Source organism: Chenopodium album, chromosome 5, assembly GCF_948465745.1.
Source record: "Chenopodium album chromosome 5, dcCheAlbu1.1, whole genome shotgun sequence".
Classification (NCBI taxonomy): domain Eukaryota; kingdom Viridiplantae; phylum Streptophyta; class Magnoliopsida; order Caryophyllales; family Amaranthaceae; genus Chenopodium; species Chenopodium album.
Genome location: NC_137838.1, coordinates 16,206,458 through 16,278,546, shown reverse-complemented (window position 1 = coordinate 16,278,546; position 72,089 = coordinate 16,206,458). Strand labels below are relative to the sequence as shown.

At 35.7% G+C, this 72,089-nt stretch overlaps 3 protein-coding genes across 3 annotated transcripts; all 3 read right to left on the bottom strand.

The window, feature by feature from the left end:
- Nucleotides 1–27,376: 27,376 nt before the first annotated feature.
- Nucleotides 27,377–32,842, bottom strand: LOC145632663 (uncharacterized). Its single transcript, XM_081685010.1, has 4 exons — nt 31,877–32,842; nt 29,858–30,061; nt 28,146–28,841; nt 27,377–27,958 (listed from the first exon to the last, which is right to left on the bottom strand). The coding sequence occupies exons 1-4, from the start codon at nt 32,840–32,842 to the stop codon at nt 27,377–27,379; spliced, it is 2,448 nt and encodes an 815-aa protein (XP_081541136.1).
- A 4,421-nt stretch (nt 32,843–37,263) lies between these two features.
- Nucleotides 37,264–46,318, bottom strand: LOC145631980 (BTB/POZ and MATH domain-containing protein 1-like). Its single transcript, XM_081684223.1, has 4 exons — nt 45,626–46,318; nt 39,909–40,257; nt 37,838–38,114; nt 37,264–37,470 (listed from the first exon to the last, which is right to left on the bottom strand). The coding sequence occupies exons 1-4, from the start codon at nt 46,039–46,041 to the stop codon at nt 37,289–37,291; spliced, it is 1,224 nt and encodes a 407-aa protein (XP_081540349.1). The 5' UTR covers nt 46,042–46,318; the 3' UTR covers nt 37,264–37,288.
- An 8,112-nt stretch (nt 46,319–54,430) lies between these two features.
- Nucleotides 54,431–61,718, bottom strand: LOC145631979 (BTB/POZ and MATH domain-containing protein 2-like). The gene is made up of 4 exons (XM_081684222.1): nt 60,977–61,718; nt 58,658–59,006; nt 56,243–56,519; nt 54,431–54,846 (listed from the first exon to the last, which is right to left on the bottom strand). Exons 1-4 carry the CDS (start codon nt 61,390–61,392, stop codon nt 54,662–54,664), a joined length of 1,227 nt encoding a protein of 408 aa, XP_081540348.1. The 5' UTR covers nt 61,393–61,718; the 3' UTR covers nt 54,431–54,661.
- Nucleotides 61,719–72,089: the final 10,371 nt, after the last annotated feature.

Sequence of the window (72,089 nt, the reverse complement as noted above, 5' to 3'; positions counted from 1 at the left end):
ATCGAGAAAATGACAGAAAATTATAAGGATTGGCCTGACAAGCTTCACTTTGCATTGTGGGGTTATCGCACGTCAATCCGTACGTCAACAGGAAATACACCATTTTCTTTGGTGTATGGAATGGATGCCGTACAACCTGTCGAACTAGAAATACCATCTCTACGTATTGCGCTAGAGAGTAAACTCGATGAAGTCGAATGGATTAGGGCACGATATGAAGAATTGATCCTACTCGACGAAAAACGACTAGAAGCTCTACATCACACTCAGTGCTATCAAACTCGTATGGCTAGACATTTTAATAAGAAGGTCAAGACAAGAAATATCAAAGTAGGAGATTCGGTATTAAAAGCGCTAAGGAAAAATGTTTTAGATCCAAGGGGAAAGTTTAGACCTAATTGGTCTGGCCCCTACATTGTCAAAACAATTCTGTCATGTGGTAAAGCAAAATTAACTGATATGGATGGCAATGAATTCTCAAACATGACCAATCTTGACCAACTTAAAAAATACTACCCATAATTACTTGAGTAGGACACTCAAGAGAGCTACGTTCGGCCTGATTCCTTAGGAAAGGATACGTAGGCAACCCATTACGGGTGCGGCCACTTTATTTTTCGACATCTCCGCGTTCCAGAATCAACAAAAAATCAACAAAAGTCGGAAAAGCAACTGGCGTCACAGAACAGAGTCTGGCGCCAGCCAAAAGCCATTAGCGCCAGACGATGGAATTGGCGCCTGGCGCCAGACCTCAATAGCTGGCGCCAATCTGCAATTATTGACGCCAATTCAGTCATAAAATCTGGGCGAATTTCGGTGTTTTTCGGAAAATTTTCGACTTCTGTACTCGAAAGGTTTCCGAAAATTAATTTTTTTTTTCGGTTTTTCATTGCTTTAATAAAATAAATTTAAAGTAACAATTTAATTGAAAGCTGAAATTTCATTAATGAAATAAAATTGCATTATTAATGGAATTTAAATAAGGCTGAAATAAATTAACTTTAAATAAAAATTAAGAATCTAATAAATCTAAAGCTAAGCAGTGTTCTAGTCTTTCTTCTCCTTCTTTGCTCTTTTCCAATTCTTTTCCACCTCCTCCTCTTCATCCATTACTTTAGCTAGTAGGCATCCTTTAGAGGACCTACATTCAATTTTCGAATTGATTGTTTCTCCTTCAGCTAGCACCCCATGCTTCTTTTCCACCCAAGCCTTCTTGTCTATAGCTTTCCTTTTCCCCTTGTCTTTAGTAGTATTCTTCTTCTTAGGCATTGTAGGTGTCTTGAACTCAATTCTTGCACCTAAGCGTTCCTTGGCCGGTGTCACCTTGTCACCTAGACGATTCTTCACATCGGTTCTACCCTGATCAATTGAAGACTTCTTCAGCAACCACTTCTTTACATCATTAGGTAAAGAAGGGGGAACCTTTTGGGTAATCACCTCCCATAAAGGTCTAGCGCTCCAGTAAGTGTCAAATTTATCTACTTCTTAAGATATGGGATACTCATAGGGAGGACGAAGATCCCCGGAAGGAATATTTTGAAGCAAGCCATATTGTCTCTTTACTCTGCAGGGGTAATAATATGTCATGCGAGACAAGCTTGGAAGACGGCAGAAAGGTTGCTTGTTAACACCAACCATCCTTTTTATCTTCCACCATGGGATGACCCACTTGATAGCCAAATCACGTGATTCAAAGACTTTCTTCCACCCATGGCGCCCAATTTTAGGGATGCGCTTCTTTCTTCTCACAAAGCAAGTGGGCGTATAACTTTCAATGTCGTCCGGAGGGCTAATTAATCCTAGCCTCTCCATTAGCCACATCTGTAAAAAATTCCAATGCAAATAAATTAATATTACAATACAAAAATATATTTTTTGATTTCTGTAATTAAAAATATTATTTTTCTACCTGTAATAAAATTGGAGAACCGCGAAGAGGTGCTTTTGGGTCCCTTTTCAACTCATCTAGACTAATCATAGTCTCTCCAACTATCAATGGCATTGGATTTCTCCCTGGTTCAATTTGTTCTAGCACAGTGGTTATAATTGATTGACCCTCGTTAATTTTACCACTACTAAGACAATATTGATTAAGCATGCAGAATGAAAACGCCCTTCTTCTATATATGTGAAAAAACTCAGAAAGCGGTTTATCAAAATAATAGTGTGCGAATTCTTTTAAGTTCACCACATTTCCATCTACTATATTTGATAAATTCCTTTCCTTCAAGTTAAAAAAGCGCTCAAAATCCTTATAGTAATATGCATCTACTCTAGGGATTACTACCAGGTCTATTGCAGGGAAGCCTAAAATAGCACCAAATTCCTCTGGCAAAGGGCTAATTTCATCATACCCTATTCTAAAACAATGTGTATCAATGTTCCAATATTCTAAAGCGGTATGTATGAAGTCTATGTCTAGATCTACCCCTTTAATGCCATATATTCCCCCTAAGTGAAATAAATCCAATTCTTTTCTTTCTCTAGCATTGAGAGATCGACACCATTCATGAGAATATTGGGTAAAGGTTTTCGTGGCTAAAGACATGATTATTATTTTTTCTAAAGAGAAGAATAATTTTTTTCGCTGGAATCATGTGAAGAATCGGCTGCGCAGGGGGCTATTTATGCACAAATTGCGAGGAATTTCAATCTGAATGAAATACGGAGTCAGCGTAAATTGGCGTCACCCACCCAGAATTGGCGTCACCCATCAGCTTTTGGCGCCACACGCTAGAAATAGCGCCTGGCGCCACGCGCCATAGGCTGGCGCCAGCTGGCGCCAAGTCAGCAGGACAGTCGCGCGTGCTCAGTTTGCGTTTTGATATTAAATTGGAGTCGGTTAATGACTTTATGGCCCCGTTTTTATTTTTCTAAATATTTTTCTATTTATTAATATAACAATTATTTTTTATTTTTATTTCTTTTTTGAATTAATTTTCAAAAATCAGCTTTTTTTTCCGTTTTATTATTCCTTTTTATTTTTCTTTTTGGGGGAGAGAGTCGGATAATAACCCTCCATCAATAATAAAAATGACGGAATTTTAGCGCAAAATTGTTATCACACTTGCACACACTAACATACACTAACATAATAGATAAATTCACAATAACAATAAAGTACAAAGTGTCTAAATAATAAGTCAAAGGCAAAGTTCTATAAAAAGTCAAAATAAAATGCATATACAGAAATAAACTACGGCGCCGGAGGACGCAAGCCCATCATGCCATAAAACTGCGCCGTCCGAGGAGTCACCTCTCCACCAGCTCCGGCCTCAGCACCAGCTCCAGTCTCCGTAGGAGGAGGGAAACTCAAAACAGGACCGCTCCAGCCAAGGTCAACCTGAGGCTGAGACCGCGGAGGCTGCTGCGATGACGAGCCAACCTCGTACATCCCACCACCTCTGAAAGCCGAGGTAGCCTCTCCTACCGGTGCAGCAGGAGCACCCTCAGAAGAAGACCCTGAGCCCTCAGCAACATCGGCTCGAGCAGTCTCGGAACGACCACCTCTACCTCCTGACGAAGTGCGACGACGTCTCGAGCTAGACCTCGCCGGCTCTCTCCGCCCCTCAGGTCTCGTACGGGTGTGAGAAGCAATCGGCTGACCCTACAAAAAGAATTAAATCAGAAACAAGGTAAAACTGAAGCATAGTACAGAAATAATGAGTAAAGAAAAGTTACCTCTCGGACAGTGTCGTCTCGACGACAGGTAGCCGCGTTCCTCATCCGGACGAGTTAGCTCCGGAAGGCATCTATGCATCATGCCATAGCCGAAACCACCTCGCGTGAGAACTGTCAAGGAAAGTTAAGTCAGTAAAATGCATGATAACTGAATACAAAATTCTGAGTTAGAACTAGACTTACCCAGGTCTGGTGACGAGGAATCGACCGCTCCACGAAGCGCTCGCCCTCAGGAGCCGGAGAAATCATCTCCTCGATCGGCCCGTACATCTCCTGATAGTGGATGGACATACGGGGTGGCACAAACTCAGTGGGACCATCCTGCTAAGACAGAAAGAAATCAGCAAGGTATCACTTGGGGGCTACTCAGCGAAAAACAAAAAAGTTAAGGATCTTACCCTCACATCCTCGGCCGGCACAGGGGCTGGAGATAACAAAGGAAGTAGCTCCTCAACATAACTCCGCCCAAGGATCACATGGGACCGCCAAAGGGAACCAGACTCCTCAGCCATGCTCGACAACTCTCTCTCGTCAAACATGTGACGTGGTGGAGGAGCAGGAACAATAAAAATATCGGAAGAGTGCTGTCTAGCGACTCTCTCTCCTAAGTATACAACCGCTCCATAGGTCCCCAGAAAGTAGCGACGCTTAGCAGAGTACTGTGCGGCTAATCCAGGGACTGTCCAACCACCCCATGGTCGGTATACTACCTTAGGTCCCTATAAAGAATACCAATAAGGTAAGAACACGTCTAAAACGTCGCAGAAGAGCAAGATAAACACTAAAAGTCGTACCGAGATGATCCGACTCCGGACACGTGCGGTAGACAGGTCCACATGGTGGCCGCCCCAAGAGGCACTCACCGGATACCCCCTCGGCGATGGTCTCGCCGGCGTAATGGAAGGAAAGTACTCATAGAACCAGATCTACAAAAGAGCCAAAGCATGAATAAATGCTAACTAACATGTAGGGTTAAACTTTATGGGGAATAATGTTTACCTCTACGACTTTCCAGAAAGCAGACAGAGCAACGTTTGTCCTAAAGGACCGATGGCGACATAAGTCTCTCAGCGCGCGAATGAAGTCAGTGTAGGCCAAGCTGGCCCAGTCATAAGTCCTGATCCGCCGGAGATCGCGAACAGCAGGGAGGTAGTAAAGCAATGCTCTACTACCCCTGTCAGGGGAAAGTGTCCCTGACAACAACATCAGCACAAAGATGCGCACCCGCTGCTCTCGGATGGTCGCATCGTCATCAAGAGCCGCTGCCAGCGTCGAGCGGCGAATCCCTCTAGCACTGAACTGAGTCGTCTCGACCTCAGCTCGGGCCCGAACAGCAATCGGCCCCAACAGTTCCTCGACCTCTGGAGAAAAGACGTCGATACTGCCGTCGAATGGCAGCGGCACAGAAGAGAACTCCAGTCCTGTGATGAGACTGAAGTCTGTAGAAGTGACCATCATCTCACCCCATGGAAAATGAAAAGTGTTGGTGGTGTCCCAGAAGAATTCCACCAGAGCACGTACTACGTGGTGACCCCCGCTGGAGGCAACCATAGCCTCGGAGGTCTCAAACAGGGCAACTAGTCCGCAAGACTCCCATAGGAGTCTCGTCTCTCGATCTCTGGCGATATGCATCCTATACAAATCGCCTAGACCATCACAGCCAGAGTCGTGATGTCGTGTCCTCCCAAGCTCGCTTCCCCGTCTCACCCTCTCGGAAATTTGGTGGACAGGGGCAAAGAACAAGGTCTGCTCATCCCACTCTGGGAACCGACCAAGCGAAGTGGACGGTGTAGTGTCGTCCTCCACGGGCTCATGCTCCCGTCTAGTGTTTCGGGACCGTGAACCCGAGCCTCGTTGTCTAGCCATGCTACATTGTGCAGAATCATCATAAATTAAGGTTCTATAGTATCAAAAGGTTCGCCTAGCCGCATGATACTATGTTCGCAAAAACAGAGTACGTAGTACTAAAACAGAGCACAAATTCAAATTGAGCATGACAGTATTTTTTCAAGCAATCAAACAATTTCTTGCAACACTATAGTGATTATTGTGACAAATTGAACAAGAATTGCTAGCAAAAACATCAAGAACGAGCCACATTGTTCTTCACGACCTTAAGAGGTCCAACAATGGCGGATTGCTCATTTCTTCACCAAATTGAGTCAAACAAGTCTCAAATTACTCCCAAGGCAATATACAAACATAAACAAGCAATTTCATGGCATAAAACTTGATAAACAAAGAAAATTGAGCATTATAAGTTTCGAATTTTCATGAAATTCGTGAATGAACATGCCAAAAATTCATAAAAACCGGTGTGAGTTGGAGGAAAACTTACATAGATCGGGAATATGGATGAGAAAATCTTTGATTTGCAACAAATTTGAGCGAATTCGGTTGAGAAACGAATGAGCAACGATCAATTGAAGTTTCGACTTCTTTCGAGCAGCGTTCGCAACAAACCAGAGCACGAAATGAACTGAAAACGGGAATTTAAAGTGATTCCCGTGCTGGCGCCAGTCCCTAGGCATTGGCGTCACATTCTGTGCTTGGCGCCAAACGCCAATTTCAGCGCATGGCGCTAATGCCATAAGGCTGGCGCTGATTGATTTTCAGCGACGCCAAAGCAGCCAGCCACCTGTTGGGGTTGTGCTAGTTTTCTGCAACATATATTGGGTTCCTTGGTACGCCAGTTAGCCCCTCTAAGCAATTTGACATGATTAGGTAATCGGCTTGATTACGTAAAGTGATCGACCTGATAAAAAGATCGTCTCACTTAGCTTAAAGCGCCTAAGCATTAGCTCATTAGCAAAAGGCACCGACATACAGGTTCAAGAGCATAGGGCACCGACATACAGGTTCAAGAGCAAAGAGCGCCGACGTACAGGCATAGCAAAAGCAAAGTTCAGGCGAACTTTTAAAGATCGACAGGCGTGGATCTTCGGTATTTTCCTTTGGGAGATTATCGCATCAAATGAGGATGACTTCAAGAGAAGATATCTTCGGCGGAGAGTTGTCATGGACAACTGAAGGTAATTTCAGGGTGAAATTGTCTTCGATCATAGTTCCTGAGGCATGGAAGATGATCATAATGCGGATGAGAATTATTTCAAGAGAAATAATTTTCGATGATATTCCCTTGGACGTGGAATATTATCATAGCGGAGAGGATAGTTTCAGGAGAAGCAATCTTCTAAGTGGAAGCAGTTACAAGGCGCAGCGGTTTTCAAGCGGGATGGCATTCTCTAGCTTGCAGGAGGTCGTCAAAACACAGCAACAGCAACAATCGGTTACTTTCAGAGACGTGTGCTCGACGGTGCAAGATACGCGTTTCTTAACTCTTTTATCTGTTTAACTAATGCTAGTTTTGCAGGTATCGGCGTTATAAGAGTGATTTAGGATCGCAGAACGTTCTGAATCATTCTCCGTCCCTATCGATACTTTGGCTTTCGTTTTCGAAACTTGCGTTTCTCCAAACTCAGTCAAAGTGGGGGCTTCTGTAGACACCCATTTGTGTCTCCCCAAAACCAAACCTAGTGATGAGTACCTTTCACGTCGAATCATAATCGAATGAAACGAAAGTGTGGAAAGGTCTAGTGTTGCGGAAAGTTTTATTTCTTTTCTTTTCTTTTCTCTTCTCTCTGTTTTTGAAAACTTTATTTTAAGAAAACAGCCAATCCAGTTTGGTTGGTCCATGATATGGGTCCAATAGTGGTGTAGTTGGATGGGGTTTGCAAAGACCTTTCCAAAGATATATTATAAGCCCAATTCCGATGAATATTGAGGAATTTATGGCCAATTTACTAAACTGGGCCCGGTTTGAGCTTTAAGTACGGCCCAATGATCTAGGGGAGGGCCTAATATGATTTATCATTCCTAATGCAAATAGGAATGGTTTTGGTCTTCTAGAACATTCTAGAAGGTTTTATCATTCTTAATTCAATTAGGATTCTTCAGAGTTTTAATTAGATCAAATAGCATTTTCGATTGAAATTATATTATTTTATCTTCCAGTACGGTAAAATTATCAGATTTTCGAAAACGCGTTGAAATCCGAATGGGCGTCCAACCCCAGGCCTTGGCGCCTGGAACCAGGATTGGCGCCAGACGCCAGCATTGGCGCCTGGCGCTAGCCACTGGTCCTGGCGCCAATGAGCCAGGGCTGGCGCCAAGTTAGTTTTGTGATCTTCAGACTCTGTTTTGATAAATTATCTTTTTTGGATGATTTTCTCTATAAATATCGTATCAAAAACTCCGTTTTCATTCACCAATTTTCACGAATTTTCATCAACAAGCATCAACAATCATCAATTACCATTCATTAATTCTCTTCATTCATCATCTACATAATTCATCAATTTTCAATAAATTCTGTAGCATTCTTTCTTTCTTGCTTTTTCATACAAAATTCCGCATTCACAAGGTCTAGAAACACTTAGCCATATTCGAAGTTGCCTTCGCCCTAGACGTGAAAGGTTTAATTTCTGAGGGTTTGGTCCCAAATCTCTATTTCAATTATTTAATTTAATTGTTTTGATTATTTTTTTCCTTGAAGTTACTAACGTGTGTATTTTGTTATTAGAAAGAGGTACGAGGCATCCACGTAAGTACTTTATTGGTTTTAATTGATATTACGATGTAGATATCATGTTTAGATTGTTATTATGATTCCTAGTATCATGTCTAGGGTAATTTTAATATTAAATATGATTGCTACGATGCTTCCTATGTTCTTCCTAATATTAATTCATGTAAGTATCATGTTAGGGCTAAAGCTTTGATTTTTATTGTTTAGTGACATGCTAGGGTTTGTTATTAATCTTGTTAGTATCATGCCTAGGATCTTGCTATTTTTATTATGCTTTAATATTAACATGAACATGATTATGATTATAATTGTTATAATTTATGGTTATTATAATTATTATTCATGATATTGATTATTGATTATGTTGCTTGGTGTATTTTTTATTGTTATTGCTTGATCACCTTTATTGCATGTTAAAGGGAATTGGTATTTGCAATCACGCTTAATAAGATAATTAATAATCTTGTTAGGGTTAATTGTGATTATAATTCAAGTGATCGCCAATAATAGTTTATTTGTGCATTAAATTCAACCAACATAGATTAAACAGGTTTAGGGTTAACCTATTGATTGTATGTTAGTCAGAAAGCGCACATGAATACGAGCAGAATAAAGTAGAGGCCTATTATTAGGGCAGGTTCAATCTCTTTTATGTTGGATTTGTTCCATCATCCCCGAACCCTTATTTGGTTCATGACCTTATGGAGTTGACGATCTCTTGGATCGTTAAGGGGTGTAACCTTCACCTCGTGATGGTTTACAAGTTCCTTAAAAACTTGTTGGCGACTCTTTTGCTCTATCTTCTTCCCTTTTGGACGCCACCGTACTTTAGTGTATGATCACAGTGGGGTTCAAGCTAGTGGGATTTTAAAGGCTTGAAATTATTCCCTACAGCACCCTAGACCTACCCGCCTCGGCCGCATTGGCCACCCGTTGGAAGTGGTTGACCATTGTATGGACTATATTGAGCTTTTCACTCTTAGGGATCATGTATGACCCTAGTAATTCAAGCTCATCCCGCCTAACATTGGCGGGTTCATGCCTTCCAAAAATGGTAAGGCCAACAAACCGTTGCCAATTCTTTGGCACGTGATGTTGTATCTAAGTGCCTTTAGCATGTTGGAGGTTCAAATTGGGATCCCCCGTAAGGGATTGATAGACAACGGCAATGTTGTCTTGGGGCGGTTCAAGAGGCCTATCCGATTTCAAGTCAAAAATTTTACCAAATTCTTTCAATGTCAATTTAATATCATTATTGAATAACCGAAATTGAACATGAGAAATTAAGGCATTTTATTTTATGACATTAAAACTAGAAACGAATTCTAAGGTTAAATAATCATAAGTATCGTAATGCATGTTAAAGAAACCGCTCATGCCAACTCCCTTGAATAATTTTTCTACATGCCTATCAATTCCTAGTCTAATAAGGGTAGGGTGATGAATGAAACGAGTGGGAATTACCTGCCTCGTGATGAGGTTAAGCATCCTCTGTTTTTGCTCTTGGGTGGTGATGACCACCCTCTCCCATCCCGGAATTCGCAAATCCGGGTCAATTCTCGCCTCTTGGTTCCTTGAGCCTTCCCCCCTTACCGTTCTTGACCTCTTGAAAGCCATTGATGGTAGAAAGAATAGGAATTGAGTGGTTTCTCTCTCTTAGGGTTTAGAGAAAATTGAGAGAAAATGGTAGAAATTGGGTCTAGATTGTAGAGAAAGATGAAAGGATTAGAAATATGTAAAAAAATTTGAGTTTTGATGGAAGGATTGGAGAAGATCTTGAAAAATAAGTGAGTTTGAAGGTGTAAAAATGGAGAAGAAGATGAAATAATAAGAAAATGAGGAAAGAAAGAAGAGGAAAAATATAAGGGGACGGCCAAAAATAGGCGCGCCCGATCGGGCGGATCATTTGAATTTCCAGAATTGAAGTTGCGCGCCCGATCGGGCGAGCTCCGCCCGATCGGGCGCGAACACGAACGAAAAAATTCGCCCTATGGCTCGCCCGATCGGGCGAGATTCGCCCGATATATCTTTTCCTTCACTCAATTTGCGCCCGATCGGGCAACCTCGCCCGATCGGGCAAAATTCGCTCGAATTTCTAACTGCACTTGCGCGCCCGATCGGGCGAATTTTGCTCGATTCCCAGCTCTCCTTTCGCGCCCGATCGGGCGAATTAAAGGCTGGACATATAGCTCTCTTGCGCGCCCGATCGGGCGAGCCTCGCCCGATCGGGCCCGTGCCCAGTCGTTTCCTTAGCTTTTCTTCGTCTTCAAATTTTTTCTAAGTCTTTCGACCTCTTAAAACTAAACCTGTACAAAAACACTTATAAACGGTAAAATTACACTCTCCTCGCCTCTAAAAAAAATAAAAATAAAAATAAATAAAAAGGAAAACTAGTCTAGAAAGCAAGAAATACGGGTGGCCTCCCGCAAAGCGCTGGTTTATCTAGGTCCCGCACGACCCTCTTACCACCTTGATGTTCAGGTTGGAAGTGGAGTTAGGAAGGTTTCCTCCACATCTCTACTAGTAGCGCCCGATTGATACACCTTCAGTCGTTGGCCATTTACCTTAAACTCTTCACCCTTGTCATTGACCAACTCTACCAAGCCAAATTTGTTCACCCTTGTGACAGTGAAGGGACCGGACCACCTAGATTTCAACTTTCCTGGGAAAATCTTTAATCTAGAATTGAAGAGAAGAACTTTATCATCTGGTGCAAACTCTCTTGGTAAGATCCTCTTGTCATGCCACTTCTTGGTCTTCTCCTTGTAGATTCGCGCACTATCATATGCTGACAATCTAAACTCATCTAACTCATTGAGTTGGAGGAGTCTTTTCTTACCCGCGACCTTAGAGTCCATGTTAAGCTCCTTGATCGCCCAAAAAGCTTTGTACTCCAATTCCACGGGAAGATGACATGCCTTACCATAAACTAATCTATAAGGTGAAGTACCAATTGGTGTCTTGAATGTTGTTCGGTATGCCCAAAGTGTGTCATCGAGCTTCATACTCCAATCTTTCCTTGACTTGGTTACTACCTTTTCTAGGATCGCCTTGATTTCCCTATTAGAGACCTCAACTTGACCACTAGTTTGAGGGTGGTAACTAAGCCCGGTTCTGTGATATACGCCATACTTCTTAAGGAGGTTATCCAGTTGTCTTTCATGGAAGTGGGTACCTCCATCACTAATGATAGCCCGTGGAACGCCAAACCTCGGAAATATGGTCTTCTTGAAGAGCTTGGTGACTACCTTGGCATCGTTTATTGGTGAAGTTATGGCCTCAACCCACTTAGACACATAATCGACAGCTACAAGTATGTAGCAATTCCCATTGGAAGATGGGAACGGCCCCATGTAATCAATACTCAAAACATCGAATATTTCTACTTCAAGAATCCCGGTTTGGGGCATCTCATGCCTCCGCGAAATGTTGCCAGTCCTTTGGCAAAAGTCACAAGCCTGCACAAAAGTGTTAGCATCCCTAAACATAGTAGGCCAATAGAAGCCTGACTCATTAATCTTAGCCACCGTTTTATTGGGGCCGTGATGTCCTCCAAAAGGTGAGGTATGACAGGCGGTAAGAACGCCATGAGCATCCCATTCGGGAACACACCTGCGAAATAATCCATCTGCACACTCACGAAACAAAAAAGGATCATCCCAAAAATAATGTTTAACATTAGAAAGGAATTTCTTTTTCTGTTGGTAAGACAAGTCAGGAGGTAGAGTACCACCCACTAAATAATTAGCAAAATCCGCATACCATGGGTGTTGCTCTACAACTGCATATAGGTTGTCATCAGGGAAAGAATCATCTACAGGTAAAGAATCCTTACCCTCATCATACCTGATACGTGACAAGTGGTCTACCACTACGTTCTCTGCTCCCTTTTTATCTTTTATTTCTATGTTGAAGTCTTGGAGCAAGAGAACCCACCGGAGTAGCCTTGGCTTTAATTCCGCCTTAGCTATCAAATATTTTAATGCTGCATGATCAGTAAAAACAATAACTTTAGAACCAACAAGATATGATCTAAATTTTTCTAAAGCATAAATAACAGCAAGAAACTCATTTTCCGTAGTGGCATAGTTGACTTGGGCTTCATCCAAAGTTTTGCTAGCATAATAAATAGCATGCAAAATCTTGTCCTACCTCTGTCCGAGCACGGATCCTAGCGCGAAGTCACTTGCATCACACATGATCTCGAGAGGAAGGTTCCAATCGGGAGCACATATGATGGGTGCCGATATCAAAGCCTGCTTAATCCTGTTGAAAGCCTCAAGACACTCGTCAGTAAAAATAAATGGGGCATCCTTAAGCAAAAGCTATGTCAGTGGTTTAGCAATTTTAGAAAAATCTTTGATAAAGCGGCGATAAAACCCCGCATGACTCAAGAAGCTTCTAACTCCCTTAACATTAACTGGGGGAGGTTATTGCTCAATCACTGATATTTTAGCCTTGTCTACTTGTATGCCCTTATCAGATACAATATGACCTAGGACTACTCCCTCTATCACCATAAAGTGACATTTTTCCCAATTAAGGACTAAGTTGCACTCTTCACATCTTTTCAAAATTTTAGCGAGATTAATTAAACATGAATCAAATAAAGAACCGTATACGCTAAAATCATCCATAAAGACCTCCATAATAGACTCTATGAAATCAGAAAAAATGCTCATCATACAACGTTGAAAGGTAGCGGGTGCATTACATAAACCAAAGGGCATTCTACGATATGCAAAAGTGCCATAAGGGCATGTAAAAGTAGTATTTTCCTGATCTTCAGGGTGAATCGGAATTTGGAAAAATCCTGAATACCCATCCAAATAGCAAAAGAATTTATGATTGGCTAACCTCTCAAGCATTTGATCAATAAAGGGAAGAGGGAAGTGATAATTTTTAGTGGCGATATTTAATCTACGATAGTCTATGCACATACGCCACCCTGTTACAGTTCTAGTGGGAATTAATTCATTCTTTTCATTTGTTATCACAGTCATCCCACCTTTCTTTAGCACTACCTGCACAGGACTTACCCACTTGGAGTCAGAAATAGGATAGATAATACCTGCATCAAGTAATTTCATCACCTCCTTCTTGACTACTTCCTGCATGTTGGGATTTAATCTTCGTTGGGGTTGAATGCAGGGTTTGTAATTTTCCTCTAGATGTATCCTGTGCATACAAAAGTCAGGGCTAATACCCTTGAGATCATCAATACTGTACCCTATAGCCTTCTTATGGGTTTTGAGAACCCCTAGAAGTTGGGAAGATTGTAGGTCAGTAAGTGCAGTACTGATGATCACGGGGTGTAGTTCCTGTTCATCCAGAAAAACATATTTTAAATGAGAAGGGAGAGGTTTTAGCTCAGGTTTCTTGACCTCTGCGGGTTTTGATTCCTGAACTAAATTTACTACCTTCACTGTTTCCTCGGGGCTTAACTCTTTTAAGGAAGGAGCCTTTTCAATATCCTGTACCTCATTACCCCAAATGCTTGCATTGTCGATAGATAAATTCCCGCAGAGAACTTCCTCTAAGGGATCCTTCGCAAGAAACTGTGGCAAGCTATCATCACAAATGTCGTCCATTACATCAATTATATCAATGTAGCAACAATTTTCCTCTAGCATAGGCCCTTTCAAAACCTTCCCTAAATTGAAAGTAACATTATCGTCACCTACAGAAAGGGTTAGTTTACCATTTTTTACATCAATAATCGCTCCTGCAGTATGGAGGAAAGGTCTACCTAATATAATGGGTATTTGTGTGTCCTCTGCCATGTCTAAAACAACAAAATCAACAGGAATAAAAAATTTACCAACTCTGACAGGTACGTCCTCTAAAATACCTAAGGGGTATTTTACCGAACGATCTGCCATTTGCAAAGTTATATTAGTAACTTTTAATTCTCCCATATTAATTTTAGCGCAGACAGACGATGGCATGACACTGACACTAGCACCCAAATCGCACAAAGCTTTATCAATAAAAACATTCCCAATGTGACAAGGGATAGAAAAACTACCGGGATCCTTTAATTTAGGAGGGGATTTGTTTTGCAATAAAGCGCTACACTCCTATGTGAAAGCTACAGTTTCTACTTAGTTAAAGGCCCTTTTCCTAGTCAGAATGTCTTTCACTACCACAAAATAAAGCAAAGGTAACAGTGCAAAACCATTGCCTAATATAAAAAAAATGTTTCCTTGTAGCTAAGGCAACACATATGAGGCGTAATTTATGCCCCCGTTGTCTATTCATAAGGCAACATATTTTTATTCAAAGGCAACAATTTTGAAAGACAAGGTAAAATGATACATAAGGCAACACTTTTACTAAGACAACAAATGAAAAATGTTGCCATCTAAGGAGATAATTAAAAAATGTTTCTAAATGTTCTCCCAAGCATTTAGTAGTTGGTAGTGCTCGAACTTGTGACCTCAAAGTCACAAGGTAAGGTCCCCACCAACTCCACCAAAGATATTTCCACCGAATATATATATGTGTATATACATATACATATATATATATGTATATGTATGTATATATATATATATATATATATATATATATATATATATATATATGTATATATATATATATATATATATATATATATATATATATATATACATATATATATATTTGTCTTTTTAATATAAATGTAGCCATATATATATGTGTATATACATATACATATATATATATATATATATATATATATATATATATATATATATATATATATATATATATATATATATATATATATATATATATATATATATATATATATATATATATATATATATATATATATATATATATATATATATATATATATATATGTATGTATGTATATGTATATATATTTGTCTTTTTAATATAAATGTAGCCATAGATGGCAACATAGATATTAATGTTACATTTTCAAACAATAGTTTTGTTATTGTTATCTTTTCATGCAACAATTATTATATGTGTTGTCTTAGACAAGAAAAAGGTAACAATTTAAGCGACTGTTGCCTTATATAGTCTAGAGCAACATTTTTTTTTCTGTTACTTTAGTTCAAGGTAACAAATAAATATTGTTGCGTTAGTTATTTAAGAGTAACATTTCTGTAAGGGTTGCAATCTTAAGTGTTGCCTATTCTTATTTTTTTTGTAGTGTTTCATGAATTTAGCATAAGCAGGAACTTGAGTGATTAAATCAGTGAAAGGAACTATTACCTGCAGGTTTTTCACAACCTCTAAAAACTTACCGAATTGTTTATCAAACTTACTCTTCAATTGTCTATTAGGGAATGGAAGTTTGATAACCGGGCTCTGCACATCTCCTCCCTTATTCTGCAATTTACCCTGCACAGAAACATTAGTAGGGTTAGTATCTATTTGTAGCCCTGCAGGGCTAGCAGGATTAGCGTTTGGTATAGAGGAATCTAGATCAGGAACTGGTCTATCTTCCTTTGGCATATGAGGTCCATCATAATGTGAACCACTCCTTAGAGTGATTGCATTAGCATGATCTATAGGATGGATAGGTTGTGATGGTAGAGCTCCCTGCTGACGGGATTGTAGGGTAGATGAAAGTTGTGCAATTTGATTGTCCATGATTTTTTTATGGGGTAGGATAGAATCAATTTGCGCATCCCTACTCTCCATATGCTTTTGCATGTTGGCAAGCATTGCTCTAATTTCTGTCATGGCAGGGTCGGAAGATGAAGAGGGTGATGCTTGGCTTTTCTGGCCGGAATTAGGATGATAATATTTTTGCTGTGGTGGGGTTTGCTGTTGTGGTTGTTGTGGAGGTGGAGGATTTTGTACATTGGTGCTCCGGTATGAAAGATAAGGATGATTTTTATTACCGGCATTGTAGGAATTGGAATAGGGGTTATTTTGCCTATAGGTTTGAAAGGCATTAACTTGTTCCATAGAGCTCCTACAATCTTGCTCCCAATGACCTACAATTCCACAATTTTCACAAAAAGCTTCATGGTTAGCAACAGCAGAAACATTAGCTACAGAGTTAGGAGCAGCAGTAAGATTATCTAATTTTTGACAAATAGATGTTAATTAAGCTTGCAAAAAGGATACGGAATCGACACTATGTTTTCCTTTATTTGCAAACCCTCTCGGATTCCCATATTGGGAATTGTGTATTTCCATGTCTTCGATAACCTGTCCTGCATCATCCACATCTAAATTCATAAACCTCCCACTAGCTGCCGAATCTAGCACTGATCTAGAAGAATTTCCAAGTCCATTATAGAATGCTTGGATCAATTCCCATTGTGCTAGATTGTGGTGGGGGCACTCTCTCTGTAGATCCTTGAACCTCTCCCAAGCCTCATATAACGTTTCGTCGGCCTCTTGAGCGAAGTTCTGAATAGCACTCCTTAGCACCGATGTTCTCTCTGTAGGATAATATTTATTATAGAAATTCAAAGCAAGAGTTTCCCAGTCAGTAATACCAAGTGCAGTTCTATTCAAACCATTAAACCATAATTTTGTTTTGCCACATAATGAAAGGGAAAAAGAATCTCCCTGATTTGGTCTTGCATGACCCCGACTTGTCTAATGGTGTTACAATATTGGCAGAAATCTGCGATGTGAAGATTAGGATCTTCACCCTTAGCTCCGCTGAACTGCTTCCTCTCTATCATAGTGATAAATTGGGGCTTGATCTCAAATTGAACTCCATCTAGAGCCGGAGTGGGAGTAAGGTGCGGGAAATCTGTGAGCTTCGGTTGCGAGTAGTCACCGAGTTTCTTCTGGGCCGTCATCTCTGATTCTGAATCTGAAGGAATATCTGTGTCACTAGAATCAGGGGGAGGATCTCTTCAGTCGTTGTCCTCCTCAGAACCCGCTAGAATTTGTCTATAGAGTTTCCTTTGCCTATGAAAAGAACGCTCGATCTCAGGGTCAAAAGGGATGTAACCTGATCTGGAACACCTGGGCATAAACAAAGAACTAAAGACAAATATGAGAATTGCCTCAAAGAACTAATGTTCTCTGAGGCAAAAAGGGGATAATCAAGACTACAAATAATATAATCAGAAAACAAAAATAAAACCGTTTCCCCGGCAACGGAGCCAAATTTTGACAGGGTAAAGTCGTATCCCCTAATAAAAAATAAATACCTAAGTCCTCTAACTAAAGTAGATAGGGAAGTAGGGTCGAACTCCACAGGGAAACAAGTCTTTTTACTCCTAATTATTTATTATAATCTAAATTATCTAAGTAACCAATGTTTTTGGGAATAAAGTCTATACTACGAAGAATAAGTTTAGGGAGAAAAACAATAATAAGAAGGCCTAGGGTCACAGGTTCACCAATAATTAATATTCCGGGATAAAACACAATAATTAATAATTAACATTGCACAAATAACATGATCAACAGGCTCTCGCAATTTATTAATCAACATAGATCTAACAGGCTCTCGCAATTTACTAGATCTAAGTTCTTATTGAAAATAGCCTTTGATATTACATTAACATCTGCTCGATTCATCAATTCAATATAGCTAAACATTCACAATCAAATTACATCTGCTCGATTCATAATCTAATTGCAAAGAATTAAAACAATTCAATAAGAAATTATCATGCAATACCAATAATCAATAATAACAAATTATCCCTTCATATTAATTATGGATCCCCATAAACCCTAGAATGAAACTACTCACGCATCATCATAACTAAACCAATCAAGTAAATAAGTAAAAGCATAATCAAGGAAGCAAATAAAATAACTGAAATTAAAAGGGAAGAAATTGTTACCAAAAAGAATTCTGGAATTAAAGGAATAATTAAGAACAAAAGTTGAGAGAGAATTTAAGAGAGAGAAAAATACTAAGTAGAGAGAGAAAGTCTAAGAAAGAAGGTAATCTAAAAATTTCGTACAAAATCGTATTTAAACGTTTTCTAAAAACAAGAATTAAAACTAAACTTAATCAGGTCTTCTAAAAACGCGCGCCCGATCGGGCAAAGGGCCGCCCGATCGGGCGCGCCTTTTTCTTCGCGTTCTTCCCAAGCAGCATCGCCCGATCGTGCTAGAGGCTCGCACGATCGGGCGCACCTTAGCACGCTCAGCAATAAACCTTGCCGCGCTCGATCGTGCTAGAGGTAGCCCGATCGGGCGGTTGCTTCTCCTTGAGCTTGGACTTCGATTGGGCTTGATTTCTCGGCCCAATCCGGATTTCCTCCTCGGGTCTTGAGTACTTGGTCCAAATCCCTCGGGATCCTAATTACCGAGCCCTTAATACCTGGCTCTCACCGATCCTGGGCTCCAAAAGTGGTCGTGCCCTTCTAACTTCCGTAGTTGATCCATAAAGCCCGAGAAAATGCTCCAAGAGTGCTATTTCCTGTAAAATACAACTAAAACTACGAAAACACTAGAACACACAAATTAGTAATAAAAGTGGCCCGAAAGAGCCAAAAACACTACTAATAACGACCAAGGGACGGGGGTAAAACATTATATAAAATGGACATATCAATAATATTGATGTTTTGCGAAAGGGGATCGATATAGCCGTAGGGAATGGCAAATCCACTCCCTTTTGGTATCAACGATGGGATACTAAGATCCCTCTGATAGAGTCGGGGATAGCTACCCCTCCAATCTCAATCCTTGAATGTAAAGTGGAGGAGATGTGGGATCCTGCCGTTAGATGGAAATTCGAACGCTTTGCTGAGTACCTTCCAGCTAATATCCTCCAAGAAATTAGCTCGCACGAGTTAATTGATGATGATGAGGCCATAGATAGTATAGTTTGGAATGGATCGCCTAATGGAGGTTTCTCATTGAAGTCAGCTCTTAATATCATTCGTACGGATGGTGTCAAGCCCCAAGATACTACTAGGTGGAATGATATTTGGCAACTGAAAGCTCCTCAAAGATTTCGGTTATTCATGTGGCTTGCGTTTAAGGATAAAATCATGACAAATGCCAATCGATTTCTTCAACACCTTACTACAGACCCTCGATGCTACTTGTGTGGATATGTTGAGGAAAATACAAATCACATTCTGAGAGAATGTCCAGCAGCTAGAGTAGTATGGCGTAAAATGGGAAGCACTTGTGATGGTGAGTGGAATAATCTGAATTTTCAGAATTGGATTATGCACAATCTAAGTCCAAACAAAGTGGACGATGGTAATGACTGGAACATAACCTTCGCTACTACTTGTTGGTGGATTTGGCGATGGAGGAACGAAAGATCTTTTGAAAGAGACGCGGTGATTCCCCTAGATCAATGTAGCTTCATAATGGCTAGAGTTGGAGATATTCATAGAGCGTTTGAGAAAGATTTACTAGGCTCCAACTTGAAGAAACGTAAGAGGACAGAAGTCTTGCTTCGATGGATTGCCCCTCGAGAAGATTGGGTGCGATTGAATACAGATGGGGCTTCTCGGGGAAACCCAGGCCCAGCAGGGGCAGGGGGTATAATTAGGGGACATCGAGGTGAGATTTTTGAATGCTTTGCTGCTAATTGTGGTATTTGTTCAAACACTAAAGCTGAGCTACTTGCGGTCATGAGGGGCCTTGCTTTAGCTTGGAATAGAGGACCGGTGGACTCGGAGGTTATTGTTCGTATGTTGGTGGATCCTATCCCCGCCAACTCTCCTTATATTCATTTGTTACGTAAATGTAAGACCTTGATTGCTAAAAGAGATTGGGAGCTTACAATTAGTCACTACTACAGAGAAGCTAATCGAGCTGTTGATTGGTTAGCTTATTATGGAGTAACGGCTACAGAAAAAATAGTCATCTTTAAGGCGGTCCCGGAGGATCTTCGAACCGTTTTATTGGAGGACTTGAGGGGAGCACAAGGGCTAGGATGGTTCCAACCGAAGCTACTTGAAGTGCAATAAAGGCTGCTTTGCGATGCTGGTCTTAGCGGCCTAGTTCCCTCTATTTTTTTGTTTCTTTTTTACTCAGTTTCTTCTGTTTTCTGTTTCTTAGTTTCGTTCTGTTCTTTTTCTTTTTAGTTCTTGTTCTAAGGTTTTCCTTTCTCTTTTGGGGCTTGCCCCTCGTGTGCACCAAAAAAAAAAAAAAAAAAAAAAAAAAAAAAAAAAAAAAAAACAATCAATATAGCCAACATTATAAACCCTGAATTTATATATGCATGTAATAATGTACCGAGTAAAACAATTTGTTTAATTTAAATTTCATCCGTTTTTAATTTTATCTCCAGTAGTTTCATATTATTACATTTTGATAGGAAAAAAAATTGATCAAATATCATTAAAAAAAGGTTTAATATTCCTATCCATTGGGTTTCATTCATATTCATGATTTTGAAAAACTTATTTGGTTAACAAAAGGAAAATGATACCTATTAGCTCGAGATTCCTAAAGGCTCGGCTTAGTTTGTTTGGCAACACATAAATACAAGTCACAACTAGACTTTAGTATTTAGTCCATTTAAAAAAATTAACCAAGGCTCAAATTGTGCCCATAGTCATCTATATATATATATATATATATATATATATATATATATATATATATATATATATATATATATATATATATATATTAAAACCCAAGACAAGAATTAGAAACATGCCACGTGTCATCATTTTTGCCACGTGTCGTCATGAATTGATAAATGATGTACGATCATGTGATTCATGTCATATTAAAACTAATCATCAATTTTCCCTCACAAAAAAAATCAATGTTCATAAACGCTAATTTTTTAATCCTCATTCTTTCGTTTGCTCATCTATACTTTGAAGAAATTTATAATGGTAGATAAAAATTCATTTAACAGATAAATTAAACTAATATGAAGTATAAAAGTTAGGTTACTGCATATTTCATAACGAATTTTGTTAATGTTCAATAAAATTTATAAAAAAAAATAATTTTTTTTTTAAATTATAAAACCATCAATAGATTTCCCTTTAATCTATTAAAGTTATTTTTTAAAACAATTTACTATAGTTTCTTATATATAAAAAAAAATAACCTGGGGCATTGCCCGGGCCTCAAAAGTTGTATCTAAAACAATAAAAGTTTTCTTTTATAACTCTCATATTCTATCACTTGCTCCTAACTTTCAATGTAGGACTACTTTTTTCTCTTCTTCTTCTTTTTTAGTTATTCAATTTAAATAACAAAAATCATCAATGAAAGCTCCAACATTTAACGAGAACACTAAAGTTTTGAAGATTAATATTTGTTGTCCCAATGTCTTAAAAATGAAGAAAAGTTTACGTTAAAAATTAATTAATTAAAAATATTTTTAAAAAAATCTCGAGCTTGCTCACGACGCGAGCTTACAAGCCGATCTAATGATAACTCGCTGAATGAGTCGTTAAGATCTTGAGCCAAATCCGAGCTCTAGTCGAGCTTATACCGAGCTTTGAGCCGATCGAGTCTTGAGCAATTTATGAACAGATTTGGCTCATTAGGGCATGTTCACATTTACTTAATTTCAGTTCAGTTCAGTTCAGTCCAATCGGTTTAATTCAGCTCCAATCAGTTTAGTTCAATTCAGTTCAGCTCTTAATTTCCTTCTCTCATAAAATATTCATTTCAGCTCAGTTCAGTTCAGCTCCAATAAGTTCAGTTCAGTTCAGCTCAGTTCAGTAAAAGTAAACATGCCCTTAGTAAAATATAAAGGTAATGAGGTTGGTGGAAGAATATAAAAGTGTAAAAAAGAAAAAGTAGTGGAGAGAATATGAAATTAATAAAATATGATTTATATTGGGTCCACTGGGGTGTTCGCGGTGCGGTTTAGGATCCAAACCGTACCAAACCGCAAAAGTGCGGTTTGTACGTAATTTTTTCAAATCGCACCAAACCGCACTTTTAAAAAAACTGCACCAAACCGCACCGCAAAATGCGGTTTGGTGCGGTACGATTTAATCATATTTTATTAAAATTATAATTTGTCTTTTTAAAATAACACTTTTATTTTATTTTATACGTAGTAATTATTAGTTTATAATTCAAATATTAAACTCTTTTTATTAATAGTCAAATATTAGCTCATATACTTTATTTCTTTTATATATATATTTTTAAAAAATATAGTATAAAAATTGCAAACCGCATAAAAGTGCGGTTTGGTCTAAATATTTTTTGAAACCGTAAACCGCGGTTTGATTATTTTAAAAAACCGCACCGCAATTTTCAAACCGCAAACCGCACCAAACCGCAAAATTACGGTTTGGTGCGGTCTAAACTGCACTTTGTACAACCCTAACTAGGTGAGTGAAATTAATTAAATATTGTAAAAGTTTTCCAAATTTGAAAATTGAGCAAATATTTAAAAACGGCCGAAAATGAAAAATGGATGGGACCTGTTATCTTCAGCTTAATTTAAGTTTAGTTCAATTCCTAATTTCTTTCTCTCAAAAACATTTCAATTCAGTTCATCAGTAAATCTGAACAGGCTCCAAGTATTTAAAAATGAAGGGAGTAATACATCCCTCTATCCCTATTTTTTGCATCATCAGACTTTTTACGGTGTTCGAGACGCATGTTAAAACATATATATCTCAAGATCTATAAGTGTTAAAATTATAAAAACTTGATATTATTAAAATATACAACTCGACAAATGCAACAAGATATCACTTGACTATGTTATCTCTTATAGATTAATGGAAATTTATGGTCAAAATTATTAACAGTTGACCCAAAAATTAGCTAGAGGGGAAAAAAAGAGGAACAGTGTGAGTATGTAATTATGTACGAGTATTAATGAATGAATCAAATAACATCGCACACCTTGGATTCTTCAAAGAAAAAAAATAAAAATTCACATTGCACATTTTCTTATCTTATAAAAATATTAAAAAAAAAAAAAAAAAAAAAAAAAAAAAAAGGTATGACTGGTATGTAATTTACCCTTTTAATTTATGATTTGTTGTAACAAAATTTTTAAACTTGGTTTGCTCGAGTAAAGCATATTGGGGAAACAATATGGAAACTGGATAGGACAGTTGTAGCCTGAGCCCGGCTGCCCGGGTATGGACCCAAACCCTGGCCCGGCCCGTGACTACTACAAAAGTCGCCTGTTCTTGGGAAACTTTACACCAAGGCTTTCGAACAGATCGTAAAACCGTTGAGCCTCTTCGTCAGCCTTCTTCTTCAACTCTTTAGCCTCCTTATCGTCTAGCCTTGCGGTTGCTTTCACGGTACCAGGCGATTGCCATGCGGTTCCACCAAGCCCTGCTCCGTAATCAAGCACGTAAACATTAGCCAAATCATCTTTTTTGACAGTAAAGGCGGCCGAGAAGGAAAAGACCATGATTAACAAAACCATAACCACCTTGGCTATCAACCCTAAACAACTGCTAAACTTTCTCATTTTAAGCTCCAACTAGATGGATGCAGTTGACTCTATGTCTCGATTGGTTGGATCAATAACCCTCCCATATATTAAGTCGTACGCGGTAGTGTACTAGTGTATGTTCTAATATGGATTGTGGGAGGGCACTTCTTATTAAATAATAAATGTGAAAATATTTTATCAACTTAAATTAGCTAAAGTCAAACCATGCACATTATTAGAAAGATAGAAAAATAATACTCCCTGGGTTCCACGATGTTAGTCCCATTTAGAATATTGGACTATTAAAAAAGAGAGTTTGAAAGGATGATAGTGTATACAATTAGATACATTAATCATTTAATCTTATAATTATAAATCTCCTGCAATATAATTGTAGTTTTATTATACGATATTACCTGCCCGTTAGGGTTTTATCATTGTATAAATTATTAAATTATAACTACTTTAATTGTTCAAAACAACTGGCCAGTTGGATCATTATTTACATTATACCAATAAGTAAAATCACATTGCAAAGATCAGAATATAAAAACTGAATTCAAGATAATTTATTTTAATAGAATTCAGATAATTAATAGTCAATAGCTTTGAAAATAAGAGTCCTCTAGCTAGTAAGAATACTACATGATTTAGACAAAGATTTTGTTTTCTAAGATAATTACATTCATCTTCATTGCCAACAAAATCTACTGTAATTACAATTTTATTTCCTAAAATATTTTCTTAAACAACATAAAATAATCTAGAGGGATTAAGATTTTCATTTCAATTATCATTTAGCTAAACAACATATTTTTGGAACTAATTGGCCATCAAGTAACTCATTATTCCTTATTCTTCCCAAATTCTTCATATATTCCTATATATATCATCATCAATCAATTTTAATTTTTTACTCTGCAAAAAGTATTCACGTACCCTAGCAACATTCGTTCGTTCCTTGTAAGCATTTTCCTTCTTTCTTTTTCATTGATCGATCAATCTTTATAAAGTAAATTTCATATTGCTAAGCCTAAAACCCTACAAAATGCTTATCAACAAGAATGATGATTGGAAGCAAGCCGATAAACGGACTTATGCTATGGCTTTTTCCATACCAAGTACTTCCCAAGAAGAACAACCAAAAGCCAAGAAACAGTTGAGTAATAATTCTATTATCTCCACAAAATTAACCCTTTCAAAAAGCGAAAGTGAACGAGTATCTATTGATGATGATGGTATTTTATTAGCATCAATTATTGACCATATGAAGCGCGATTTGATGTACGAAGAAGTTATGCCAAGATAATTATGGAGAAGAAACTCACAAAAGACGACATCAAAGGTAATCAAGGACGATTATCAATTCCAAGAAATAGTCTCATTGATAAGTCGTTTCTAACAAGTCATGAGGAAGAACACATTAGTTTAAAGGTGGATGGAAATAAAAACTCGAATATAAATGTGAAGGTAATTGTTGGAAAGTCGGAGTATGAAATACTACTAACTAAATGGAATTACAATCAAAGCGAGAAGCAAAAGGCGGAATATAGGGATCCCGGATACAAGTATGTTTTAAAGAACGGACGAAGTGGTGAGTGGTCTAAACTTAATTAAGAATGATCATGGGCTAAAAGAAGGTGATGCCATTGTTCTTGCAACATTTCGGCACGATAACTTTGTTCACTTTGTGATTATCAAAGGAACACCCGTCAAGATGTTTGGAAAAATAATAGGGATCACGAACACCCCCCTAATATTCACAATATTTCACAATATTATCTTTCCTAATACCCCCCTCAAGTTGGAGAGTACGGATCACGAACACCCAACTTACGAAGTAGAAACTCGAATTTAGCTTTTCCCAAAAATTTTGTAAAAATGTCAGCCAACTGAACCGTCGTAGGAACATACGAGGATATAATCGTCCCATCTGTAATCGCATCCCGAACAAAATGACAATCTGACTCAATATGTTTTGTTCGTTCATGAAACACTGGATTCTGCGCAATGTATAACGCAGACTGACTATCACAATAAAGGTGCATCCCATTCTCATGTCGAACACCTAAGTCACCAAGAGTCGCTTCAACCACTTTATTCACAAGTCGTTGCATTCATACAACGATATTCTGCTTCCGATGAAGAAAGAGCAACGGTAGTGATGTGTTTATTTTATATAGTATTTTACCCCCGTCCCTTGGTCGTAATTAGTAGTGTTTTTGGCTCTTTAGAGCTACTTTTATTACTAATTGGTGTTTTCTAGTGTTTTCGTAGATTTGGTTGACTTTTGCAGGGATTTATGCTTTTGGAGTATTTTTCCGAGATATTTTGGAGCAATCACGAACATTGGAGAAGCACGACCAGATTTTATAGCCCAGGGCCGGTTAAAGCCATCGAACCGGTGATTAAGGGCTCGGTATAGGTGATACCGGGGCATTTGGACCAAGTATTCTAGACCGGAAGAGGAAACCCAGATTGGCCCGAAGAATTGGAGCCCAATCGTAGTCCAAATAGTGGCCCAAGTGAGTCGCCCGGCCAAAGAGGCTGGCGCCCGGAGGCGCGCCAGGCCGGGCGGGAGAAGCTAAGGTTGGCGCCCGGTGACGCGCCCGGCCGGGCGCGAGATTAGTATTAGGAAGCAAAAAGGCGCGCCCGATCGGGCGCGTGTATTGATTAGGAGACGATTAACGTCGTTTTAGTTTGTTTTAACTTAGGATTTGTACGAGTATAAATACTCCTCCGTAATACGATTTTAGGACTCACTCTTTTTCTCTCTTCTTCTTTCCTTTTTACTCTTTCTTTATTCTCTTAATTGTTTCCTTAGATTCTCTCTTAAACCTTTGTTCTTAATCTACTCTTAATTCCAGATTTATTTTGGTAACGATTTCTCTTCTCTTAATCTTAGTTGTTTATTTTATTCCTTTAATCATGTCTTACTTTATTGCTTTGATTAGTTTAGTTTCTATTAGTTTTATTTCTAGTGTTTATGGGGATCCATAAATAATATGAAGGGGTAATTTGTTGTTGTTAATGATCAATGCTAGATTAATTTCCTATCGATTGATTTAATGCTTTGTGACTAGATTAGGCCTGATCTTTTATGCATGAGTTTAACAACATTGATTCGAGATTCGAGAGATGAGAATTGATGTTTAGGTCTAGTTTCAGTAGGCAGATTAATTTATAAATGGTTAAGTCGAGATTCGAGAGATGAGATTTAATACCGATAGATTAATTCTGTGATTGTAATACGTAGCGAAATCCCTTTACGATCTGGTTAATTGATGCATTGATGATTGACTATTATTGATTTTTAATATTGCATAATAATTTCTTATTGAATTGTTTTAACGCTTTACAATTACGGCTTGTAAAAGTATAGCAATATTGAATTGATGAATCGAGCAGATGTTAATTTGATATTAAAGGCTATTTTCAATAAGAACTTAGATCTAGTAAGTTGCGAGAGCCTGTTAGATCTATGTTGATTAATAAATTGCGAGAGCCTGTTAATCATGTTATTTATGCAATGTCAATGATTGATTATAATGTTTTACCCTGGAGTATTATTTATTGGTGAACCTATGCCCTAGATCCTTTTATATATTGTTTTCTCCCTCATTCTCATTCTTTGTAGATTAGTTTCATATTCAACTTATATATAGGTTACTTCATAATCTAGATTATATTAGTTAATTAGGAATAGAAAGACTTGTTTCCCTGTGGAGTTCGACCCTACTTCCCTATCTGCTTTAGTTAGAGGACTTAGGTATTTATTTTTTATTAGGGGATACGACTTTACCCTGTCAGGTAGGTTGCTTCTTTGTTTTCCATGACACTGGAGACAAACCAAGAAGCACAAACCAACCACTCAAGGACCGCCGTCTGGAGAGAGGACAACCTGCCCAATCTGAATCACACCAACCTTCCAGCTGTAAAGCACTATCAGATCTCAATAAAATTCCCTGTCCCGGACTCTTCTTCAAATATCTAACAACTCGCAGAGCTGCTTCCCAATGATCAATTCTGGGATTTTGCATAAACTGTGATAAAATGTGTACAGAATATGCTAAATCGGGTCTCGTAACAGACAAATAAATCAGTCGACCTATGAGGCGACGATATTTCTCAATATCATGAAAATATTCTCTATGAGATAATGCTAACTTGTGATTTTGTTCCATAGGGAACTCTGCAGGTTTAGCATCAAGTAAACCAGCTTCAGTAATAATATCCAATGCATACTTCTTCTGACAAATAAAAATTCCCTGTTTATTCCGGGCTGCCTCTAGCCCCAAAAAATATTTCAATACTCCAAGATCTTTCATCTTGAACGAAGCAATCTCCCAGATATGATTTAAAACTGAGCATAGCATTTTTATCGTTGCCTGCCACAATTAAATCATCAACATATACTAACACATTAAGCTGCATTTTACCCTTTGTCAGAGTAAATAATGAATAATCATAATATGACTGTTTAAAGCCATAATTTTTCAAAGCTGTAGCAAGCTTTGCGAACCAGCATCGAGGAGCTTGTTTAAGCCCGTACAATGATTTCAGCATCCTACAAACTTTGTCAGAATTATCTTTCTCAAAACCAGGAGGAATTTTCATATATACCTCTTCTTCCAAATCACCATGAAGAAATGCATTATGAACGTCCATTTGATGAACTTCCCATTTTTTCACCGCCGCTACTGCAAGAAAGGTTCGAACTGTCACCATTTTCACTACTGGAGCAAACGTCTCGTTGTAGTCTAGACCTTCAACTTGATGATTACCAAAAATGACTAGCCTCGCCTTTAATCTCTGCAAATTCCCATGCTCATCATATTTTTCTTTGTAAACCCACTTGCTCCCGAGTGCCTTTTTACCAGGTGGTAATTTCTCCAACACCCAAGTACCCTGTTCTTCAAGTTCCTGTATCTCTTCTGCCATTGCCTTACTCCAACCCTCGTGTTTCATGGCCTCCCTGAAACTTTTGGGTTCATTTCCTCCTGTAATAGCAGCAATATATTTTCTATGTTTCACAGAAAATCGGTGAGAATCAACAAAATGTGTTATAGGGTAAACAATACCTGAGGGAGGTGATGTCACGAGTGAACTCAAAGTTGGTGTAGATGGACTTTTATTTCGGATAGTATGCATCACAAAATCACGAAATTTAGCCGGAGTATTTTTCGGTCTCATGCCTCTACTTAAGGCATTGTCGCTGCCATCCTCTATGTGCGCACCTCGCTGCTGCTCAGCTTGCGAGTGTGGCACGACCTGCTGGGAAATGCCCACCAGCACTGTTGTCTCCCAAAGACCCCGCACTAGCGCCCGTAGGGAAACTAGCGCCCAAATAAGTGTGGCTGGCAGTCCCCTCCGCGGCCTGGCTGCGGGCAGTATCCTCCTACCGCAGGGAGGGTGCGGACTGGTCTGTTTTTGCCTCCCTTTGCTCTGTCTCGGCCTCCCTATTGCAGCCCCCATCATCACCCAGACATCCCTCATCAAGCACACTAAACTCATCCTCACTTGCCCCCTCTTCTTCACCCACCATGACAGGTAACGTAGTAGTAGTAGGTGGGGTAAGAAACGGAAAATCATGCTCCACAAACTTCACATCCCTCGAAACAAAAAATTCCTTAGTCTCCAAATCGTAGACTTTCCACCCCTTTTTCCCGAAAGGGTACCCAACAAAAACGCACCTCCTACTTCTACTAGTGAATTTATCCCCTTTACTCCGTAGATTATATGCAAAACATAAACACCTAAACACCCTAATATGCTCATATGAAGGTTGTTTGTTGAATAAAATTTGGAAAGGAGTTTTATAATCAAGTAAACGAGAAGGGGTTCGATTAATTAAATGACAAGTCGCTTGCACACACTCCCCCCAAAATTTAAAATGTGTTGATGTTTTCGCTCTACTCTCCCATTTTGTTAAGGTGTGCCCACACATGATGTCTCAAAATGAATCCCATTCTTAAAAAAATACTCCTTCAAAGAGTTAAACTCCGTCCATTATCACTACGCACAATTTTAATATCTTGATTAAATTGACGTTTCACAATAGCAACAAAGTTATAAAACATGTATTCAACTTCCGTTTTATTTCTCAATAAATAAGACCACACACCCCTAGAATAGTCATCGACAATAGTTAAAAAATAATAAGAACCACGAGACGATGGAGTCTTGTAAGGTCCCCACAAATCTAAATGCACTAGTTCAAATATCTGACTAGCTTTATTTTGACTCAAAGAAAAACAACTCCTATGTTGTTTTTCCCTAAGACATACAGCACAAGATTTAAATCTACTACTACGACTCACAAACGAAAGTTGCTCAAGAACTTTTCTCGAAGGATGCCCCAAACGTTGATTCCACAACTTTGTAGATTGATCCCCATCCGTCTTCAAAGTCTTCACTGTTGGAACACCTCGGAAATAATAAATTCCATCCACACGTTCACCCGCTCCAATCACCTTCCTCGTCATTAGGTCCTGTATAACACAAAGTTTGTTAGTAATTTGCATGATAGGCGTGTCGCGTACCTAACAAAAATAAACCTAACTAGACCACTACTATGTAGACGGGCAAGCAAGGGTCGGATCCCAAGAGACTATGGTTCAACTAATTAAATAGACTCAAGCAATTACTAAGCAAGTAACCAATTCAAATAAGTGAGAATCAATAACTAAAGAACTAATTAAAACGATTAAATCAAAACAATATGACAAATCAATGCTAAAAACATCCAAGATCAAGCTTCACCACGAATACAATTAATGCAATAGTCATTCTACCCCTAACACATAATTTAATTGATTAAAGAGGAAAAGTAATCCATGAATAATACCAATGGTCTCTCCCGAGTTATCAATGGCTTCTCTAATCACAATCAAGCCTACTTCCGTGGAATCATGTAAATTAAAGACCTTGAGCACATTACTCTAACTTCCTAATCATCCATTCAACTACTCCCGTGATGAACTTCAAACCCTTAATTGATTTATTCAAATCCGTCAAAACCCAACTCCCGTTGCGATTAGAACAAAGGATTAATAACAATACCAATTATCCCTAATCTAGTATTGGCATAAGCATAATCAATTAAGCATATCAATTACAATTATTATTAGAGAATTTAAAGAATTAAATCATGCATTAATCATATTCGGGATCCGCTAGATCTTGGAATAAAGAAACTACTCACACATATTAACGAAAGCAAAAACAATATTCAATGAAGAAAACATGATTAATAAGCAATTAAAAGTAAAAGAAGAAATAAAGATGAATACCAATTGCTTGAATGAAGAAAAGTACCAATTGTTGATGAGTAAAGATTAAAACTTGAAAGTAGAATGTAATCTAGATCTAGAGAGAATATTAGGGTTCTAATGAATGTTTTAAAGCTAGAAAATAATAACTAAGTATCTTAAGTCGGGGTTTACAAAGGGTATTTATATCCCTTAATTAAGAAAACCCGAAAAAAATAGGAAAACGCGGTCTTCGACACTCCGCCCGGTCTGACCGGGCAAAGCCGCCCGGTCGGGCGCGAGAAGCATCAAGTAGAAAATCTGACTTTCGGAGCTTATAATATTGATAACTTCACTTGCCCGGTCTCCCCGGGCAACCTTGCCCTGCCAGGGCGACGGGGGTAAGATACATCTATGTACTACTTTACTCTTCTCTTCTCCTTCCTTAATTTCCTTCTTCGCCCTGGCTGCCAGGGCAATGTTGCCCTCCAGGGCGGACACGGGTAAAATTCTCCTCCATCTTAATAAGCTTTCGTGGCTATCCAAAACTAGTCCAAATCATCCGGAAATCTTCATATGCCTACAAAATCAATCAAATAGACCAAGCCACACTAGAGAGGAAAATATTAGCGAGAAATAGCTCCGTAGAGCTTAGAAATCATACGAACATAGCTATAAAATGAGGGTAAAATATGGTATAGCTATAAATTAAATTGCAATTCAATTGAGGCACATAAAGAACGTTTGTAATCATCAAGCCACCATCCAATGTGACTGTGCCTATTTTAGAAGCTTTAGCATAAGTTCCATCCGGCAATCCCACCGGACAATGAGTCACATTTGTCACATTCGTCAAATAAGAGAGATCACAAGTCACATGGTTCGACGCTCCGGTATCAATTATCCAACCCAAGTCATGCTTACCGTGCAATTTGGGTTTAAGAGAGTTTAGATGGTCAAGGAGCTGCTGAATTTGAGCTGTCGAAACCCCTGCTAGAGCTGCTGCATCACTCGGAGTAGGAGCAGAGTTGCTTCTTGGTGAGGCGGCCTACCCACCTGTTCTGTTCGCACGCATAGAGGAGTCCCCACCTCTGCCTCGCCCCCCTGCACGTCCTCCACGACCTGCAGCAGAACCACCACATCCTGGGCCACGACCTCCTCGACGTCTGTCTCCCCACCAATCTGGAAATCCGTGAAAATGGAAACACGTGGACTCATCGTGTCCTTCACGGTTACAGTGAGCACAAAACTTATCAAAATTATCACGAGATTTAGCCTTTGGTTCGTACTGCAATTTGAAGGCCACGACATTGTCACGATTTTGTGTAGAGGAACTCCCCCCCCCCCCCCACGAAGCTGCTCGGCTTGAATAAGTTGTTGATAAGCTCTATCAACACCCGGAAGAGGATCTTGCGCAAGGAGTTGTCCTCGAAGCGATGCATATGCATCATCTAAGCCAATGAGGAAGTGGTGTACGTAGTCAACTTCCCTTATTTTCTCAACTTGAGAGACAATGTTACATGTGCACTGACCACAAGAACAATTTGGCACCGTCACATAAGCAATTAATTCATCCCAAATCTTGGACAAAAGCCCAAAATATGCAGCAATAGTTTCTCTCGATGCTTGTGTACAATCACCTAGGGTTTTCTTCAATTGGCACACACGAGTGTCGCTCACTACACAATAATGCTTCTTGAGATTGTTCCACAACAAACAAGCATCATCATAATCTCCATGGGTAGACCGCACAATTGGATCCAAGGTATTCATCAACCAAGACACCAACATCGATAGCACGGCCACCCAATCCTCAAGCTTCTCAGCATCACTCGGCTTTGCAACCGAACCATCAATAAAACCAAAAATTCTCTTTGCCTTCAAAGTCGTTCTCACAGCCCTAGCCCATTCATCATAATTATCACCCCTTAATTGAATAGGAGTAATAACGCTTCCTGGTCCGTCGCTCGAACCAAGATGAAAGGTCAAGTCGACCTTCGATTTTCCTTCATCCCCTGGCATTTTTCACGCACAAAGAACAGAAAAAAAAAATGATTGTGTTGAAAAACTCACGTAAATAACTCACACCCTCAAACAATGTTTATGAAAAAGAACGTTGAAAAAAAAAATTCAATCTCACAAGGCTCTTGATACCATGCTAAAATATATTGAATAATATTCACTGTAAATTGTATTCCTCATAAACGGCCACATACAAATTTATATAGGCTAGGATACTTGGAGGGAAACAGGTAGGTCGCACCTACCCCAAGTCCGTAGGCTCTCTCTAATACAGGGGGTTTTTTTGCATTGTTTTTTTTTTACCATTTTTTTGAACGTTTTATTTTTCTTTCGGCGGGGGGTCAACTCTACCGACACCTTTCTGTCTCTTTCCTGTTTCCCCCTTTGGGGGACTAAGGGGGTTGTATAAAGATAGGTTTTTAAAAAAAAGTTGTGTAGCTAAAGCTGTGCAGCTACGGCTTCCTCTTCTAGTGAAGGGAGCCCTAGGAAGGGCGCGCGAACGTGAAGCACCAAATAACCTAAAGATATTCACAAGATATTCTAAGATATCTTTCCACAATATTTCACAATATTATCTTTCCTAATAATTATTAATTATTAGGGCATACTGTATTTTTTAAGACACTGTATTTAGTTAATCCATGATATTATTCACAAATTTCTTGTTATTACCTCATATGAAAAGGTTAGCTGGTTAGGAAAGTTTCCCAGTAGCCTTGTTAGGCCCCGTTCTTTAGAGCTGCTCTGCTCTGCTGAGCCCTGCTCTGCTCAAATCAAATATGCTCTGCTCTGCTCTGCTCAAAAGAAATCTTCTCTACTCTGCTTAATTTTCAAATAATAATTAATAATAACAACAATAATAATTAATATTAAATAATAATAATTAATATTGTATTGATGATAATAATTTATTATTTTGAAAAATTATAATAATTATTAATATTAAAAATAATTTTAATAATTAATAATAATTTTAATTTTAATAATTAATAATAATAATAATAATAATAACAATTTTAATAATTAATAATAATAATAATAATTAATAATAATAATAATAATAATTTTAATACTAATAATTAATAATAATAATAATTTTAATAATAATAATTATTATTGTTATTATTATTATTAATTTTAATAATTATTAATGATAATAATAATAATTATTATTATTAGTAGTATTATTAATTAATAATAATAATTTTAATAATTAATAACAATAATTATTATTATTAATTAATAATAATAATTTTAATAATAATAATAATTATTATTATTATTAATTTTAATAATTAATAATAATAATAATTTTAATAATTAATAATAATAATTTTAATAATTGTTAATGATAATAATAATTATTATTAATAATAATTATAAGTATAATAATAATAATAATTATTATTATTAATAATTATAAGTATAATAATAATAATAATAATAATAATAATAATAATAATAATAATAATAATAATAATAATAATAATAATAATAATAATAATAATAATAATAATAATAATAATAATAATAATAATAATAATAATAACAACAACAACAACAACAACAACATTAATAATAATAGCATTAATAATAGTATTTATAATAATGTTGAAATCTGCTCTGCTCTGCTCTGCTCGACTCTGCTTTGCTCTGTTTTGCTGAAATTTAATCTGCTCTGCTGTGCTCTGCTGACCCCTGCTCTACCTAGAAGTTCAAAAGAATAGGGCCTTAGCAGGATCGATCACTATAATATATCGGTTTCAAGTATAAATTGTACAAATTAAGTTGAGAGTTCATCAATATGAGTAATTTTTTTTCCTAAACACTTGTATTCTCTTGCAACTCAATCACTTCTTTACTTTTTTGTTTAGAATAAAGTTAGTTCTTACTCCATTTGGATTTTACTATCACTGATTGCGTAAGTTAGGTCCCGTTCTTTAGAGATGCTCTGCTCTACTGAGCCCTGCTCTGCTCAAATCAAATCTGCTCTGCTCTGCTCAAAAGAAATCTGCTCTGCTCTGCCCTGCCCTGCACTGCTCTACTTTGCTCTGCTCTATTTTCAAATAATAATTAATAATAACAATAATAATTAATATTGAATAATAATAATAATAATAATAATAATTAATATTGTATTGATGATAATAATTTATTATTTTGAATAATTATAATAATTAATTAATATTAAAAATAATTTTAATAATTATTAATATTAATAATAATTAATATTTATTAATCATAATAATAATTAATAATAATAGTTATCATTATTAATATTTAATAATTAAAACTATTAAGAATTAATATTTAATAATATTATTAATTTATACTTTCTAATAATTATAACAATTCTTTCCAAAAAAAAAAATAAATAATAATAATAACAATTTTGTTTTATAAACATTTGATATTAGATTCACAATGTGTAGAAACATTATATGTATGTGGGTATTGATTGTTAGTTCATTGAGATGAATTATTTTTCAAATCTTTCCATACAATTTAAGAATTAAAAAAAAAAAAAAAAAAAAAAAAAGAGGTTGTTTTCAAGTAATACTTTGTATATCATTATTATTTTTATGGTTAAAAATATATTATTAAGACAAATTTATAAGTAAAATCATTATTACTCATTAAATCATTTTATTTTAAAATGTTGGTGAAATAAATATAAGTAAAACGTTGTCTTTTATCTTTCTACTATTAACATATGTTAAATATGGTATACATATATTTATGTTTTCACTCACTTAAAATCAATGGTATATGCACTTAGTAATAGTAATAGTAATAGTAATAGTAATAGTAATAGTAATAATAATAACAACATTAATAATAATAACATTGATAATAGTATTAATAATAATAATAATAATAATAATAATAATAATAATAATAATAATTATTATTATTATTATTATTATTATTATTATTATTATTATAAATTCATAGTAATAATAATCATAATAACTGATTTTTTATAATAAAAATTAATATTAAAGATAATAATAATAATAATAATAATAATAATAATAATAATAATTATTATTATTATTATTATTATTATTATTATTATTATTATTATTATTATTATTATTATTATTATTAAACCAAGGTCAACGACGCAAGACATTGGGGTTCATGCTGCAGCTCATATATTCACTAGGGTAGGCTTTGCTATAGCTAGAGGAGTGGGGGCCCAGATTGTATCTCGGATTCCCACTAATTTATTGTAGGTTGTATGACTTTTGTTTTTGAGATATAATAATAATAATAATAATAATAATAATAATAATAATAATAATAATAATAATAATAATAATAATAATAATAATAATAATAATAATAATAACAACAACAACAACAACAACAACAACAACAACAACAACAACAACAACAACAACAACAACAACAACAACAACAACAACAACAACAACAACATTATTAATAATAATAACATTATTAATAATAATAATAATAATAATAATAATAATAATAATAATAATAATAATAATAATAATAATAATAATAATAATAATAATGTTGAAATCTGCTCTGCTCGGCTCTGCTATCCTGAAATCTGCTCTGCTCTGCCCAGAAGCTCAAATGAACAGAGCCTTAATATAGTAAAGTGACAATTACATCACAAAGGAGTAAACGTTTGACATTTACATCATTAAGGAGTGAAAAGTTGATGTTAAACAACCAATTGGTATGTTCAAAAAAAGAAAAAAAAACAACCAATTGGTAATCTTGTCATATGTGAGAAAAATGACAACAAGAAATTTAGTCGTAATTATAAAATTGAATCTTTATCAACATTAAATCATCTAAAACAATAATTATGACAAGTAATCTGATCGTGTATGTGTACAATGGCGACAAGTTTTGTACCTCGTCGCAAAAACTCAAGTACGATAGAAACTTCCAAAATAATACCAAAACACTAAGAAAATAGTAGAACACAATTATATAGTTATACAAGTAAAAAGAAGCAACCCAAGGCATCACCACACTAGGGAGTACTGCTTTTAAATTTGGTAACACATACTATAGCTTCTACACTCAATATGCAGAGTTTTCTGATCTTTCTTGTTTTCTTGAATTTATAAAGCTTAAACCAGTCTCAAATGTTATTGAATTTCATCACGAAAGCGACACAATGGAGTCGAGTATTCCTCCGCCACATTCAAATCCTTTATCTTTATGGTATAAAAATACTACATACAACAATTACCAGAACAATATAACACAGATCAGGAAAAAATGTTGCAAACAGAAGACAATGGAACAAACAAAACAGCAACCAACAAATCACCCCCCCCCAAAAAAAATAAAAATAAAAAAGAAAAAAAGAAAGTAAAATATATATATATATATATATATATATATATATATATATATATATATATATATATATATATATATATATATATGTATATATCAGTATATCCTTGGCTTCACACGTCTTCCATTCATGTCTCCACAATCTGGCATCGGATCACTCCCAAAACCCACTACAGATATAGAATGCTCACTGATTTTAGCAACAAATTGCAGTAGTTCACTAATTACGGATGGACAACTCAACTTCAGGTACTCGAACCCTTCAGTCTGCATAACAGCTGAAACACCAAAAACAGTTTCCTTAGTTTCAGAAATCAACCTTTCAAAAAAGTGCTTAAACAATAATAGCCCTAGAATGCGCGCATAAGCTCTTCATTTAGAGAACAAGATTTTCTTGATTCTGTAGTGTTCAATTTTAAGTTTTGTCCTTTTGGTTTAAGAAAGTATACAAGTTTTGAGATGTGCTCCTCTACACAAGGTCAATTCACTCTTCACAACTAAAAATAAGTTCAGAAAAATTCCGATCAAGTATGGATAACTGACTAGTTCTCAGGTCAAAAATGACTTTTAAGTTTTAACATGATGTTAATTCAATACTCAATAAGAAGCCTTTGTACATGATAAAAAGTCATAGTTGTGATTTACCTCTCAGATTCTCACGTGATGCAACAAACTTCAGGCAAACAGATTTCAAGTGGGAGCAATGATGTTGCTCTGCCAATGCCAAAGTTGTTGCAACGTTGTTTATGGCAACATCTTCACATAAGGTAGCCTCACAAAGCAGTTTGAGCCGTTCAAGTCCGTATCTATCTGCAGCAGCTAGCAAATGCTGGGCCATTAACGTGGAAGCCCCTTTGGAATTCAAACCTGCTAGCTCTTGCATATCCGGCAAGTCATCCCAATACATGAAGTGAAGCAACGCCTGTGGATCAGAGTTGTATACAGTAAGTTATATTTAGCAAACCACCAACTTAATGATGATCAGAGCCCTTGACAATCTTAACCTGGTAGGGTAATCAAGCCAAGGAACCGCTGCTGAACAAGATGATGAAGCCACTTAGAATAAGGAAAAGACCTTTTCAACTGCAAGTCATCAGATTCCACCTTATGATGGAACATTTCTATTCCATATAAAAGTAGCCAATGAGCCTCAAAGAAAGCATCAAGATACTGTACATTTTTAAAGCTATCTTACAGAAGTTTCAAAATGGAACAACTTATAGTGCACCCAAAGAGAAAGTGAAGAAAAATAGTACAATACTCAAATACTCTTTCTTTAAACAAAAACCATCACCACTTGTTCATAGGATCAATCTGATGATGTTTAGATGTAAGCAACCATAACCAACCCCCCACTCCCAAAAAAAAGGAAACAAAGTATATTCTAAAATCAAAATTGTAAAGTAAACAGGTAACCAAAACTAAACAATAAGTGACCATATCACCAAGCAGAGGCGGACCTAGGAAGGCACAAGGGGTAGCACATGCTACCCCTAACCAAAAAAAAAAAGAAAAAAGAAAAGAAAAGTTGATCAAAGAGACCTATTATTATAAATAGGCGGTCTCTTTGATTTAGCCATAGTGTGATTTTTGTTTCAAACTAAAAGAGACCTGTTGTGTACACAACCGGTCTCTTAGCGTCTCTTACTTTTTTTTGCTTTTACCTAGACAAGAGATGTTGTGTACACAACAGGTCTCTTAGAGTGTTTTTTTTTTTCTTTTTTTTGCTTTTGCTTTATGTGTGCATAATTATATTAATCATGTATTCAACTTTTTTTTTAAAGTCTCTCATTTAATTAATTATGAAAAATCATATATATATATATATATATATATATATATATATATATATATATATATATATATATATACACACACACACACACACACTTGTAATGATATGAATCATAATTTTATTTTTTGAAACCTTGAATTAGCAGCTTATTATTTTTAAAAACTCCTTTATCCGATGAAATTCTTACCATTCTACTGCACGTACTTATATTTCAGTACATATATCTGTAAGTAATTTATTTACTATTTAGTTTTACATATATGAGTGTGGCAATAAAGAAAATTTATAATATAAGTACAAATTACCATATACAAAGTATTAATTTTTAAACTTGTGAATGATAGACACGTATTACACATAAAGGTAATATTTTGAACATATAAAATACTTTAAAAGTTGATCATTGTATTATATTGATAACTATAATATAAATTATTTCATATTTGTAAAAATTTATATACCAAATTAAATGTTTAAAATATAAAGACCGTATATAATAATTAATAACTCATTCTAACCCTTTTTTTTTCTTATTATTCAATGACTCAACGCTACCCCTAGTTAGAAATCCTGGATCCGCCACTGTCACCAAGCTCAGTCCATGAACAACTTTATAGGCTCACCATCTTATAAGTTAATAATTTCCATATCAAATTAAGCCTAGTCTTTCTTTTTCAGCTTAATCAAAAGCCCTAATCATGCAAAAATTAGACAGGATAGTGTGCAAAGCTCATTACAAACTATACATCATCTATATCCACACAGCCAGAAATTTTGCATAGCAATGTGATTTTCATAAACAATTAAACAGAGCGGAAAAGGCAACAAGGAACAGAGACAACCATATTTCAAATCCCACCACAGTAACATGCAAGTGCAATACAAAGACAAATAAAAAGATGATCAGAAAGAAGTGAAAACCTTGAAAACTGGTGCTTCAATGTCTTCAACAATTATACATTTTGTGCTTTTATCCTTCATTGGACCAAAAAGCTGAGCCCTAAACACAGGTGAGCGTGCTGCTAATACCAACTTGTGAGCAGCAAATACTTCGCCATCAACTTCAAAATTTACATCAGTTCCCTTTTTAGTTTCTAGAAGTTGTCCAAACTGCTGTCCCATATCAGAAGGTGGCATTGGTATTCTGTAAAGTTTGGGTCCCTCTGTTTGCGTCTTCACAACTCCCACAATACAACGAATCAGAAGGCAATCGTCTTTAAGGTAGTCAGATTGCTCCAAAGATGTCCTCTTATAAAATCGTTTGTAGCCCCTGCAGTATTTCAAGAACATGACAGCAAGTAAGTGATGGCATTCAACCACCCTCCATCCGAAAAAAAAAAAAAAGAAACGCTGATGAAAAGTCTGAAGCAGGAAGGACAGCAGAAAGACAAGTAGGTGGCTAAGTTCAAACCTTTCATCTAGAAGTAAATGACATTAAACTAAGCCAGAAGAATACAGATTGAGCAAAATCTGTGATGAAACTTTGAGGGAATTTAAAGAATCATCTATGATATACTTTTGAGGTGCTCTCCATGAAGCAAAGATGCCTCAGCCAAGCCTCCAAATAGCTTCCAAGCTATTATTGTACTGTCTCCTTTGTACTTCAAAGACTACTTCGAATTATCCGTCACATCCATTTTTTCGCAATTTAATCAAATTAAGATATAATATTCAACAACTATTCTTGTAGTACAAATTTACATAACAATATGATTTATTTTGCAACTCTTCAGTTCATGTAATTCTAATTATTTCTACTCTAAACATGCACTCAAGATGTATTACATTTAGGAAGGTGATATTTCTTATTCCATACACCTATCTCACCGAATTGTATCCCCTAATTGGTCATAGATTCACTACAAAGTATCAGCAACAACAACAAAAAAAAAAAAAAAAAAAAAAAAAAAGGAGACAATTAAAGGTGGGGAGATAGGATGAAAACAGAACAAAACACTTCGAATAATTGCAATAAATTAAAACAAGCCTATTTTTTGTAAAGTCAATCAAGTATAAGGCCTAATGCTTCAAATTGGCAAAACAAATGATCCAAATATATATATATATATATATATATATATATATATATATATATATATAGGGGAAGGCTCTCGTGAGAAATTTTCTTATGTGAGAACACTCTTTATGTTCTAAATTTTTACTCGTATGTTCTAAATTTTAAATCTGATGTTCTAAACTTTTCCCTAGGTGTTCTAAATTAAATCAAATGTTCTAATTTAGTACTCACATGTTCTAAACCATAAATTAGTTAAGTTCGATGTCATAAATTTTAAATAACTTGTTCCAAAATTTTAAGTTGTATGTTCTAAATTTTAAAACGTGTGTTTTAAGATTTTTAATTATATGTTCCAGATTTTAAAGCGTATGTTCTATTTTTTTACTCGTATGTTCTAAATTCTTTACTCACACTTTCTATATTCTATATCAGTTTGTTCTAAATTTTTATTCACATGTTCATAGTCTTAAATCATATGTCTAAATTTTACTAATATGTTTAAAATTTCATAAATCAAATTTTATAAATTTTTAATCACTTGTTCTAATTCTTAAATCAGATGTTCTAAACATATTACTCACACAAATGTTCTAAATTATTACTCATAAAGTAGAAGAAGAAGAAAAGTCATCGAATCTATATTAGGGTTTTAGGACCCACAGAAGATGGGCTATTGCTTTAGATGCCCAAAGTTCATACTTCCTCCATTTTGTAATAGTTGCAACACACACTTTGTCACGGTATTTAAGGTATATTGGGTTCACATGATATAATGCACTTTAAAATTGGGTGAGTGGTTGTTAGGAGTGTAATTTAGTGAGTCATGTGCTTTAAGTAAGGGAAATAATATAGTTTTTCCCCAAAATAACTTTCTATTTATGATGTGTTGCAAGTATTGTGACATTTCCATTTTAGGGAAATGTTGAAAGTATTAAAAAACGGAGGAAGTACTTATTATTAAGAGGTCAAATACTAGGAGCAGTCTTTTTTCTGATCTTTATAGAATCCGCTATTAAAGTTTTAAGAGGTCAGATTAAAAAATAAATAAAAATAAATAAATAAATTAGAAATATAGATCATGCAATGTGGGAACTTTTCCAAGGGAATACACTAACAGAGGCATAAACAATTCCAACAAGCAACCTGACTTACTACACTCCCTTCAACATTCATATAGGACAACATTGTACAGTTGTACACACACTCTGCCCAATTCACTAACAATACCAGATTCCAGCAACTGGGATTCCGCGAAAAAGGGTAAAAATCTCGGGCATAACAAAGATGGCATGTGCCATGTGGCTTGAGATTCATCCCGGATAGGGATGTCAATGAACAGATGCACTCTTGAATAAGCTCAATCAAAGCTTAGTGATAGCTTGTTCATTTAAAAAAAATTAATTAAAAAAAAGGCCAAAAAATATTCCAAGCTCATTTAGTTAAAAACACGGTATTCATCTCATTTAGGCATGCAGAAATTCTGTTTGGTATTGTTTAAATGCTCTTTATGTTCATTTAAAACTCCCCCAAGCACAAAAAAATTAAAAAAAAAAATCAAAATTTCATGGCCGTTATTTTAATTTTAGGTTATGAATAACATCTTTTGAGACATTTACAGTCAATATCATAAAAGATATTCAAAACACATACTATATAATTGCATGTATATCACATCCTAAAAAGGCCATAATAATCATATAACCATAATCAATAGCATTTTTGCACTCCCTTCGTCCCTGAAATTTGACTCACTTTCCATTTAAGAACACTGGCGGAACCAGGGGGGCTAGCGTGGCTGCGTGGGCCATGGCCTCCCCCTTGATATTATTTATCTATTAAACATTGCAATAATTTATGTTAGATGAATAATGGCTGAGTTGGTATTTAGTATGGGATTTATTTTAGAGGTCTCAAGTTCAAAACTTGATCCTTACATTTTTTTTGTTTTAAAAAAAAATTATTTTAATTTGCAATACTTTAGTGTGCTAAGTTCACTATGTCGTATAATAATATTATGGCACAACTCTAGGCAATAAATTTGCTTTATCATATCTTTCCATTATTTTTTAAATAATACTTAGTCTCATTATTTTTTTACATTTCAGTATTTTATATTTGTGTGAAAGATACAAGGACATATATTAACTTTGGCCCCACTAATAAAAAAATTCTGGTTCCGCCCCTGTTTAAGAATGTTTCTCACTTTTAATTTTATTCCTTTTGGCATAATCCTTTTAGACTCTCTCTCTCTCCCAATCAGTTTTTACGCCTACACTCCTAAATGTTAGGGCTTTAAGATAGTTAAAAAGGAATCGGGTTGGGTGATCCTTTACCCACTCCAGTCCTTAATTTGCTTGCCCAAGACCCACCCCCACCCCAAAACGCTTCTATAAAACAGGGCTAATGACAATGCACGGCAGACAATTATAACTTGACGAACAAGCACAAGGTCCTTTTTCATAATAGCATGGTGTTATCCCAATTCTTCCAAGGGCCAATTCATACAAAAAAAGGGACCCAAACACCCAGCCTAAGTAGCCAACAGAAATCTTAGTCTAGAACACATGTTTTACAGCCCAAAATCCAAATAATCATTGTATATAACAAGGCCCATAAGATATAATCCAAAATGGACCATCTGAAAGATAGCCTAAATATATGTACGGTGAATGGACCACAAAGATTTGTTTTACAGTAGGGCCCCCAAGTTATTGGTACTCCTCTAATATAAATGCTCAATGAGAGCCTCGACCTCGCATAAATACTAGTCTCAGTTCTGCAGCAAAGGCATGACCACAGAGATTTTCCTACTTATCTAGAATACCAGGACAAATTATCATACCATCTCCAATGGTGAGACTCAAGTTTGAGTATTGAAATACAAAATGAGTTGTTTTTTACCTCCAATGGTGATATTATACCCACGTCTCAATTTAGCAACTCATGTGAAATCTAATTTCTCAATGGTGAGACTCTCTAAAATATACAAATGCCACTTTCATTTATGGCCCACCAAGTCCATCTCTTTTTTAATATCAAATATTGTAAGATTAAAAAATAATAATAAAAAAAAAGTTAAATTTAAATAAATTACAAAATATATTAGAATATTGACAAGAGGCCCACACTTTTTGTCAAATGAGACTCAAAGTTGAGTATCTAAACTTAACAACTTTCATTTGGAGTTGCTAAGTTTAGATACCAACTTATTGGTATACATTGCAAAAAATACTCTCTCTCCTAAAAATACTCACTTGAGTCTCACCATTGGAGAGGGTCTCAATGCAGTCATCTCCAAATAATTCTGGTTTTAGATATATGATAATTAATAACTGAAAGCATCTTACCCACAATTTATCTCGCTTCATTGACAAATCTCACATATTTTTAACAAAAAGATGGGGATGTGGTGGTCCGACTTCAAACCATCAGAAACCTTAACAATTAATAATCTGCAATCAGACTATCCTACTTAATAATGCACTACTAGGGTACTTGAAATCAAATCGATCCCTCCTGGCACACAAGCATAGCCAATAACTTATAACTCATCAGCCATTGTGGGTAAGAACTATACTTGTATTGGTATATGATAGCTATCAAACAGTCTAGATGCTGACTAGAATCTAATAAAAGCCCCAAAAACTGCAAATCTATCAGGAACACCAAATCCAAAAGAATTAGTTCCAATTAAGCCATTCTTAATCTCTGATAAATCATAAATCTTTTGAGAATCAACCTCAAATGAGCCAGTAATAGTAATGCTATTTGATTCACCATTACAATTTGCTACCTAATATGTCAAATTTAGACCATAAATTACTAGTTTCAAAAACAATTTTCTTTTTTTTTTTTGAGTCTTGCTATTGGTAATACAAAGAAACATAAGCAAATTAAGTAGCTATGAAACAGAAAGTAATCTCCAGGTAATGAAGGCAGACTGATTTCCCCCCCACAACTGAACACCACTTTCTTGTAAGATACAAGCGAGAATATAATAAGTATACAGAAGAGGAGTAGCTAATCATTTCAATGCAGTGACAGAAGTGAAGAGAGGAAAGTATTAGAAAAATTATACTTTATGAAGGAAACAGCTTTCTAATAATGCATCCTTTCAGCATCAAAGTTGCTCAAATCAGAATGAGAAGATAATAATCTCAGAAAAATCTTCAAGAACACCAAATTTTGACAAAAATTAATTATCCCAAATCAATCATAACTCAACTAGAAGATCAAATTATTAATAGATACTCCAATTTAAATTTCCTTCCAAACCTAACAACCAAATTCTAAAAAACACTTAAAAGAAAAGTAAGTCATTATCCTAATGTTCATATATCTATTACTGGAAAGTCCATTATACACCTTGGCATACCTTCCAAGGATATTTTTTACTCATTCAGAACTAATCTACCACTCTACTTAGCTCATTTCCAAATGACCAAAAAATATAAGTATAATGGAAACTGCACAAATACCCAATTCCAAACAAAGATACTAAAGAACAAAGAAACCACCATTAAAATCTCATCCACGACAACAACAACAACAATTCAACAACAGAACAATCATAAAATTATCAATCTATGTAATTTCCAAACGTAAAGGAAGAACAGCTCACCACATACTACCGCGATACTTAAGAGTATACGGCCCGCTTTCGAGAGTCCGGCCGAAATGGGAATGAACCTTATGCCTCCCTCTCCCACTTTGATCTTCAAGCTTCAATTCAAACAACGCCCTAACATCGGTCCCCTCGCTCGCCAATGCGATAAACAACGACACATAAGTAGCATTATCTTCAGGACTCTTTCCATCAGGGTAGAAGTAAATTGCCCACAAATACCCTCCCACCATAAACGTATCAGAAGCTATATACTTCCCACTTCCCATCCCTTTAGATAAAGCATACCCATTAATCTTAAACTCATGAGAACCATTCACAGTATCCATTTTAGCAGTAGATGTTGTTACTTCCGTTGAACAAGAAGAACAAGATGGTTTTGCGGAATCCCCACAAACCCTAGAAATCCCCATGTTTCTAATTTGGAATCGATTTTGCTTGAAATTGACTCGATTCTGGGTGTCGGTTCAAGAATTGAGGGGTTATTGGTGCTGAATCGAAGCAAAAAGGGGTTAGATTAAGGGAAATTGGGGAAATTGAGGAGGGTAAATTAGGGTTTGATAATGGGATTGGGAGGGTAAAGGGGATGAAGAATTGTTCTTTGTTTGGTGGGAGGAGAGAGAGAGAGTTAACGGGGTAGAAGAGTTGAGAGTAAGGAAGGTTCTGATTCACAGAAAGCGAGGTAAATGAGCTGACACTTTCTGTGCACTAATATCCGACATTAGGGTCCCACGTTAATATTTATGTTCATTTGGAATTGTAATAGTTTGACTTTTGCATTATTTATATGTTTATTTTGGATTTTTGACTACGTAATATACTTCCTCTATTTTTTTTTATGATTGTAACAGTTTTACTTTTATATTATTCATGTATTTCACTTTGATAAGCTATAACGATTTATACATAAATACAAATATAGTCATGTGAGATCTTGTTAGATTGTATCAAATTATAGAATATTAAGGTATGTTCTCTTGAGCTTAATTTTAGTCCAGTTTAGTTTAGTTTAGATTAGCTCCAATCAATTCTATTCAATTCCTAATTTCCTTCTGTCATAAACAATTCAGCTCAGCTCCAATCAATTCAGTTCAGTTCAGCTCATTTTAGTAAATCAGAACAGATCCTTAATATCTAATGTATAAAAATATAATCATGCAAACATGAAAAGAGAAGTGTTGCAAGCTTGCAACTAAAAAAAAAGAGTATATTTTACCAATATATAGATTATAGAACACAATTTTTGTATTTATGTGTTTTTATTAAATTAACCTTTTATACATCTTAACAATATATTTTCTCGTCCTTTTTTGTTCTTCCCATTTGTAAAAGGTGAGAAATTTTTAAAAATTGCTCTTAATATATATTCCGTAAGACATAACTGATGTGAATTATTGATCCGAAAATCAACAAAACACAAGGGATATGTTTAAGTCTAATTCTATACAGGAAATCCACCAAGAATTAAACAAAAACTAAGATTAATCAATTAAGAATCCACCTAATTAATCAATCCAAACGAATGTTTTATCTAAAACAAGCAAAACAACAATTGATCACAATCAACAAAACTTAAGTGTTTAAACTTAAAACAATGTATATTAATCTCTCTATTATAATTTGTGTGTTTTACAGCCCTATTTAAAGACTTAGTTTACCTAGGAAGATTAGGACAAGTTCCTAATTCAATCCTAATTAAACTAGAATTCTAACTTGCTTGAAGAGCAAGCACCTAGGAGCACAAGTGTACGCCAATCTCCTTGGAGAACAAGCACACACCTAAACTGATTTATTTTGCTAACTAACTGATTTTAAAAGCAACTAAATAAAGATTAAAGATCCTAATGCTTGAACCAAGAAAAACCCTTTCAAGTGAAAGGTAAAAACTTGTAAGCAAAATCTAAGTAAAGAAAATTCAAGAAAGTTCAAGAAAGTGAACTAGACTCCAAGAAAAGCCACTAAGCAAACCGTGGCTTTGCTTTGATATCCAAGAAAGTGTCCATGCAATGCTTGGCTTGAATCAATGTTTAGGGACAAGCTATCTTGATGCATGATAAGCAAATCTTCGAAGTTCTCCATGCTTAGACTTGCATCATCCTCCTCTTCTTCGAAAGAATTTTTCCTCAAATCTCGAAGTTCTTCATCAGGAATATACTTAGCCAAATCGCCAACATTGAATGTAGCACTAACTCCATATTCTCCCGGAAGTTCTAACTTATAAGCATTGTCATTGATCTTCTCAACAATCTTGAAAGGACCTTCACTTCTAGGCATCAACTTATTCTTGCGTTTTCCTGGAAATCTTTCCTTTCTCAAATGTAACCATACCAAGTCTCCAACATTGTAACTTTGTTGCCTTCTATGCTTGTTTGCTCTAGTTTTGTACATGTCATTTACTTTCTCTATTCTTGTTCGAACTTGAGCATGTAATTTCAGCATACTCTTCAACTTAGACTCGGCATCTTTGTGAATTAAGTCACCCTTAGGCAATGGAACAAGATCAATTGGAAGTTTCGGATTGACTCCATAAACTACCTCAAAAGGACTATGTTTGGTAGCATATGTAGGTGATCTATTATAAGCAAACTCCGCATGAGCTAACTTGATGTCCCAATCCTTTTGTGTCTTACTCACTAACCCACGCAATAGCGCACCAAGAGTACGATTAGTAACCTCGGTTTGTCCATCAGTTTGTGGATGGTACGATGTACTAAAGAGCAATTTAGTTCCCACAAGCTTCCATAGAGACTTCCAAAAGAAACTCATGAACTTTGTATCTCGATCACTCACAATAGTTTTCGGAATTCCATGCAATCTAACAATCTCTTTGAAGTATAATTCCGCCACTTTCATAGCATCATCCACTTTGTGACAAGGAACAAAGTGAGCCATCTTAGAAAACATATCCACAACAACCATAATAGAGTCTTTCCCCCGTTGTGTTCTCGGCAATCCCACAATAAAATCCATAGAAATATCTTCCCAAGGTGAGTCTGGAACAGGTAAAGGAGTATACAAGCCTTGATGAAAAGTAGCCTTCGCTTTTTGACAAGTTGCACACCTAGAAATAACTAGTTGCACATCCGTGAGCATCTTAGGCCAATAGAAGTGTTCTTGTAACATACTCAAGGTCTTTGTAATGCCAAAGTGACCAGCAATTCCTCCCCCATGAGCTTCTCTAACAACTAGCTCTCTAATAGAACACTTAGGAAGACAAAGTCGATTTCCCTTGAAAAGAAAACCATCTTGCAGCAAATAAGAACCCACGGCTCCTTTAGAACACTCTTCAATCAATGTAGCAAAATCATCATCACCTTTGTAGTATTCTTTGATCAATTCAAAACCAAGTAGCTTGCTATTTAGAATTCCAATCAAAGTGTATCTTCTAGATAATGCATCAGCCACAACATTTGATTTCCCTTCTTTGTACCTTGAAGAAAAATTAAATGATTGTAAAAATTCAACCCACGTAGCATGTCTAGGATTGAGCTTTTGTTGTCCATGTATGTACTTCAATGCTTCATGGTCAGAATGCAACACAAAGTGATTAGGTCGGAGATAATGACTCCAATGATATAAAGCTCTAACAATGGCATAGAACTCTTTATCATAAGTAGAATAGTTCAATCGAGCTCCTCCCAATTTCTCACTGAAATATGCAACAGGCCTCTTCTTTTGGAGTAAAACTGCTCCAATTCCAACTCCACTAGCATCGGTTTCAACTTCAAAAGGACTTGAGAAATCTAGTAACGCAAGTATAGGTGCTTCACATAGATTCTTTTTAACCAACTCAAACGCACTTTGAGCTTCTTTAGTCCATTCGAATTTACCCTTGTCCTTCTTCAAACATTCGGTCATAGGCGCCACAATACTTGAGAAATTCTTGACAAATCTTCTATAGAACGAAGCTAGACCATGAAAAGACCTTACTTCACTCATATTAGTAGGAATAGGCCAAGTTTTAATAGCCTCTACTTTCGAATGATCAACTGAAACTCCATCTTTTGATACAACATAACCAAGAAAAGTAACACTAGGCACTAAGAATTAGCATTTTTCAAGCTTAGCATAGAGTTTCTTCTCTCTTAACACTTCAAACACACTTGTTAGATGATTTAGATGATCATGCAAATTTTTAGAGTATATCAGAATATCATCTAAATAAACAACAACAAACTTGCCAAGGAAAGGTTTAAGTACCTCATGCATCAACCTCATGAAAGTGCTAGGTGCATTAGTGAGTCCAAACGGCATCACCAACCATTCATACAACCCTAACTTAGTCTTGAATGTTGTTTTCCACTCATCTCCTTCTCTCATTCGAATTTGATGATAACCACTCATAAGATCAATCTTAGAAAACAACTTTGAACCATGTAGTTCATCAAGTAGATCATCTAATCTTGGAATAGGAAATCGGTATTTGATAGTGATGTTATTCACACTCCTACTATCAATACACATGCGCCAACTCCCATCTTTCTTTGGGACAAGTAAAGTAGGCACGGCACAAGGGCTCATACTTTCCCTCACGTATCCTCTAGTCATAAGCTCTTCAATTTGCCTTTGCATCTCCTTTGTTTCCTCCGGATTACTTCTATAGGCTGCCTTATTAGGTAATGGTGCTCCCGGAATCAAGTCAATTTGATGCTCTATCCCACGAATAGGAGGTAGTCCCGGAGGTAATTCCTTAGGAAAGACATCCTTGAATTCTTCTAAAACAGATTCCAATTCATACGGCCTCTTTGCTTGTTTATTTTGATCAATTCGAATCTCATTAGAAACAAGTATATATACCACATTGTTGCTGCAAATTTCTTTTTCTAATTCCCTCTCACTAATCAAATAAGAATTCTTCGAATTAGAGGTAACATTAGAAGACTTGTTGCTTATCAAAGGTTTTAAAGCAACCGGTCTCTCTTTTTCTCCTTTTCTCACAACATACACATTAGTCCTTCCATCAAACTTCACAAATCTATCATATTGCCAAGGACGGCCTAATAGTATATGACAAACATCCATAGGACAAACATCACACAAAACTTTATCATGAAATTTACCAATTGAAAAGGAGATTAAGGCTTGTTTAGTTACCTTAACATCACTCGAATTATTAAGCCAATGAAGCTTATAAGGGCTTGGATGTTCAGTAATTGGCCACGTCAATTTGTCTACCAAAGTAGTAGATACCACATTAGTGCAACTCCCCGTGTCTATGATCATGTCACACAACCTATCTTCTACCTTGCACTTTGTAAGAAAGATTTTCTCCCTTTGATTGTTTTCCATAGGTACGGTTTTAGAGTGTAGTGCCCTTCTTAGAACCAAACTTTGACCATGAGTCTTGGGATCAATTTCGTCAATATGCCCCTCCTCTTCTTCAAAGTTTTCCTCTTCGTTCTTTTCTACATAGTCACTACCTTGCTCACACTTAGCTTGTTCTTGTTCCCACTCTTGAGCATTCATTACTCTTTTTGATGGACAATTAGTTGCAATGTGACCAACACTACCACACTTGAAGCACTTCCTATCTTCAACAAGCTTTTTAGGAGCTTCAAATTTTGATCTAGTCTCCTTGTAGTTCGAACTAGAACCACTTTTCTCCAAGCTGTTCTTCTCAAAAGGTTTAGCGAAACCCTTTACAAAGGACTTAGTGTACGTCCCTTTGTTCCCCTTTATCTGTTTTTCAACTTTCAAAGCTACCTTGCAAACATCCTCAAAGGACCAATATTGTTGCAATTCAACTTTTTCAGCAATATTATCATTCAACCCCAAAATAAATCTAGCAATCTTATGCTCAACAATCTCTTCTAAGCCACATAGCATGCATAACTTTTCAAATTCACCAATATAATTCTCAACAGTCATAGAATATTGTTTAAAAAGTTGCATCTTAAGATAAACATCTTGAATATAATCACTAGGTACGAACCTCTTTTTCATGTGCCTCTTGAGTTGTTCCCAAGTTGAGATTCTTGCACGCCCCTCCTTATGCCTCTTCTTCTTTAGATTATCATACCAAAGACTAGCATAACCGGTCAGTTTTAATTCAGCCAATTTGCATCTTTTCCTTTCATCATACTCCTTGTAATCAAAGAGTGTCTCGGCCCTTCTAATCCACTCAAGGTATTTTTCAGGTTCATTCATACTCCCATTGAATTCGGGAAGATCTAATCGAAGGTTCCTATCATCATCCTTTGGTCTATCTCTTCTCCTAGGCCTTGGTGATTCATCACTTGAGGAATAATTATTTCGTGGCCTCCTTGGGTTCCTCCTTGGTTGTTCTTCCTCACTTGAACCAGAATTAGGGTTAGAATTCCCTTTCCTTGAAGAATCTCCAGCACGAGTATCAAGCCTTTTTAATATCTCATCCATCCTTGCTGCCAACTCGTCAATTCGCCTATCTCTTCTAAGATTTTGAGCCTGTTCTAAGGTTAATCCCCTTGGAACTTGTGGGACCTCTTCGTCACTCAAGATTCCTACACAAACCAAGTCAGTTTATGCAAAAATCTTGATTAAAAGATCGAACCTTGAAGGAAAACTAGGCAACACAAAAAACCGGACTCCCAACCGCAAATCAGTGCACAAACACCAAACGTTTGAGGCTGTGTAGAGTGCGTTACTCAACTAAAAATTATGAAATTTTATATGGTGATATCTGGACGTTTTTAGAGTTCAATGCAAAAAGAATCACGTAAAAATTCCCAGCCAATTGTTCCCAGTTTAATTTTTACCGAAGTTGCGTATCCTGGCTCTGATACCAAAGATGATGTGAATTATTGATCCGAAAATCAACAAAACACAAGGGATATGTTTAAGTCTAATTCTATACAGAAAATCCACCAAGAATTAAACAAAAACTAAGATTAATCAATTAAGAATCCACCTAATTAATCAATCCAAACGAATGTTTTATCTAAAACAAGCAAAACAACAATTGATCACAATCAACAAAACTTAAGTGTTTAAACTTAAAACAATGTATATTAATCTCTCTATTATAATTCGTGTGTTTTACAGCCCTATTTAAAGACTTAGTTTACCTAGGAAGATTAGGACAAGTTCCTAATTCAATCCTAATTAAACTAGAATTCTAACTTGCTTGAAGAGCAAGCACCTTGGAGCACAAGTGTACGCCAATCTCCTTGGAGAACAAGCACACGCCTAAACTGATTTATTTTGCTAACTAACTGATTTTAAAAGCAACTAAATAAAGATTAAAGATCCTAATGCTTGAACCAAGAAAAACCCTTTCAAGTGAAAGGTAAAAACTTGTAAGCAAAATCTAAGTAAAGAAAATTCAAGAAAGTTCAAGAAAGTGAACTAGACTCCAAGAAAAGCCACTAAGCAAACCGTGGCTTTGCTTTGATATCCAAGAAAGTGTCCATGCAATGCTTGGCTTGAATCAATGTTTAGGGACAAGCTATCTTGATGCATGATAAGCAAATCTTCGAAGTTCTCCATGCTTAGACTTGCATCAATAACATAGTCATGTCGAGTCTTATTTAATTCGTCTCAATGAATAGTTTATTAATGTTTTATTTTCACTAATAAGCAACTAACTATAACTATTGTCAAAATTTTGCATAAGCAAATATGCACGGTCCAAATGGGAAGAACATTCGGTGACGAATAGAGTATATTACTCATACAAATATTAGTGGTCAAAGTTGTGCACCGGCATGTATGCTAGTCAAAGTGTTGCAATTGTAATGAAGCGGAAGGAGGAATGAAAATATGTATAGTAATTAATCTAAAAGAAAATGAGAGAGCCCCAATTTATCACCTTGATTTACAAAATTCGTTTATTAAGTGACAAAATAAAAAATTAATCACCAAAATGTCCTTTTAGTATGGCATTTTTGAAATTATATCAACAAATGTGGGCCTATATTTTGTTGATAAGCTAGTATTTAAAGATATGAAATAACTAGACCTGACAATTCTGGCCCAAACCCGATGACCCAACCTATGACCCGAAATTGACCCAAACCCGAAAATGACCTGAAACCCGAAATTGACCCGACCCGAAAATGGAGTTGACCTGATCTTGACCCAACACCCGAACTGACCTAACCTGAAGTTGACCCGACCCGAAATTGGCCCGAAATGTTTGACCCGAACAGACCCGAGACCAGAAATTAACTCAAACAAACCTGATACCCAAAATGTCCCGAGCTAAAATTACCTTATAATTGAACTTAAAATGTCTTGTACCAAAAATAAATCAAATTGTTCATCTTCAACCGTAGCTAAGCTCATAAATTGAATTGATAGTTTTTATTATAACAATAACATAATATATACTTCGTATTAAATTATTGATTTGAGCTTGATTCACAAATGAAACAATCTGAACATGACCCGCCAGATTTTGATCTGACCCGAATATGACCCGAACATACTTGACCCAAAATTGACCCGACTCGAACATACCCGACCCGAAATTGACTCGACACGACCCAAACTCGATCCGATACCCAACCCGAAGTTGACCCGAAACCCGACCCGAATATTAGATAACCCGAAATTCAGCTCAGTTCAGCTCAGCTGAGTTCAGTCAATGACAACAGGTCCTAAGTACCAAAAGTTCTACAAGTGGTGAATAACCCAAGAACATCATGCACTATGATGCAATTCAAGTGCATAGCTCCATGGCAATTTACTTCGTTGAATTATGTTCTTCAAACCTTTTTCTTGAATCCTTAAGGAAAATATTTTATTTTGCATTCAAATTTTTTCAAAAGCCACAATGGCTGAACAAATTACAAACATTATGGAAAGAAGAATTTGAACCTGTGCTTTACATAAGAGGTTTCATAGTATATTACTGAGTATTAGCGTTGATTGTCTTATGCAGCACGCTGTAAAATTAACATATCATAGAAACCATGCTAAAAGAATTACCCCTATATATCAATATCCGGAGATTATCTTGTCAAATACACTCACAAAGTCTAACAAACAAGGATCTGTTTAATTGTCTAACAACCTAATTTATTAACTCGAATAATTCTACAAGAAATTATGTACTCAATATAACCGCTGCTTCACTCTTCTTCCATTCATGTCGCCACCATCCAGCATAGTGACCTCACTTCCATAGGCAAAAGAAGCCTTAGAATGTTCACTAATTCTCGCTACGTACTCTAGTAGCTCACTAATGACAGACGGGCAGCTCTCTTTGAGGTACTCAAAACCTTCTGTCTGCATTACGGCTGAAACAAACCATTTACAATTTCAGAGAGCTATTCAAAATATCATTAAAGTGATGAAAAATAGGTAAAAGAACCATATGGTCATATTATTTTAATACATAATTGTGGTGATAATCTAACGAGTGATAATCTACAGATACAAAAGTAAACAAAAGCCAAAATATGACTACCACATCAAATTAACTGCAGGCCTGCAGCACACTTGACCAATAACATAAATAAGCTGCTTCCTAATTCTATTTACTAGGGGTGAGCAAAATAACAGGGTACCCTGAATCGGAACCGGAACCTGTTAGGAACCGTAGGTTCCGGAACCAGAATCTCTACAAGAGGTTCCGGTTCCGGGTAGCAAACTGGAGAACCTGTTGTAATAGGTTCCGGTTCAGGTTCTCAATTTTTTAGAACCGGAACCTGTAGGGTACCCTGTACCTGATAAAAGTATCACTTAATTTCAAATTATACACTAATTCTTACTCAATTTTTAAATAATAAATATCAAAATTACAATTATAAAAATATATATATATTAAATTTGTTAGACAACTACTATTAGTTTGTCTTATTTGCAAGTTGCAAACATTATAAATTAGTGACCAACCACTTTTTATTAAAATTTCCGCGAAAAAGTTAGTGAGTATATTATAATACAGGGTACCCTGAATCGGAACCGGAACCTATAGGTTCCGGTTCCGGTTCCCAATTTCCAGGAACCTGTTCAACAGGTTCAGGTTCAGGTTCCGGTTCCGGTTCCGGTTCTCATTTTGAGCAACAGGTTCCGGTTCCGGTTCCTGGAATTTTTACAGGGTACCCTGTTATGCTCACCCCTACTATTTACAAGTATAGAAAAAGTGCCACTAAATCAACTTGAATGTATTTGTTAGAATACATTACAGTTTGAGACAAGACACAGATGCAAAAGAAAACAAAAGCCAAAAGCATGACTACCACACCTAAACTAATTGCAGTGTACTTAACCAAATTCAAGAAGAAGCTGCTTCCCTAATTCTTACCCATAGAGTCAAGCCAATAATATCTCACACACAGAGTGTTGAACATCAAACATAATTACATTCAGTTCTTAAACAATTATAATAATAACATAATTACATTCAGTTCTTAAACAATAATATCTCACACACAAGACTTATAAATTACTCCGTAGTATAAAAGCACAAGTTATTTGAACATATCATAAATCATTAAGGCTCTGTTCTATTTAACTTATTTCCACTTTTTTCAGGAAAAATAAGTTCAGGCAGGATTAGGGTTGATATAATTTCAGAAAACATAAGTTCAGAAAATATAAGTTCTGATAAGGGTAATAAGGGCTAAACAAGTCCAATTTACAACTAAAACAAGTTCTAATAAGGTCTAAAAAGTTTTCAGTCTAGCTTACCTCTTAGATTTTGATGCAATGCAATGAACTTCAGACACTTGGACTTTAGTTGGAAACACTGATGCTGCTGAGCCAAGGCTAAAGTTGTTGCTACATTATTTATGGCAACATCTCCACTTAGTATAGCCTCACATAGAAGTTTTAGCCTCTCCAGTCCATAACGGTCTGCTGCAGCAAGCATATGCTGAGCCATTAAGGTTGAAGCTCCTTTGTAATTTGAACCAATCAGCTCGTTCATATCTGGCAATTCATCCCAATAAATAAAATGCAGCAAAGCCTGAAATTTAAAACACAAAAAAATTAGAAACTCTACTGAAAGCAAAAAAAATAAATAAATAAATTTTCAAAGATGCAATAGTAATCAAGTAGAAACATTCTTTGAGGCTGCAACAAAGATGCAATAGCTAATTAATAGATTGCTCTAAGCTCAAACCCATAGCACCAGTTATGAGATCTGATCCTTCAATAGAAGTAAAATAAATTTATACATAATGACCAATTCAAGTGAAATAAAGCTGTATTGTCAACACCGGGATAAAATTATAACTTCTTTTACTGACGTAGAAGAAAAATGATCATGAAAGATATTAGCAACGCCAAAAGAAAAGTCCCATGAGAGAAGTCTGCAAGGCTTATTTCAACAAAGCCAAAATAAGGCATCAATGTGCAAAACCAAATACAAAAAACTTTGGGTTTTTCTATATGGTAACCCTGTTATTTTCACTTTTCTACGTTGTGCCCCAACATATATCACTTTACAGTTTACACACAATAACCCCAATATACATTTTGTTTACAAACAATAACCTTGTCGTTATCCCGCCGTTAAAAAATTCCGTTAGTGGGGCCCACTCTCAATTTATTAATATTTTTTTATCAATTTGAGAGTTGAAAAATATTTCGTTAAAGGTTTTGGGGGCTATTTTGGTCATTAAAGGTCCAAATTGAACTCAAATTTCACAAAAAAAAAAAAACATAAATGTCTCGTTTTGTGTATTAAAACACGAACACGTAAATTGAGATATTTCTTAATAAGCAAAACGAGGCATTTAAGTTATATTTTTGGCCAAATATGGGCTCAATTTGGACCCTTAAGGGCTAAAATAGCCCTTAAAACTTTTAAGGGAACATTTTTCAACGCGCAAATTGATATAAAAAAAAATATTAATAAATGGCGAGTGGACCCCACTAACGGAACTTTTTAACGGCGGGATAACAACAAGGTTACCGTATGGAAACAAAATTTATATTGGGGTTACAATGTGGAAAGTGATATATGTTGGGGCACAACGTAGAAAAGTGAAAATAACAGGGTTACTATATATAAAAACCCAAAATCTTTATAAATAGAGGGGAAAAAATGGCAAACGCTTCACTCGATTACGATCCAAAAGCTTCAAATATCCCACATTGAGCCATCTACATCTAGAACATCTAACGGGAAAGATTTAAATCTCTATTAAGATTTTAGGCATTATCTACAAAGGTAAAAGTGCATGCAACATCCTGGAGAACCAGAGAAAAAGAAACTCATAAAGTAATCAACTCGAACGTAACCCATTAATCATGCTCCTCTCATGTTCAAACCAAAAACTCACTTGAATATTTTAAATGCTAGTACGGAACAGGGGAGGCCATCTGAGTGTAATCTTCGCAAAAAGATGATACTAGTGAGAGGGATTATAACCTGAGTGGTTCTGCAGCTAAGGTGCAATGTAGCAGAAACTATGACCCTTGAAAAATAATCAAGCTCCATGAAGAGACCCCACTGCTATGATTTGTAATCCTTAACAATTGTTGATATTGTTGAGTTAAATATAGGCATATCTTAGCAGCTACTGTTACACATTTCTTAAAGAGCCTACAGGGCAAGATACTTCCTAGATGAGCACAAAAATAGTACTACTCCATCAGTTGAACAATAATACTAATTTAGATGTCTGGAAAAAAAAAAGGCACATTTCCTAAACCCCAACTCAGAGGAAATGATGGGGTAAGGATGAGAAAGAGACAATTATTATACAACGGTATTTAGGCACAAAGTCATTATGAATCCTTGATAGTGATGGATTAAGACAATAATACACCACAAACAAAACATCTAACAGAAACTCTTTTGCAACGCCATAGAGCAAACATTGCTCTATGGTCTCATCATATATTCATATTGGAGGTAGGGGGTTAAACAGAGATATCTCCTCAGTCCTCACAAGCCAGAACAAGGAATAACATCCACCCCAGTTTCACCACCTGTAGACTAAATTTGTCCATTCACACATTCAAAAACCAATACTATGCAAGTAACAAAACGAAACAGAAGAAATTACTTAAAACAGAGCAGTAATGCAATCAGAAAAGGCAATAATATATGCATACAATATTACCAAAGGGTAGAGAAGTAAGACAGAAAAGGACCTTGAACACTGGAGCTTCTATGTCCTCAACTTGTATGCACTGCATATTTTTTTCCTTCATCGGACCAAAAAGTTGAGCCCTAAACACAGGTGATCTGGCTGCCAGGATCACCTGGTGTGCATCAAAAATCTCCCCATCGACTTCAAAGCTTACATCAGTACAGGTCTTACTCTCTAAAAGTTGCCCAAATTGTTTTCCTATATCAGAGGTTGGGACTGGTATTAAGTATTGTTTAGGTCCCTTTGTATGCGATTGCACAACACCAACAGTGCCTGTGATCACAAGACAATCGTCTTTAAGGTAGTCAGATGACTCCAATGTTGTCCTTTTGTAGAATCGTTTATAACCCCTGAGACAATCAACAAGTTAGAAGCAAAACCAGCATCATGGCAATCACCAATTAAAAATCAGGCCAAAAGCAATATCAAGGCAGCCACCAAATAAAAAAATCAGGCACTTTTTGAAAAAATCAAAACCAACCAACCCCAAAAAAAAAAGATATTACAAATGAAATGTAAAGATAATGACCATATATATTCTTTTAGAGATAAGTGATAAGGCTCAACATAGAAAGATGCTAAGGGGGTATTTTTTTTATGCATATGAGGGATATGTACAACATCATACCCTTCAAGGCTTCAACACAACTAAAAAACCCATCAAAAAAGTGTGAGATAGAGAAAGAAACAAGCATAAACAAACTAATAAACATAAAATTGTAATTCACTAGAAGCCCATTCAAATGACTCTAACAACAAACAATTAACACTTTTTCTTATTCTTTCACCTTAGTTGTTGAGAAATTGTCCTGTAATTGTATATTTACAAAGCTGATTTGAATCAAAATCTAACATGCTTAAAATCACTTAAGTGAGCTTACTAGAATTTATCCTTAGTTTTAAAGGCGCAAGGCGCACCAAGGCGCAAATGGTCCTTGCAGCCTAGGCGCAAGGCAAAGGCGCACGCTTTTTGTACTTTGATATATATATTTCAAATTATTTTTTACTTTGATAGTACTTAATACTAATTAAAAAGATTCATAATAAATTAAATAATGATATATTTAAAGCTAAGGTAGTCTAAATTTGAAAAAATGTCCTTCATTCTTCAATTTATAACTTAAATCTTAGTTATTTTCCTTGAGGCGCAAAGGCGCGCCTTACCAAAGGCACTTTTAGGCGCACACGTGCGCGCCTTCCGTAGGTGACTGAGCCTCAGCTAGCTAAAGCCCATTTCCCAGGGAGTGAGGCGCGCGACCGAAGCACGCTTTTTAAAACAATAAAGTTCAATAACTAGTGTTTGGCCCGGGCGTTGCTCCGGGTGTTACTTTGAATATTTTTATCATTATTATTATTAAAGAGCTTGAAAGAATTTTTTTATCGTCGAAAATTATAATATTACAATAATAAATAGTTTTGAATAATTTTGCCTTTATTTCTAATATATATTTAATATTAATGTGCATTGGTAATAAGTTGGTCTTCATTCAATGAGGTCTTGTGTTCAAACCTTATTGGATGCATTTTTGGTAAACCATGACATGAAACAAAAATGTGCTAGAAGTACACGTGGCATATTGAATGATGACGTGGCATTATGCTGGTGCAAGAATGAGATACACGTGGCACATTGAAATTTTTAGGAACGCTTTTTAATATAGAAGTATAGATATAGATATAGAAGTATAGATAAGTATAGATTTGAAACATAGTGATCATCAAAAACCCTTCCTTAAATACTAATGGCTACCTATTTCAGCCAAAAGTCCCATATTTGAGATAGATATCACCAAAAGTGCCATCCTTCATATACCATCTTCATTATTCAGTCAGTCAGTATCGATCTCCAGGTTCATGCTTGGTTTCTTCATACCTTAATATGTATGTAAGCATCAAACCATTTAAATCAACCCACGCTTATCTTAGTTATCTATATATCACAGGTTCACAGCAACATTATTCCAAGCCACCTCACCTGATCATAAACACCATGACCGCTATACACTAAACGAGCAAGCAAACACACACACCTGATTTAAAAGGCAGACAAAACTCCTAAACAATCTCAGCTCATTCAACAAATCCATCCATAAGTAACACCAGCACCCATAACATATACAAATAAATAAACACTCAGCATACAAGCCAATAACAATACATCATACATAGCTTATAGCAGCCTATTTTGTATGATCGTCATCCTACCAATCTCAAAAGTCAAAATTACTATCACATAACAAACAAACTCACAAAAATTAACAACAATCATACAAAATATGATCCAATAAACTCAAATTGAACAAGAAATCTCCAAGCTTACCACATACTACCGCGGTATTTAAGAGTATACGGCCCGGTCTCAAGGGGACGGCCGAAATGAGAATGAACTTTATGATTTTCCTTCCCACTTTGATCTTGAAGCTTCAATTCAAACAAAGCTCTAACATCAGTCCCTTCACTAGCCAAGGCGATGAACAGCGAAACATAGCTCGCGGCATCTTCGGGACTTTTACCATCAGGGTAGAAGTATATAGCCCAGGAATAACCTCCCACCATGAAAGTATCAGAAGCAATGTACTTCCCTATTCCCAGCCCCTTTGACAAAGTATAGCCATTAATTCTGAATTCATGGCTTCCATTGATGGTCTCAATTACAGCAATTGATGAGGTAATCGGAGACGAGGAAGAAGAAGTAGAAGGATTTGAGGGTTCTATGGAAACCCTAGAAATTCCCATCAATTATTGAACCAATGAATTCGATTCTGAAAAAGAAAACCCTAATTGACGAGCTGAAATTGGGGGAAATTTGAAATTGATGATGATGACAAAATTGACGAATCGATCGATTAAATTAAAGGAGATAGAAGTGAAATTGAGAGGACTTAGGGATGAATTTGAATTGAAAATGAGAGAATTTAGGGTTGAATTTGGGGGAAAAAGTAGCGTGGTTGTACTTTTTGAATGATGGAACAGACTTTAATTCTCCACCTTGTAGTTAATGTGCTTTTCTGGTGATTGGGCTTACGTATGAATGTATGATAGTCGTTGGTGACTGAATTTTGTAGATGCGTATTCCGTTTTTATTTTATTAGTTACTAGGTTAGAACCCGTGCGATCCACGATTTATATAAAACCTATTTTAATTTGTAAATTTTAAAAATAAATTGCTATTATACATGAATATATATAAGAATTACGTATATTTTGTAATTTTAAATTTTTATATTTTCACCAAAATTTTAATATAGTATCTGTGTTCAATGTTGACTAATTCATAATTCAATGTAGGAGGTCATTTATTAGTGTGCTACTTAAAATTTTTTCAATATTCTACGATAAATTGATAGGTTTTAATTGTAATGTAGAAGCTTCCAATATTTAAATTTCAAAAATGTTAAATATGATAGCTCTACAAAAAAAAATTAAAAAAAATAAATAAAAGATGACAATATCATTGCATTTAGACGGAAATTTTTTTATTGAGAAAGCGACACGTGGGCAATTGGTGACGTCAGTAACTTCTTGTAGGCGTCGTTTGAAGTGCGCCTACGTTAAAAGCATGTTGTGAATATGATTGACACTCATAGGAAGTGGGAATTGACATATACGATTAGGGACAAGGAAAGTAGGGAGCCGCCAACAAGTTTTTAAGGAACTTGTAAACCGTTCACGGATCATAAAAGGCAACCACGATAAAGGGACAACGAAGGCAACAACGATTGACCCGTGAAGGTTACACCCCATTCATAATCCATGAGATTACTAACTCCATATGGTTCGGAACCACGAAAGGAGGATCGAGGATGATGGTACGAAGTGAGTCATGGAGTCACATTCGCCCGTATTGGCCTCTACTCGATTCTTATAGTGAAAAGTGATTCCTGCGATCTCAAAGGCATACAAACAAAGATTCAATTTGCTCCAAACTATTATTAAGCTAAATTGGTTTAATATTAATGCAACACATAATTCTAAAATATTAGTGATCACTTCAATTAATAATAAGATTAAAAGGATCCTAAACCGGTTGTCCAAATTATCTTATTAGGCGTGATTTTCAATTATATATTCCCTTTAAACATGCAATATGGTGATCATAACAATTATAGAACAACATTAATATTAAAACCAATTTAATCACAATTCCAACAACATAAAATCGTTAGAAAAATAATAAAAACAAAGGAGCATGATCCTTACTTTGATTCTGTTTGTTTGCAACTACAAAATAATAAACGAGTTAGTAACTTCAAGGAAATAAATAAACAATAATTAAATTAAATTAAATTAAGTAAAATTGATTTTGGGGCCAAACCCTCAAACAATTCTACCTTTCACGCCTTGGCTTAAGGATAGAACCACGAGTAAAGTATGGACTCCTTTGAGTACTTGAAGAAGGAATTTTGAAGTGAAAAGGGTAGGCTAGTGTTTAGGCTAAAGCATAGAAGAGAGAAAATAAAATCAGAGAATTACTCGGTGCCTCGTTCATCAGAAATGAGGGGGTATTTATGGGAAAATGTGCTGAGGGAGCACACGGAACCCTAAAATGATAAAAACCCTAAAAAAGTATCCCGTGACACGGTCAAACTGTACCGTGACACGGGAAGCTCCACCGTCAGACGGTACACAATCCCGTGACACGGTACATTTTTGGTGTGACGCGGGAAATTTTCAGAAAACGGGATAAAAAACGCGTTAAGGGTTTACGCGGAAAAGACACGGACTGTCCCGTGTCACGGCAGACCTCCCGTGTCACGGGAAATCCCACCGTCAGACGGGAAGGATTCCCGTGACACGGTGGCAGTTTGCCGTGGCGCGGGAATTTCCAGTCCGTTTTTTCGTCTAAATACATTTTTAACCCTAATTTCCTTCGGCTTTTTAAGTGCCGATTGATAATTTCGGGCCTTCTCTGACTTTTATTATTCGGGCTAAAATAAGAAAATAATTAAATAAAAAGGCTTGGGCCAAAAATAAATAATAAAACAATAAAATAAAAAAGGTTTGGGCTTAAAATCAATTAATAAGTTTGGGCTGAAATTAAAACTATGCTTTTACCAAACATCAAGACTAATCCATGGACTGTTCAAAAATATGAAAATATGATTTTTTAAGCACTCGCGGGATTAAATACTAAACCCGACCAATAGTGGCGGTGAAAGGTTGTTCATCATCGGGTTTGGTTTTGGGGAGACATTTTTAGGTGTCTACACTTCTGTTTTAGTAATAGTTAATAGATTGGTACGGCTTTAAATGCTCTTTATGTTCTGACTTTTATCAATGATACACTTCATTAAACTTTCATTATCAGCGGTACCCCCATAATTTTACCTTAATTGCTACAGTAATCAGGACGTTAAACAAACGTTAAGTTTGGTCATTTGACAGGTTTAGTTGGGGGGGGGGAATGCGAAAATACGTAAATGCCCCTATCATTTAATCTCCCTCCAAAAATCCCAAAAGTTTTCCCTCCTTTCATTTCTTTATTTCCCTCTTTTCTATATAACCTTCACCCCTCTTTTTGTTTTCATCCCTTTCTAATTTTTTATTTATATTTCTTCCTCTTCTACAGTTCTTTCGAGGGTTACACGACAATGTCTTCTTCTGGAAGGGGTTCATCTTCAAGAAACAGGAATGGGGGAGCTGCTTGGTTTAGAGGCATGAATTGCAATTGTGAACCACCAAGAGCTCCGGATATTAGGTTTTCGAACTCAACAACAAATCCTAGAAGACTATATTATAAGTGTAGGATATGTGAATTCTTTATGTGGGTAAGCGAAGACCAAATTTCAAGGGACGTAGGAGGGAGGTAAGGAACCATGGTAGAAGCAACTGTTTTACATGCATTAAGGGCAGAATTTGTGGAGTTTATGCACAAGACTGATGAATTTGCTGATTTTATGTACATGGCTGTGAAATTAGTTGTAGTGATGTACTTGGTGTTGTTGATTGTTGCTATAAAATAGTAGCCTTTTAAGATGTTGGCTTGAAATAGATTAACCGGGTTTGTAGTTGGTGGTAGTTGGTGCTTTACTTTGAAATAAATTGAAGTGGTTTATTTTGGTATTATATTGGAACATGTGACTTTATTTTACTGTTTTCAAAGAGCACAAAAAATAGCAAATAATTACTGAAACAGAAATTATCATATATATATATATATATGTATATATATATATATATGTATATGTATATATATATACATATATATATATATATATATATGTATATATATATGTATATATATATACATATATATGTGTATATATATATATGTATATTTGTATATATATGCACATTAGCTTGTATATATATATAGTATATATATAGCTTGCTTCTCAATTTCACCCCATTAGCTTGTGTAATGTGGCATATAAAATTATTACGAGAGCCATAGTGAATAGAATCAAGCCAATGATGCCTCATTTAACCTCTTTTACTCAAACAAGTTTTGTTCCCGGAAGACAAATTACAGACGATATTGTCATCGTTCAGGAAGTTATTCATACTATGAGAAATAAAAGAAGTGGAAAGGGTCTTATGGCGATTAAAATAGATTTTGAGAAGGCCTATGATCGGCTTAGGTGGGATTTTATTCGGGATACTTTGTATGAGATTCGGTTTCCTCCCCTTATGTTAGATCTTATGATGGAATGCATCACTACCTCCTCTATGCGGGTAATGTGGAATGGAGAGCCTACACAAGTCTTCAAACCGGGACGTGGTATTCGTCAAGGTGACCCTTTATCACCGTATATTTTCGTGTTATGTATGGAAAGGTTGAATCAACTTATTAAGGAGTCAATTATTCAGAATTTATGGAAGCCTATTTATGCTAGTAGAAACGGTCCTAAGCTTTCGAATTTATGTTTTGCTGATGACATAATTTTATTTGCGGAGGCAACAGTTGAGCAAGCAATTGTTATTCAAGAATGCTTGGCAGGATTTTGCAGTGCATCCGGGCAGAAGGTAAGCTACTCCAAATCAAGAACGTATTTTTCTCAAAATATGCGTACGGAAGAAATTATTCCTATTTTTCATGCTTTAGGGATTGATGAAACTGATGACTTGGGAACATATCTTGGCATGCCTACTCTCACAAGTAGGGTGACCCGAGATACTTTTGCTTATCTTTGTGAGAATATTGACTGGAGACTTGCAGGATGGAAATCAAAGTATGTTTCTCTAGCTGGTAGAATCACTTAAGCAAAAACTACACTGACCACTATGAGCTCCTATGCAATGCAAACGACAAAAATTCCCCGTTCGATTTTTGATGAGATTGATAAAAAAAACGAGGCGTTTTATCTGAGGAGGGGATGAAGAGCACCGTAAAATACATCTTCTTTCTTGAGAGTGCCTTCAAAAGCCTAAAGAACATGGAGGTTTGGGATTAAGATCTTCAAGACAATTAAATGCGGCTTTTCTCACCAAGCTTGATTGGAGGGTGTTGACGGAGCCAAATGCTTTATGGGCTCGTGTGCTTCGAGCTAAATATTGCAAGGGGAGGTGCGACATCGATATGTTCGAATCCAAGGCAAATATGTCTAATGTATGGAAGGGTATTTCGGAAAATGCTAAATATATAAGTGAGGGCTCAAGGGTAGCTATTAATAATGGTGCCACAACTCTTTTTTGGGACCATAATTGGGCTATGCCGAGTCCCCTAAGGGCTGCTGCCATCATGGATATTCCAGAGTGCTTGGATGGTGCTACGGTTGAAGAATTGTGGGATGATGAGAATGGATGGAAATGGGACATGTTTGCAGATTTATTACCGGCTAACATCTTGAGATTAATTGAAGCACATGCTCTTTGCAAAGACCCTTCAGTTGGAGATATGCTCTATTGGGGGATCGGAATGGTGTGAAAGGAAAATTTACAATAAAATCAGCTATGCAAATCATCAAGAAAGAGGACGATATAGGTGATGATGGTTCTTGGAAGCTCATATGGAAACTAAAAGTTCAACAAAGAGCAAAGGTCTTTCTTTGGTTGGCTATGCATGACCGCATAATGACAAATGCTAATCGTGTTAAGCGTAATTTGACAAACAGCCCCTGGTGTCTGACTTGCCTCAACCATGAAGAAACTACTTTGCACGCATTGCGTGATTGTAGAGCTGCTCGAGAAGTGTGGAGGCAAATTGGAGGTCCTGCTGTTAACCCGGGATTTTTTCATAGTAATTTGCAACAATGGATTGCAAGGAATATAAAGGTCCAGACTCGAAGTGATCTGTCCCCTGAGATTTGGCCTACATATTTTGCAATTACCATTTGGTGGATTTGGAGATGGAGGAATAATGTTGTGTTTGATCGTACTCAAGAAACTCCAATTGATGTTAATCATTTTTTGCTGGCTCGATTTGAGGAAGTATGGCGTGTTCTAGGAGAGGATATTCACAGCAGCAACCAAACTACTAATGTGAGAACAGAGGCCTATATTAAGTGGAAAGCACCCCCAGTTGGCTGGCTAGCATTGAACGCTGATGGAGCAGCTAGAGGAGCACCTGGGCCAGCAGGGGGTGGAGGCCTGATACATGACTCTACTGGTAAGATGCTGCACGCTTTTTCGCTGAAGCTGGGAGATTGTAATGCCTTTATGGCAGAGCTGAAAGCAATTGAATATGGGTTGGAGCTTGCAAAACGCATGAGAGCAGCCAAGGTTCAAGTTCAATTAGACAGTCAAGTAGTAGTGGTTGCTCTTAATAATGAAGAAAATCACCGAGGACAAGGTTTTCATATAATCAGAAGATGTAAGCAGCTTATTGAAGACAACAGTTGGCAAGTGCACGTGCAACATATTTATCGAGAAGCAAATAGAGCAGCGGATTGGCTAGCCAACCAAGGTGTCGTCCAGAACAACATTACAGAGTTGATTCAATTCCCGCCTATTGAATTAGGCCAAATTCTTCATGATGACATCGTTGGGGTGGCCTTGCCACGTTTAATTATTGTTTAGTTTTATTTTTATGTTTTTTCCCGGGGCCTAGCCCCTCATTTGCATAAAAAAAAAACATATATGTATATATATATATATATATATATATATATATATATATATATATATATACATATATATATATTCCATGTTTCTATTTTTAATTTCTCTCTCATCAATTTGTTTTCTCTTTCCTCCTACAAACTGTCTCTCTTCCTGCGATTTCTCTAATATATTCACAGGTCTAAAATTTTGCAAATTTTTGATCATCTTCTAATCGTTCGTGCATCACATTCAATTTTGTGGGCACGTAAGTTGATTCAATTGTCATTAGCATTGCTTATTTGATTTAATTCGATTTTGGATTCAATTTCAACCATTTTGATTACGAAATTAGGGTTTTTTCGATTATTTGTTTGAGTAAGTTTTTAGTTTCGATTACTAGGAGTTCAAAATAGGGATTTTGCTACTTTTGTTTGATTAATGTTTGTTTTCTCTTTAATTTATAATCAGACCAAATGACCAATAATTTAGTGTTGTTTTTGTAGCAATTTTATGATCTATTGTTATTCTTTGTGCAATGACATTTAATTTGTTGAGTTTGTGAAATGTGCAATAATGCATTTCTAATTGTTATCCAGATGATAATTCAATGGTGAATTTGATAATCAGGGATATGCTTTGGATGGTTAGATAATCATTTACTTTTGGATTATTACTTTTTATAAAATCTTCTTTACTTTTATGAGTTTATGTTTTACTTTTGTAACTTGAGAAATATTTTTTCATTATCATTACTCAGGGCCGTTTATGAGATTTTGGTGGCCTAGGGCGAACATATAGATTGGGGCCCTAATGAATGACACAAATTTTGTTTTATTAGTTTCAAGGGTATGCAAATGAAATATTCGCTTCCGCAATCCTAATTTCAAGTTTACATTTGAAATATGAAAACACATTAGTTATATGTTGTTAATCTTAAACAAAATTCGCCTATATTTCGATCTTTAAATTACGGAAAAGTATTTAGTAGTTGTAAACGATATGAAAAATAAAAAATAATAAAAAATCAGATTGCTTGTTTAACTACAAATATAATTAAATTTTTTAAAAAATCTAAATTACAACGAACTACTAATTTACTACTACGCGGTACTCATTACTCCGTGAGTATGATAAGCTCAAAAAATTACTAGTAAAATAAACCCTTAATTTGTGTAATCAACTTCTAAATAAGTGCAGGGCTTGTTTGGCATTGTTTTTTGTTTTCAATTTTAAGTTTTTTTTAAAACAAAAAACCAAAAACAGGAAACAAGAAAAAGGTGTTTTCACTTTTCTGTTGTCAGTTTTCAAAATTAGTATGATTTTAATAAGTTTGACTAATTTTTTATTCATTATATGACATATGTCATACACTTTTAAAATATAAAAAACCAAAAAACTAAAAACCGCAACAATGCCAAACGAACCCTGCATTATCACATTTATCTTAATTAAATGCTTTTGTCTATTAAAAAAAAATGCTTTTCTTGTTTCATTGTTAAAATCTTAATCAAAGTTTAGACCGTAGAGCATAAACCTTACTCAGTACTAAATTCAGATTGTTTTACATCTATTTTTTTTTAAAAATAAATAAATAAAATTTAATACATAATATGAAGAAGATTACAAACATTGCAATATTAGACAATGTCATGGTTGAGCAGAACCACTCAAATTCAATAAAGTTTAGACAGTGTCTTGTCTGATCTTTCAATACTTAATGATAGCTGCTGCACTCTAGAGAATAGAACTCAAACGTCTTATGTAACTTGATAACTTTATAGTTATGTTTTATTTACTTTTGTGACATTTTAAATAACTTTACAGTGTTTCATGTTTACTTTAAGTTGGAGGTAGAAATAATAGAGCTGAAGCTGTGTCCTAATCAATCTTGATAATGTGATTTTTTGAAGTTTTCATGTTTAATGATGACAAAATACCTCCATAGCCAATTAATTTTCCGTGTATCTTTAAGCTAAATTGATTTATTTTTTGGATATTTTAATTTACTTTTGACGTATTTTGAATAACTTTAGAGTATTTTATATTTACTTTTAGAGATAACCTATGTAGGAATTGAACCTACACCTTTATGCATCCGCATAATGCTTTACCATTTGAGCTAATAGGTTTACTTTATAGCTTGTTTTATTAACTTTACATTCTTTTGTATTTACTTTTAGAGACATTTGTTTTATTTCTCATCATGAGATCAATTTTGATAAATTTGAGCTTTGTATGAAAAAAAATGTTGATAAACTAGAAGATTAAAAACACATAATTACTAAAAGACAAAAAAAAAAGCACCTCCCATCAGAATTAATATGCACGAAAACTTGATTACCACAACCTCATCGAAAATTGATCACTAAATTAATAAAATGAGATTATCTTTGCCACAAGAAAATCTGATGAGAAATAACTCAAATGCTTCAGCAGGAATTAAATCAAACCCTCGGCTGCTGGCACTGCTGCTGGCAATGGTCTTCACTCTTAAAGATTCAGCTGCTGGCATGCTGTTGCCTTTCTGTTGTAATATAAGAAGTATTTTCAAGGCTATATTCTAAAATAAGAAGATAAAAATATGATCTTGTGACAATGAAAGAATACGGTGTGTCGTGATGTAAATCACTGACTTGAAAACGAAATTCCGTCGCAACCGGGGTTCACTATTGTATTCGTCGGCACGTTCCCTAAGGTTAACACACCACTTCCACACAAAGACACTTTTAGGTGGAAGGTTGGAGCCAAGTAACTTATGCCCAATATAGAGTATGTGTTTAAGCAAGCTTGTATTTGATATATATGTATTTCTTGTGTATGTCAAAATCAGAAAACATCCTCCAATTTATAGAGATGAATGAAGAAGATGAAAGATCATGGAGGAATCTTCTATGAACAAAGAAGAGAAATCAGAAATATTATGGTGATTAAAACACCATAATCAACCTCTTAAATGGGAGGTTACAAGAAATCAAACAAGAAAAGGAATCCAAGGGAACCGTTGGAGTCCAACAGACAAACACGCACCCGATCGGGCGAACACTCCTTTTTTCCAGACGTCTTCTCGCGCCCGATCAGGCGGGTCTCGCTCGGTCGGGTGCCCGATCGGGCGCCCATATCTGACCCTTTGGATTTCCTTTCTTTATTTCCAACACTTTCTTCATAGTAGCCATCAATAATGCAGACCGGGTTATAAAACCATAGCTTTATATCCAAACAAAATGTAGTGTTAAAAAAGATTGAGCAGCATAATCATACTAAACGGGTACAAAACAAAAGCTCTTGTCTGCCAGTCTAGAGAGAAGATGTTCCAGAACAAAGATTGATAAGCATAGTAGCATAACAAAGATTGATAAGTTAGAGGCAAAAAGAACACATCCTAGTTAGAATTGTCCCAAAATAGTGCAATTCAGTTGTGCTCATCACCAATATAATACTATGTGGTACCTTTACAAGTTTTATTTTCATTGGAAATTCCTCTTAATAAATAAATTTGTTCCTCTACACAAAATATTTACTTTAGAATATAACTAGTTTACTTTGATTTGTTCATCACCAATATAAATTTGTTCCTGATATCCTCCACAAAAAATGAATGGCCACCCAAATATGCATATCGGTTTACTTTAGAATATAACTAGTTTACTTTTATTTGGTTTCTATCTACTTTTGAAATTGATAATGTAATAGGAGACATTATTAGTTGAATTTTAGCACAGTATATAAGCAAGCAATGAACCTTAGGTTTATCGTATAATAAATCTGCTTGACAGTTAGACAAGTGAAAATAACATGGCAAATGGTCTCGATTTTTCTTTTTTTACTTTAAAATACTATTTGTTCACTTTTAATTGGTTTTTATCTACATTTGATGAGATTCATAAACAATAGGAAACATTAATAGTTCAAATTAGCATAGATACATGTAAAGCAAAACTGAACCAACATCAACTAAATTACAAACATTTAGTAGAAGCCTCATTAGCAGGGTCGTTTATGAGATTTCGGGGGCCCAAGGGCGAAAGAATAAATCGGGGCCCTATAATATGTAATATTTTTTTTGTTGATATTGATGAGAAATTGATATTTATATAAAGGCTTATAATAAATCGATCGAACTCAATGTAAAAATAATACTTATATACTACTACGACAACTATACAGTGTGTAAAAAAAAAAAAAGAATTTATAAAAGAAGCATTATGATCAATATATGATAAATTGATAATACATATAGGGTAATTTAAAAAAAAATGTAAAAAAATACGGAAATTGGAGCTCATGGTAGTTGAACCCTTGATCTTGAGACACATTAAAGCTCAACAACTTTTCTTAACCACTATGCTACAGAGTTAATAATGTTGATATTTGCATCTATAAATTTTATATAGCTTTCTACTTTACTTAAAGCTGAAAATGGGGCCCTCTTTTTTCATGGGCCCTGGGCGGGT

Coding starts and splice junctions, on each gene's coding strand:
- LOC145631980 (XM_081684223.1), bottom strand. CDS start 46,041: ATGGGGATTTCTAGGGTTTGTGGGGATTCCGCAAAACCATCTTGTTCT. Junction 40,258..45,625: donor AAGTATCGCGGTAGTATGTG/GTGAGCTGTTCT, acceptor GAAATACTGCAG/GGGCTACAAACGATTTTATA. Junction 38,115..39,908: donor TTGAAGCACCAGTTTTCAAG/GTTTTCACTTCT, acceptor TCTGATCCACAG/GCGTTGCTTCACTTCATGTA.
- LOC145631979 (XM_081684222.1), bottom strand. CDS start 61,392: ATGGGAATTTCTAGGGTTTCCATAGAACCCTCAAATCCTTCTACTTCT. Junction 59,007..60,976: donor AAATACCGCGGTAGTATGTG/GTAAGCTTGGAG, acceptor TGATTGTCTCAG/GGGTTATAAACGATTCTACA. Junction 56,520..58,657: donor TAGAAGCTCCAGTGTTCAAG/GTCCTTTTCTGT, acceptor TTTAAATTTCAG/GCTTTGCTGCATTTTATTTA.
- LOC145632663 (XM_081685010.1), bottom strand. CDS start 32,842: ATGCCAGGGGATGAAGGAAAATCGAAGGTCGACTTGACCTTTCATCTT. Junction 30,062..31,876: donor TATGCGTGCGAACAGAACAG/GTGGGTAGGCCG, acceptor TGTGTTATACAG/GACCTAATGACGAGGAAGGT. Junction 28,842..29,857: donor GTAGATTTAAATCTTGTGCT/GTATGTCTTAGG, acceptor ATTTCCCAGCAG/GTCGTGCCACACTCGCAAGC.